General features: G+C 43.9%; 2 protein-coding genes across 2 annotated transcripts; one reads left to right on the forward strand and one right to left on the reverse strand.

Annotated features, from left to right (window-relative positions):
* Nucleotides 1–2,152: 2,152 nt before the first annotated feature.
* LOC147624351 (uncharacterized) lies at nucleotides 2,153–59,140 on the reverse strand. The gene is made up of 8 exons (XM_086819334.1): nucleotides 58,830–59,140; nucleotides 58,006–58,203; nucleotides 27,006–27,165; nucleotides 26,625–26,875; nucleotides 4,955–7,189; nucleotides 4,566–4,739; nucleotides 3,619–4,415; nucleotides 2,153–3,511 (listed from the first exon to the last, which is right to left on the reverse strand). Exons 3-8 carry the CDS (start codon nucleotides 27,121–27,123, stop codon nucleotides 2,401–2,403), a joined length of 4,686 nt encoding a protein of 1,561 aa, XP_086675460.1. The 5' UTR covers nucleotides 27,124–27,165; nucleotides 58,006–58,203; nucleotides 58,830–59,140; the 3' UTR covers nucleotides 2,153–2,400.
* On the forward strand, nucleotides 43,506–43,901 carry LOC147624352 (uncharacterized). The gene has a single exon (XM_086819826.1). It carries the CDS (start codon nucleotides 43,506–43,508, stop codon nucleotides 43,899–43,901), a length of 396 nt encoding a protein of 131 aa, XP_086675952.1.
* Nucleotides 59,141–72,089: the final 12,949 nt, after the last annotated feature.

The raw sequence follows: 72,089 nt of genomic DNA on the forward strand, positions 1-72,089 counted from the left end.
ACCCCACCACAACCCCCACCTGGGTGACATACGACGTCTACGAACGCCTTCCTCGAACACCCAAGATCTCATTTCTCTCCAAATTATGCATGGACATATCCACGCGGGTGCCGCCTGCCAACACTGCAAATCCATGGGCGCTGCCCACCAACCCCCCTAGACAAGGCCACCATCTCCCCGGGGGCACGCCTCCCTACACGTACCCCTTGCCACCTCCAACCCCCCCTCTAGATCCTTCTTGTATAAGTGGTGCACGTACCCTCTCCCCTTGCCACCTCTCCCCCTACATACACACCTTCCAAACACCTCCTGGAGGACAGGTGGTGCTCTCTCCCCGACACACCCACCTTCCATGCAGCTAGCATCTTCTCCCCTACTTAGCTAACTCTGTTTTTGCTTGCATGGTCGGTAGGCGGAGGCAGTAGCAAGCACGGGAGTCCGCTAGGAATCGGATTTCCACCCCGCGAAGATGGACATATGATTATGGTGCGTGAGGTATGCCCAGCTAGTTGAGGCTCGAAGACCGAATTCTAGATCGACGGTTTTGGTTTTGGTTTAGATATGTCTATGGACATGGATATGGAAGCTTGGATCTGGCTGCTGACCCAGTTTCAGGGTCTCTTTGTGAACATTTTGCTGTAAGAATTGTTTAATGTAAATACTGTTGTTTTCAAAGGTTGTTTTAAGGAACATTGTGAAACTTGTTTAATCAAAGAACCTATTTTTATATGTTTCACATTGTGATAGGACCTAATTAGATAACAAAAATGAATGAGTAAGTGGGTGGATGGATGCTCCAACGGTACCATTCTATGGATGGGTGGACTCGACGAGTCAGGTAACTTTCTAACATATTTATTTATTACGATCTATAGTAAGAATAGGGCTCGAATAAGTTCCATTTTAGGGGACGAGCCAGTGGCCGTGCCTCATAAGAAAAAAGGGAAAAGACGTTGGCTTCCATGAACCAAGTGCGGACTTGTTCCATCCTCGATCACGCAGATTGAGTGCCGCTTGATTGGAGGAATAGATTCGTGTTAGAATGACTACGTTTCCCCTGCGAGATAGAGTTAGTTCCCTATGTTTGCTTATATCCTCGTGTGACTGAGAGATTGAGGTGTTGTCGATTGGAGACCACCTAGCTAGAGCGGGGACCTTACACAAAGTGCTTTCATTGCATGTCATTGGAAATTTGGCATGAAGCTTGTATCTTGAAGAATCCTTGGTAATACAATCGTATTACAAGGGGGGTGGGCTGTTTTCGGCCCTATTGCAGCGTCATTTAAATTTCAGCATTGCTATCTTGAATGGATTTGTGTCATTTCATCTTTTTTAGTAGTATTAATAGTTTAAGTGTGTGGCAAGGTTGTCCACTCTGTTACAGACAATTACACACGCACAAGGCTAGTAGTAAGGTTTGCATGTGATGGCATCAGAGGGTGATAGGTACCCAAAAGGAAAGTGTAGAAGACGAAGCTAGAAGAGTCCAAGTTCCTCTGATCTTAGCATGGGTGCTTAGTGTTCACAAGTGTTAGGGTATGACACTTGATAGGGTCCAGATTGACCTTTCAAAGGCATTTGATTACCGCATGGTGTACATTGCTCTCTCCTGGATCAAAAGCTTGAATGGACTCCATCTTAGTGGGTTTGACCTATCTCGTATCAAAGTGCACCCTTAGGTGGTTTAGTTTATAGAAAATTGAGCAGCAAGGTCCTCACTCAAGGGTTTACCTTGGAGATGGGGTCTCAATGGTGCACCTTTTCCTTTTGGTGTAAATTTGCATTTACATTACAGGCAATTGTAATTATACAGCAGGCCTTTGTCCTATGAGACCTACTAGTATAGCTTCAAAAGGTTTTTCCTTGATGGGACACGTGTATAGCACAAGTATATATCACCACAACTGACACATGCTGTGTGTCGAGTGGTTGAACCGTGACACACATTGAAGATGGAACACGAAAATCTGAGAGCTTTTTGATTAAGTGGCCACCCAAAAGAATTGCAGCACACCAGTGCCTTGCCCCATTGATCGAGCATCATTTTGAAGCTTTTTTACATTGCAATCTGTTTCTAGCTTACTTGAAGAAAAAATCAGTTTGAGCCAAGTGAGAGATAACTGTACGGCATGCTGCTGCATGAATGCTGATATTTCCCCCAGCATTACAGGTGTTTGATTAAAGGTTGATTAAAGTTAAAAAAAATACAAGCTGAGGCTTTCGAAGGGCAATAACGCACAGAAGATCAAAACTCAGAGGTGGATTTCAGACTAAACCCAGCCAAAAAATGATACAGTAAAAGCCACACCCCAGCCAAAAAATGATCTACTGAAAGTTGAACCCAGCATCGAACTAGAATCCGAATGCAGAAAAAGAAACAAAGCACTTCGTGCTGCGAGCTCAAGAATTGTAATGTTCAAGGAGGGCTGAAAGCTTGTGTTGCTCTGACAAGGCACTATGCTTGACAACCTTACAGATACTCTTTGTAGGATCATTACTGAGGAGTTGATCAAGCATGGTATCTTCACCTGTAACAGTTGAAGTGCTTTCGTTCTGTTTGCCCTGTGCAATCTCTTTCATACCTGAGGTAAAGATTGACCTTGAAAGCCAATCTTTCTTCTGTATCCTCATGTACTTCTCTGCTTCCTTCTCTACAGACACCATAAGCCGGTAAGTATAAACCACCTTCTTTTGTCCAATTCTAAAGGCTCTGCTTACGGCCTGCTTCATGCGTGCTGGGTTCCAGTGCATATCAAGAAAAACAACCCTTGAAGCTCCAGTGAGATTGATGCCCTCCCCACATGCTGTCAACGAGGCCAGTAGAATAAGGGCACCATCCTTTGCCTCATTGAAACTATCCATAATCCTTTGCCTTTCCTCCATGAGACCCTTCCCTTTTATCATGAGAACCTTGAACTTTCCTTGTAACATCTCTCCCACAAGCTCCAAGGGTGCAATGAACTGACTAAAAATTAAGAGCTTTTCATTTGTTGAATGGCAGCAGTTGGCGAGATCCAGGATAAACTTCACCTTTCCTCCCTGCAAAGGGTCTTTCTTCAATGCCCTGAGTTCATCGAAATTGATTGAGGTGGGGTTTCTTCTAAATTTACACTCCAGTAAGAGGGAAGGATGGATGTTGATGGATGTTTCAATGTGCTCTTTCTCGACACCAGTCGAATTACTTCTGACTTCATCCAAGAGAGACACTTGCAAGGGCGTGGCTTGTAGTAAAACAATGAACTCTTTGATACCGGGCAAGGTGTTCAGAATTTCTCCATCGTAGCAGTGTAGAAAGGAAATGGTGATTGCTCGGAACTTTTTAATTCCACCCTTGAATTCATCTCCACCATTTTCCTCGAGGTTTGTCTCTAGCTTATTTCCTATCTCCTCCATAAACACCTTCCGTGATCTTGCTTCTGCCTGCTCCTCATATTTCCTCCTGTTTTGCTCATCTTCAAAATCCTCAAAAAATTGCCACTGTTTGGCATCTTCCATATTGAATCCTTGCTGTCTACATGGGGCATATATCAAATTAATCTATATATACATACATGCAAACATACAGAGTTTTGATTATAAATTTGAAATGTCAATGCAACTATAATAGAAAGGGCATACCTCTTGTTGAAAGAAGGCGTTTCAAGAGCATCAAGAAAATTCGGCTGTGCTAGATATAAGCTGTTGAAAAGCTCCTGCACATTGTTTTGAAACAATGTGCCTGATACCAAGATTCTTGACCTTGTACGGACTTGTAGTACTGATTTTCTGAGCTTTGAGGCACCATTTCGTGGCACATGCCCTTCATCCAAGACAAGTATGTCTGGGATATACAACAACAACCTTCCAATTTTATGGTATTCAGGTTTTCTGCATGCCTTTTCGTCATCAGTCAATCTAGAAAAAAGCTGGTAAGTAACGATGAGCACACTTGTACTATTTCGCCACTCCGAAATGATCTCTAGATAATTTAGGAATGATTTGGGATAAGCTGATCTCAACAAGTGCACATGGATACCCACATTCCATTTTTGGAATTCCCTTTGCCATGGTAAAAGCATGTTTTTTGGAGCAACAATCAGAGGCCTACACCATGAGTTCAAAAGCAAAAAGCTTTTCAGAAAGCTGATGACAAGGAGTGATTTGCCAGTGCCCGGAGCATGTGATATAATGCAACCCCCACCAGCATTGCCATCTTGGCTAGATGATCCTCCTATATTTTTCCATAGAAACTCAAAGCCATCTATCTGATGTGTTCTCATGGAAGCTTTCAGCTCTGGTATAAGACTCCACACTGAGGCTACATCTCTTGTGATGGGCCTTCTCAGAATGACCGGATGCTCTTTGTTGTCCTTGCATCTGTCCACAAAAGCATTCACTTCCTTTTCTATTTTGTCACCGTGGTTCCTATGATGTACCTGTAATCCAATAAAAGCCCAAGTTCAGAAATCAAACAACATGCAAAAAAGGCATGCTTTACCCTTGTAACTAAGACCAAGGGATTAGGGGCAGAAATAGTAATTACAAATTCCAATTTAGACCATGGAATAAAAGATGTTATGTTATACCTTGATCTTTTTGAGTGGGGAGAAGATGTTCTCAATACTGGTCACCACCAGTCCACAATGAAAGCAGACATGTCCTTCCTCTTCATTTAACATCACATAGTGTTCACAATTGAAAGCTTTATCCTCACATGGTAGGTAGTGTTGTTGATCTGGTTCTGCCATCTCACCTATATGCTACATTCAAGAGAAGGGAATTTTAAAAAAGAATATCAATATATACATATATATAGACTTCATGTTCAGCCTCAGAGAGAGAGAGAGAGAGAGCGAGAGCGAGAGTTTTATTAATGTCTTCAAAAGGCCAAAATGATCTATGAGGCCAAATGTTACATCATGTCCATGGAATACATCATCGCTAAAAAATAGCATAAAAATGGCTTTATACTCACTATTTCTTCAAAAGATGACTCCATATCTTGCCACAAGTCTCTCAAAGGGTCACGTTCTTCTTTAGCAGTTTCAAGAACTGTATCTGTATCTTCCTTTTCATGAAATATGATTGGATCCCAAGGGACTTGATCTGGTCTCTCCTGTGTGGCTGGGACAGGTTGCTTGGGTGATATTATCCCATTGATTGATCTAAGCTCACGTGCACTTCTGATGATCTTTTCAAAAAGCTCATCAAACTCTTTCTTTCCGTCTTTCTCCCTTGAATATTTGGGTCGCTTTGTACCATGTGGAGTGGCTGTTTTTGGATGCAAGACAGACCTCCTTGGCTTTCTTTGCTGTTTGTCCAAAGCTTCCTGCTGTGAGTGTTTGGCTCCGAGTTTCTGTTTGTAGTGCAAAACGTCCAGCTCTTCCTTTTCTCCCATCATACGTGAAGCCTTGGGTTGGTTTCTACCATGTGAGCTAGCTGCCTCTGGTGGCAACATATATCTCCTTTGTTTCTTTTCTTGGCTGGCTTTGCTTTCCTCTTTGTGCAGGTCATTCACCTTGTTCTTTCCTTCTCTTAATGTTGGCCTCCTTTGGCCCTCTAGGCGAGCTTCTTGTGTCTGCAAGACATGCCTCCTTTGCTTCTTTTTCGATGTTCCTTGTTGGGAGCTTTCACATTTACAGTGCTCTTTGTGCACACTTCCTTGCCCTTGTGGAGGCGTAACCTGTCCTTCTTCCCAGAACAGTTGCTTGCTAAGAACCTTTTTCTGCTTTCTATCAACCTTTAAGATGGAAGCTACTTCATCCATATTGCCTTCATGACAGTGGTCTGAATCTGAGCACACACTGATTACATCTCTATGGATCTGACCCCTTCTGCTCATAAATCTACCGTTATTTCTGCCAGATAATTTGATGCTACCACTTTTTGCAGCCTCATAAGCACTATCAGAGCTGTCCCTTAGGTTGCTGTCTGGCATCAACAAATTAATGCTGTTTTGCACACTTTTTAGGACAGCCTCCTCCTTTTTATCTAGAGATATACACACTTGGCAGGCCCCAGCATGTGAACAATCAGCAGGCATCTGGTTATCATCTCCATCACAACCATTATTTTCTTCAACTTCACACCACTCTGTAACATTTTTTTTAATACAGCAGTTTGACAAGTTGCCTTCTTCAATGGTGTCATGTGAGTCAAAAAATTCAGTGGAACTGTCAATGCTACTTTCATCTAAGCTGTAGGAGGTCTCAGTAGACTCTGACTCAATGTCATCCTTTCCGTTTCCCCTCATTTCTAGAGAGCTGTCACTTGTCTCATCAGAAGACCACTCTTCTTCATCGTTCTTGCTCATTCTAGCATGTTTTGGATATCTCCGATTTTCAGCATACATACCCTCCTCATGGACTTTGGCCATGCGAGGCAGGCTTTGGCGGGTTCTCTTTCTACTGTTCTGAAGAGCTGAAGCATCTGCTTCTCTACTCTCATCATCCTGGCTCAGCCATAAAACACAGTCATCTTCTGCGACACCATCCCCTAGCAAACTCTCACCAAGACCACAGGAGCCCTTTGATAGCTCATGGCTTGTCTTGGGTAGTTCTTCATGTTGATGGCTAGAATTCATGTCAACTTCATTTGAAGACCCTGCCAAATCATTTTGATCCATCATTAAATCTACCTCTGCTTCTACCAGGGGTATTCCAGTGTCTTCTTCTATGGCTGTTACATCTACCAAGGGTTTTGTAGTATTTGCCTCTATCAGTGGTATTCCAGTGTCTTCTTTTATGATTGCTGTTAGATCAACTAAGGGTTTTCCAGTATTTGTTTCAACCAGGGGTGTTCTGGTGTCTGCTTCTATCCTAGTGTCTGCTTCTATTAAGGATGTTCCACTGTCTGCTTCTTCTATGTTTGTTAAATCTACAAAGGGTGTTATAGTGTCTTCTTCTATGACTGTTAAACCTGCATGTTGCTTCAATACGTATGTATCATTTGACCACTGCTTTTTAGCACTGGATTTTGAAAGAGCGGTTGTCTCTCCCAACATGATCTTGAATGGTGTTTTAATGGACACCTGAAGAATACCGATCTTGCCAATGGGCACGTCCATTGATGTGCCTCTTAACATGTGCCTTTTCTTTTGCATTTCAATGTCTTTCGCGCATCCATCGTAGAATTGAACCCTAAACTTGCAAGCACAAGCACATACATGATGGTTATGCTCTTTGGAGATGATTCTCACATCATACCAAGCCTGTTTAAAAAAAACCTTTATATCAGTATAAATTACCAGTATTCTTCAACAATTTGCAATTATTATAAATAATAGAACAATTCTGTCAGCATATAATACAAGTTAACCAAACAGTGGAACAACTAAAAGCAACTGGCCTAATTTGAACCCTTTTGTCATAACTCAATAAATAAAAGTGCAAGAGGTTAACGCACCACGATGCCGAGGCCATCAGAGAAATCTTAGACGTAGGCTCCCTGGGGGATGATGAGAAACATCCAGAAGAACCCTGGATTGGTGATAGACTTGCCCTTGCTATCAAAGGGATGGGTAGAGCACAGATATCAGCTATCGATGCAGAGATCATAAACCCATCATGCTTTGGCTAAGAGCGAGTGCTAATGAGGAGATGGCTTGATCATTTTGATTTTTTTTGGACCAGTTCTCCTCTGGAGCAAATATCACAGTAAAGAGATTTGGGATGCAGAAGAGATGCATTCACTCTTATGGTCATTAATAAAGATCAGTGAACAGTGCCACTAAAGATCATCTACCTTTGGAGACATTTTCCTTTCACACGATTTATTGCAAGATGGTAAGCCACCCTATGCTCTTCTTTTTTAGACGTGGCAAAGTTTTCCCAACAAGTAGACAATCTTCCTTTCGGGTGACTTCAACTATTGGACAGCCAGTAGACAGGTATGTATGCATAACTTCCACCAAGATTTAGTTGTCCTCTTAGAGAGAAGAGTCATTATAGAGGGAAAGCGGAAGAGAGGTGAGCTTGCGCTGCTGTTTCCTGCCCCCGCCTGCTCATTTGCAGACCCGCCTGCCCCCTGCTTCCTCCACCTGCCCCTCTGCTGCCCCCGCCTGCCCCTCTGTTGCTCCCGCCTGCCCATTTGCAGCCCCCGCCTGCCCCACTTCTGCCCCCACCTTCCCCTCTGCTGCCCCAGCTGCTCCTGCCTCTGCCCCCCTTCTTCTGCACCCGCCTCTGTTGCTCCCGCATTCTACAGGACGAGCTCACCTCTCTTCAGCACGACATTGACCTTGAGGTCCAGACCACCTTTGTTGCGAGAGTTTATGATTCCCACCCCTCTCGTTCGCAGGCCCGTGAATGGCTTCTAGCAGCTCTCCCTTCGGAGCTGATTGTGCACTTCCAGGATACTTGTTTGCTTGGTCGAGGCTTCTTCCAGGTGGACTTTCATTCTTCAGAAGCTACTTCTCAGGTTTTGGCTGGTAGCCCCTTCCCTCTTGGTCCTAGGAAGATTTTCTTCTTTCAGTACCAGGTGGGTTTTGATCCAGTGGCGGAGGATCAACGCCTTACCCCGGTCTCACTACAGTTCCCTGCTCTTCCTCGCTCCTTTTGGAAGTTTTTAGCTTCCATAGGGGCATCCTTTGGCTAGGTTCAAGAGGTACCAGTCCTTTTCTGAGCTCTCCCACTTCAGCTCCCGCGGCTGTTGCCGCCACTCTTGATGGTGTACCCCAGGTCCTTGTGCTTCTTTGTGATCCATTGATCATTGACGATCGTATTATGCTTCAGAGACCCGACGGATCTCATTTCTGCCAGAGGATGGAGATTGCAGGCAGACCTGACCAATGTTAGATTTGTCGTCCGACAGGGCCACATTGCTAGAGATTGTCCTAGATCGAGGGGCCATGCTAGGAGGTGGCATGGTCCTACCCATCAGATGCCTTCTGCAGTTGCCGAGACTCCAGTTGCTCCTTTGCCACAGCATACCACACAGCGTTGGGTTGTGGTTAGGGATGGCAGGTACCCTCGGACCCCCGTACCTGCCCCCTCACCCACACCCCTTGTGGAGCACCCTAACCCTTATGGAGCTCTTGCCTCACAGGATGTTGATCCTTCTTTGGAGGATGAGGCTTTGCAGGCACATGATCTGGATCCCTCACAGGAGGATGCTGCATTATAGTTACAAGATGATTGTACCCTTGGGGATGATGTTACGCATTCGCATTGTCATGGTACCTCTCCAGTTTTGAGGACTAGCCCTAGCTTTTCCCCGGAGTGGGAGAGAGAGGTAAGGTTTACATCGTCAGATTTTCCCTCCCTTACCTATGCGAGACGTACGTCTGCCTCTAAAGGGGGTCCTTCGTCGACCACGAGATCTGGTCGTTCCTACTCTGAGTCCTTATGAGGATTGTCTCTTGGAACATTCAAGGTCTTGGGGGTTTTTTTCCACGTCGGCGGAAACAAATTGTAAAAACCCAGCTTCATTGTGCAGTCACACAGGTGGACCTATGGAAGTATTGCTCTTGCAGGAGCATAAACTGGATGCTAGCCAGTGTGGGAGATCAAGCAAGCTTCTCTTGCTTGGTCACCGCTGTTGGTACCAAGGGTGGTGTCTGTATCTCTGTTTCAGCTTTGATCTTGCCTTGCATCATTGGACATGGTGGGTACGTCAACCTAGTTAGCTCAGCTCGTGGCTCGGTGGGGACAGCCAAGACTGTGGGCTCGCCCACGGCTGTCATGGTTGGGAGGTGAGTCAGGCCTGCACCCCCTTGCTTGTTGTTTGTTCGTTTGTTTGTAGGATTCAAGTTTCAAACCAAGATCGATCACGAGGGGATCCGTGGGGATTTGACAGCGGTATCAGAGCATACCTCATGAACGAGCAAGTGGGTAGGTAGAGAAGAAGAGGTCGAAGAACGGTATGTGAAAAAAAGCTTGCTGTTTTTTCTGTGCATACTGCAGTTTTCAGATTTTGTGTGTGTTTTTTCTTCATCAAAGAACCCCATGTTGATGGGAGATGGTAGTTTTGATAGGGTTGATTGCTTTTGCAAAGAAGAGGTCTTGTGTGCAGTCGCATAAGAGAAAACAGAAAAAAAAAGAAAAAGCATGATGCTTTTCATTGCTTTTCCTTGAACGAACGAGAGAGCGAGTGCGAGAGAGAGCGTGCGAAGCGTCTGCTGTCCGGCTGATTAGATGCGTTGGCCGGGTGTTGTTCGATGCTGCGGGGTGTAGAGGGCGCAACAGCATGGGCGGCCAGGACCAAGTCGGCTGGCAGGCGCCTAGGCTTGCGTGGCCAGGCCTGCCAAGCCAGGCGGCCAGACTAGCACACCCAGTCGGGCCCACGCAGCCTAGCGCAGGCGGCCCAGGCCAGGCCGGCTAGCGCTCCCGCCAGGCAGGCCCAGGCCTACGCAGGCGCCCAGCCAGGCCCTGTAGTCGGCCAGTGCAGGTAACGCACCAGGCTGGCGAGCAAGCGCTGGGTTCCAGCAGCCGATAGTAGCAGGCGCAAGCAGGCGTGCAAGCGCCGGTTTGCAACAGCCGACGAGCAGGCGTGCAGGCGACGGCAAGAAAACGACCAGCTCTCCACGTCAGCAGTCAGCAAGCGCCGGCTAATCCAGGAGGTTGAGAAAAAAAAAACACGTAAGGAAAGCATTCTTTAGTGCTTTCGTTTTTGTTTTTTTTAGGGGGAGTTTAAATTTTTTTTTAAAAAGGTTTAAAAGTCCTCCCCTCTCCAAGGTTTCCAAAGGTGTTTATTTTTTTAAGAAACAACGAATATATATATCCATATATATATATATATATATATATATATATTAAAATATATATATATATATATATATATTTATTCAAGAAAAAAAGAACAAAAAACACAAAAGCTAAAGCAAAAGCTAAGCATAGCTTTTCGAGATTTTTTTTGGCTTTTGGGAAACCTTTATAAACCCCTCTCGTGGGCTTCTTGCCACACATTTCTCGAGTTCTCAAGTTCTCAAGTTTTCAAGCTCTCAAGCTCTCGAGTTCGCTCGCACTTTTATTGTGCAAAGATCGAATTTTCTCTCCACAAACCCTCTTCACGATGTCGACCCAAGAATCAGAGTTGGAGCCCCTCGTGGAACGCGAAGGCTTGCCGGCTACGGAAGGCACTAATGCCGATCTTTTTGACGAGTTTGTGTCAAAATCAAATTTCCAAGAGTTCAAAGTAGCTCTCGAAGCTTCTTCGACGGAACGTCAGGCACAAATCGCAGCCCAGATGCAGGCTTTGCAGAACTCCATCGCTCTATTGACCACTACCCTCTCTACTTTTTCGGGAATGGATACCTTGGCTTCAGCTTTAGGCCCCAATATTACTCCCGAACCGTTCGGGGGCGAGCAAAAGCACCGAACCAAGGAGATCGTGGACACGTGGCTACACAAGTGGCAAGTTCACTTTCAGTTTCATCCATATGATGATGGAAAGAAGATACAGTTAGAAGCAGGTTTCCTGTCCGGCAAAGCTTTGCTTTGGTGGAAGGAATTGAACCCAAAGCCAACGACTTGGGCACAATTTGAAGACATTTTCAAGAAAGAATTCCTCAAGAAAGAGGATGATTACGATGTTGTTGCCCGGTTTTCAGCTTTGACCATGACCTCGCAGTACCTCACTTATGAGGTCTACCTCCAGAAGTTCCGTGACTTGCAGATGAAAGCTACAAAGATGGTTCCACTACTCTGTTGGGATTTTTCGTAGCTGGTTTACCAGACTCGTACCGATTACAGGTTAAAAATAACAAATGTAAAACATTGGACGAGGCCATTCATTCAGCTCGTATCTATGATGATACGATGGTCTCTTCCAAGTCAAAACCCGTTACCGAGCAGGGGAACAAGCATAAAAGAAAGTTCTCCGCACCTATGGCTAACACGACTGAAGGCAAGTCTTCGGACCAACCTTCGAAGAATACAAGTTCGACACCAACGAAGAAGAAACGACTCCTTAGGGCTTTGAAGCTCAAGAAGGAAGGCCGTTGTTTTATCTGCGAAGAAAAAGGACACATGCGTAATGAGTGCCCGAAGAAAAAGGGTACCAAGTTAAACGCAGGACCCAAGCCAAAGGCAGCTAACCAGTTGTCTTTGACAGGTACGTCAATTACTGTACTTTCTCGCCCTAGTACTTGTTCTGATTGTCTGTTCAATTCTAAGGTATTTGGCATGCATGATCTTCTCCAAGTTTATGGAGAAGTGAATGGCCATAAAATTCACATTCTGTTAGACCCTGGCAGTTCGCATAACTTTGTTAACTACAAACTTGTGCAGAAATTGAGTCTTGATACGACACTCAGCGACCATACCTATGAGGTACGTCTACCTGCGGGAAGACAAGTTTGGGATCGCAAGGTGGAGATGCTTCCAATCCAGATTCAGGACTACAAAGATACTCTGGAATGCTATGTCATGCATCTGGAACATGTAGACTTGTTATTAGGGATTGAGTGGTTTAAGACTCTTGATGTCCAGATAGATTGGTCTAGTCATATTTTTTCTTTTCAGCATAGGGACACCAAGTATAGTATTTTAGGTAATTGTATCCATCCCTCTCAGGGACCTCTTGTAAATACAATTGATTTTGGAAATATAATGAATTCTTCTTTGTACACCGCTTTCCATTGTGTCTTGATTCCACTTTCTTCTTTTCTCATCCCTTCCATGGATGTGAATGAATTAAGTGTGTTTGAAAGCAAAGAATTACAGAAGATACTTAATTCGTTTCAAGATGTATTTCCTAAGGAATTGCCATCGGATTTACCACCTGAACGGGCAGTAGATCATCGTATTGACTTGATCCCTGGTGCTCATCCTGTGAGTATTCCACCTTATAGGATGAACCAAGCTGAGGAAGATGAGTTGGCTAAACAACTCGAAGATTATTTGAGGATGGGCCAGATCCGTCCAAGTAAATCACCTTGGGGTGCACCTGTGTTGCTTAGGAGAAAGAAGGACAATACTTGGAGAATGTGTATAGATTACAAAAGATTGAATAAGTTGACAATTAAGAACCGTTATCCTCTCCCTAGATCAGATGACCTAATTGACCGGTTAGCAGGAGCGAAATATTTCACGAAGATAGATTTGCGTACTGGCTATCACCAGATACGTATTCATGAAAGGCATGTCGAAAGAACCGCCTTTCGGACTAGGTATGGCCATTACGAGTTTCTCGTATTACCTTTTGGGTTAACCAATGCTCCAGCCACTTTCCAGCAAATGATGAACGATCTTTTTCGTGAACATTTGGGGAAATTTGTGGTGGTGTTCCTGGACGATATTTTGATATATAGCCGTACTCTTGAGGATCATGTCAGACACCTCACGATTGTCTTAGCTATTTTAAGACAGAATTGACTATATGCCAAGATGAGTAAATGTGAGTTCTTTATGACCGACATCATTTACTTGGGACACAAGATCACTAGAGACGGATTGAGCACTGACTATGACCGAGTTCAGAAGGTTTTGGACTGGTCTATACCACGAACAGTGAAACAACTTCGTTCTTTTCTCGGTTTTGTTGTTTTTCTTCGGAAATCTGTACGGGAGTACTCTCAGCTCACACTACCGATGACCGACTTATTGAAAGGTCGTGGACGTAAGTCCAATCAGCCTATCACTTGGAATAACGATTTGGATATGGCCTTCAGACTTTTGAAAGATAAAGTCAAGGAAGCACCTATCTTAGCATTGCCTGATCCTAGTCGGCCTTATGTTCTTGAAACTGATGCCAGTGACTATGCTATCGGGGTTGCTTTATTTCAAGATGGTAGACCGGTTGCTTTTGAAAGTAAAAAGCTAGACGACACTCAATCTCGTTGGCCAACCCTTGAGAAGGAGCTTTATGCTGTGATTCATGCTCTCAAGGTTTGGAGACATTATTTATATGGCTCCAAGTTTGTGGTATTGACTGATCATCAGTCAATCAAGTATGTGTGTGATGCGGATGATTTGAGAGGCAGGAAAGCTCGTTGGGCAGAGTTAATGCACGATTTTGATTTTGAGATCCGTTATCGGAAAGGGTCCATGAACAATATTGCAGATGCGCTTAGTCGAATTAGAGAGGTGAATACTTTGTCGTTCACCGAGATTTCTACTGACTTATTTCAGTCATTGAGAGGGCTTTGCAGGACTGATAGTTATTTTGGTCCATTTTGGCAAAAGATCCAGGACGGGAGCTCATTGATTGACCAAGACTCGGTGACTGCGCAGTCTACCATTCAGGCTGCAGGAGGTCAGTGGATGATTCGGAATGGTTTACTATTCCGTAATGACAAAATTTGTGTACCACAGATCCCGAACATTAGGTCCAAGATTCTGAGGGAGTGTCACGACGCCCCTTCTGCTGGACACCCTGGGGTACATAGGACACTATCATTAGTGAAACACACTTTTTATTGGCCGAAGATGAAAGGGTATGTAGAAGATTATGTTCTCAAGTGTCAGATTTGTCAGGCAAATAAAGCTGAACGCTTTAGACAGGCTGGGTTGTTGCATCCTTTGCAAATCCCAGGTAATAAATGGGAAAGTATTTCCATGGATTTTATTACCGGATTGCCAAGAACACATCAAGGCCACGATTCTATTTGGGTTGTGGTAGATCGCTTGACAAAGATGGCTAGATTTTTACCGACCCGAAAGAATATTACAGCTACGCAATTAGCTCGGCAGTTTATCGAGCAATTGTTTAGACTGTACGGGTTACCACAGGACATAGTCAGTGATAGGGACTCTAAGTTTACGAGTGATTTTTGGAAACTTGTTTTTGAGAAGTTGGAAACAACTTTGAATTTGAGTTCCTCTGATCATCCTCAATCTGATGGCCAGACTGAAAGAGTGAATCAGATTTTGGAGGATATGCTTCGAGCATATGTATCCAAAAGACAAAGTTCATGGGAGGATTATCTTCCTATGTTAGAATTTGCATATAACAGTACTAAGCATACGAGTACAAGATTTAGTCCTTTCATGCTTATGTATGGTTTTCAACCAAGATCACCTGTTACAGTAGGATTCTCAGGACTTCAGCATGATGCAGCACGTAATTTTTTGCAAGATATGTAGGAAATGTTACAAGTTGCAAAGGAATCTATTAGAAGTGCTCAAGACCGCGACAGGTTTTATTCTAATAGACATCGTTCACCTAGAGAGTTCTCTGAAGGAACGATGGTGTATTTGCGAGTTCCGAAAGATTCCGAGACTTTACGGACAGGTAGATCTCCGAAATTATCTCCTAGATATTGTGGACCATTTCGTGTTACACGACGGATTGGTTCAGTTGCATATGAATTGGATTTGCCTTCTCATGTGAAAGTTCATCCTGTATTTCATGTCAGTAGACTTAAGGAAGTACTGGGTGGAGCAGATCAGTTAGTAATCCTCAAGAAATTATAGATGTCCAGGACATGACATTTGTTCCGCACGAACCTGAAAAGATTCTTGGATTTCGTGAACGAAGATTGCGTCATACGCTTATCACGGAATACAAGATCAAGTGGAAGGATCGTGTTGAGGAGGACGCTACATGGGAGACATTGACTTCTCTTCAGAGAGATTACCCTGGCTTTTTAGTGAGCTCAGGAGTGAGCTCTTAGAGGAAGGGGAGTATGTCATGTGCACAGTGGGTATCTACCGTGTGCTATACGCATGCAAGACTAGTTTCGAGGCTTGGGGAAGCTTGGAACTAGGCAGGCTGATTGACGAGCTGAGTTAGGGATATACTAACGGGTGGGCACCCAAGTATGGACGGGAGGGCGGCCAAGTGTGGACGCCCAATGACCGGCCAAGAGCCTATAAAAGGGTGGCCAAGGTTAGTTATTGTGCATAGAGAGTCTCGCGAGTTTGTGAGAGATCTATGGTCTTGGAGCCTGGATCTAGTGCAGACGTGCACCTGCTTTATGCAGCCAAGGCCGGCAACAGTCTCGAGGCCCGCGAGGGCAGCTTCGTGGCGGTATGGGACGTCACGAGGAGGAGATTGGTCGGTACGTCAACCTAGTTAGCTCAGCTCGTGGCTCGGTGGGGACAGCCAAGACTGTGGGCTCGCCCACGGCTGTCATGGTTGGGAGGTGAGTCAGGCCTGCACCCCCTTGCTTGTTGTTTGTTCGTTTGTTTGCAGGATTCGAGTTTCGAACCAAGATCGATCACGAGGGGATCCGTGGGGATTTGACATTTTATGTGGATGATTGGGTGCTTGATAGAGGGGGGCATACTTTTATTGCTACAGGCACCTCTAAATCGGATCATTGCCCAGTGGTTTTATGTATTAGAGATCCGAATTGCCAGGGATCAACACTCCATGTACGCATCCCTAATCATTTGTTTTCAGATGCAAAGCTATCACGTAGTATGCTTGATATTTGGAGATCTCATGATTTCTCACACACCTCTCAAAGCCTGGCTTCTTCTCTCTGTGATATTAGTTACTTTTATCACACATGTGCCCTGTCTGAGGCAAGAGGCCTTGGATTTAGAAAGGGCTATTAGATGTAGATTGGTTGCCTTACAGAAAGAGCACGAGAAACATCCTCATGCTCAATGGGTTGTAGATTCTTTATGTATTGTTAGGACAAAACTTCATCACTCTCTTGAGCAGCGCGCGGAATACCATTTCCATGCCCAGGAACCCTTTTGGACACAGATGGGTGGCAGGTGCAACAAACATTTCTTTTCTACTCACGGCCCATCTCATGCCAGAGATAGTGTCAGGCAATTGCAGGATTCACATGGCACTCTTCACTCAGATCCTCTTATGGTTAGATAGATTGCCACCGATTTCTATCGCCAGCTTCTTAGTGTTGAGCTGCACTCTGATTTGAGACACAAGGCACAGAGGAAGGTTTGGAATGCATTGCCACATTTGATCACTGAGGAGATGTGTGCCGCTATGGATGCCCCTTTTTCTATGTGGAGTTCAGTCATGCTCTTCATGCCTTACCTCATGGTAAGTGTCCAAGGGAGGATGGCCTCTCCCCTGTTTTTTTCATTACTTTTTGGCATGAGATTGGGACTGAGATCACATCGGCTCTCCAGGAGATGTGGGACAAAGGTGTCATAATATGCAATGGAGAAGATGACCAAATCTGGGAACACGAGAGCAAACGCAATGCAGAAAAGCAGCACAAGAGAGAGAGAGAGAGAGAGAGAGAGGCGTGTAACTCTGCTCTATATACACAAAGAAGATCCTAAATACTGATACAATGTGGCAAGGGGCTGTGGGGCCATTTTATATGGCCCCCAAGTGGCAGTCGGCCAGCTCCAAAGGCAGCCGACTGCACCATATATCCCACGACCAGCAGAAATCACCAGTCGGCCAACATTTGAAAAAGATCCACGACCTGTCCAAGACAGTTGGCCACCTCCAGCATAAACAGATGCAGTCGGCCACCATCAGAGGTCCACCTGCCACCACAGGACTACCCCCCAAGCCACAGAAAAAATGGGAAAAATACGGGGAGTGAGGAAAAATGAGAACAACACCTACAAGGGCGGGCACACCCACAACAGAGGCCCTGGTGTCTCAGTAAAGACAGGAGATGACTTCTAACACCCCCTCTAAGCTCCTGGCTGTGAAACCAACCACAAGGAGCTAGGGTGCCACCTAAGCAAATCCTGAGCTAGCGACTTCATAAAGAGGTCCACCATACTGTTCTCCGTCGAACAGAACTCTAGCAAGATGTCATCAGCAACGCTCTGTTCACGAACAAAGTGCCTTTGGATGACCGTGGGTTCCTCCAGTGTGGAAGCCCAATCCTGCCATGCAACCTCTGCAACCTCACCACCTCACAAGCAGCATCACAAGCAACCCGGTACTCTGCCTCTATCGACGACAAGGCAAAAGATGGCTACCTCTTACTCCTCCATAAAACTACTCCTGGGCCTGAAGTAGATCTCCTTGTGTGTCTGGATCTCTTCCCCAATTTGAGTCACTCCAACTGTGGAGTCGGACTCCATTCATCAATCCCCCTCTTGTGTAAAAGAGACCAAGATCCTTCGCATGCTGCAGAAACCACAAGATACGCAATCCTGCCTCCCAAAGAGTCATCTGCAACCATGAGCTCAACTGCCTCATTAGGAAGCTCCCATCCAATCCGGTATCCATAAACCAAATCAATGGACAATTTTGCTTCCGAGTCAAAGAGACATCACACTGCTCACAAGGATCAACACCTGTTTTACGGTGGAAAGCCAAGTCTTGGAAACCTACTGAAGACCACGCAAGGCCTTCTGAAACCTGTCAACCACCCCCTCTGAATCCGGAACCACAAAGCCCAGAGAATGTGCAACAACCACCTCCTTCTGCAAGTAATCAACTGCCACCTGCCTGGCTTTCCAAGAGGTCCCCCTGGAAAGAACATCCTCATCTACAGGTATTTCTTCGTACCGAATACTACGAGACATCAGAGCATAAGTTACCTATTTAGTTTCCTCTGACTGACGAACACAAGAACTACCAACATTAGTACTGGATAGTTCCTGCCAACTGCCGCTATCAACTGGCAAGCTATCCTCCATCTGGTCCCGAAAAGCCTGCACCTGCAGCGTATCCACACTTAAGTGGCCATTACCAGACTGCCACTCATCACAAACCTGAGGACCTGGGAGAGAGTGCTGAAAGCTTGTAAACTCCATTCTCCACTCTGCCTTCCCAAACTACCTGGCCTGTTGCCATGTCCCGGAGAGCAACAAAATGCTCATCAAACTCCACCCGTACGCCAGTCTTGCAAACCTGATGCACTGACAACAGATGAAAACCAAGTGACGGAACATACAACACCTGGGAGGAATGCTTCCCTCCTCTGCCATCGGGAACTATCTCCAACTTGCCCTCACTGTGAACTGGGATGGTGGATGTATCCCCAGTAAGAATGTGACCAGAATACCTGCAGAGATCCTGTAAATCTGAATGGGAAGGGGTCATGTGCCTGGAAGCACCACTGTCTAGAATCCACTCCCGAGTATCCGTTGCGGAGAGTCCTCCAACCTCCTCCCTACCTGAAGAAAATGAAACATCGGTGTCCATTACCTCCAAGTGCACAAAAGCCGGAGTCTTCATGATTGCTGCTGAGGAATCTTCACCCTTCTCGGTCTTCCGCTTGGGACACTGTCTCCAATAGTGGCCTTTCTCGCCACAATCATTACAGGTCCTCTCTGCCTTTAGTTTCTTGCGGTCAGCGTCGGACTTCTTCTCAGAAGACTTCTCCGATGAAGCCTTCCCTTTGCCCGTGTTACGGCCTTTCGACCGTTGGCCAATTAAGGCATCCGAACCTCCACCCTGAGGAGGGTTCGTGAATCGTTCCTCCTGGTCCAAGACCATGGGCACAAGCTTCTCCCACGTGATGGTGCTGAGCTTGCCACTGGTAATCAAAGACGAGTAAAATGCTGAGTACTGAGAGGGCAAATGCAACAACAACGTTATGGCCATGTCCTCTGACGATATCTCCTTCCAAGCTTGGAGAACTTCCTACTGAAGAGCCTGCAGCTTGTTAATATGCTCCCGCATCGTCGACGACCTTGCAGGGCTCATAACCCGCATCTGTACTTCCAAGGAAATCCTCTTCATGGGTGATACCCTGTTGTAAAGAGAAGCCAAATGCTACCATATACCTCTGGCTAGCGTCATATGCTTTACATGATTGATTACCTGCGGTGTGCAGTTGAGGAAGATAAATGATTGGACCCTGGCGTTGACACGATCCCACAACTGTGCTTGTGCCTCCCGGTCCTTACAAATCGACGGTAACTCCCCTTCCTCTACTTCCGGCCGTGGAACCCCAACAATGATGAAATTAGCAAGGTCGTAAGACTCCACAACAGATTCCATCATAACCTTCCATATGCCGTAGTTGTTTCTGTCCAACTGACGGTCCACTGGGAGTGTGGGGAGTGTAGGGATATTCACATGCCTCTCGGCCATCTCTAACAAATCTGCCATTGCGGGGATGTACTTTGAAAAAGGGTGGGTGGGTGGGAACAAAGAAGAACTTACACCTGCAAGTGGCTGTCCAGCAAATCAGCCCGCCGTTCTCTTGCTTGTCCTCTTCCCGAACAGTCCCGTATAGTCCACCAATCAGCAACACAACAATCCCCCTCTTGCTCACACAAATCCCAAGAACTATCAAGAGCCTAGGGCTCTGATACCATGTCAGAATACGCAGTGGAGATGATGACCAAATCTGGGAACACGAGCAAACGCAATGCAGAAAAATAGCACAAGAGAGAGAGAGAGATAGAGGCGTGTAACTCTGCTCTATATACACAAAGAAGATCCCGAATACTGATACAATGTGGCAAGGGGCTGTGGGGCCATTTTATATGGCCCCCAAGTGGCAGTCGGCCAGCTCCAAAGGCAGCCGACTGGACCATATATCCCACCACCAACAGAAATCACTAGTCGGCCAGATATCCCAAGTCAGCCAACATCTGAAAAAGGTCCACGACTTGTCCAAGACAGTCGGCCACCTCCAGCATAAATAGATGCAGTCGGTTAGCATCAGAGGTCCACCTGCCACCACATAGGACTGCCCCCCAAGTCACATAAAAAATGGGAAAAGTATGGGGAAAAATACGGGGAGTGAGGAAAAATGAGAACAACACCTACAAGGGCGGGCACACCCACAACAGAGGCCCTGGTGTCTCAGTAAAGACAGGAGATGACTTCTAACAACAGGTTCTATGGCTTCTTTTCTCACTAAGGGGCTTATTTATCTTATTCCTAAGAGTGGGGATAAGACATTGATTGGCCAGTGGAGACCTATCACCTTACTTGGGACTGCATATAAGATTCTTGCTAAGGCAGTGAGCATCAGATTGCAGCCAATTTTGCAGGATGTCATTCATGATACTGAGAATGAATTCTTACATGGCAGGAGCATTTTTGATAACAATTTCTCGTTTTGGGAGGCCGTCGAATGGGCTAAAGCGAGCAATCAGTCCTTAGCCATTCTGCTCTTGGATTTTGAGAAGGCCTATGATAGAGTGGATTGGGACTTCCTTGAGGGTACTCATGGGCTTCTCTCAGAGATGGATCAAAGGAGTTTCATGCATGTATCGTGTTGCCCACAGTAGAGTGCTTGCTTGTGGTGATAGAGGAGAGCAGTTTTAGGTTTAGTACGGCAGGGTTGCCCTTTAGCCCCATTATTATATATCATAGTTGCAGAGGCCATGAGGATCTTTCTCCGCTCCACTGCTGGTATTTCTGGATTGAGGTTGCCTCTTCGTAGTCAAGAGGAATTGGTTGACTCTCAGTTAGCTGATGACCCAGCCATGTTCTTGGAGGCTTCACATATATGCTTATGTTCCTTCCGGGTAGCACTAGAGGAGTTCTGTTTGGCAGCAGGGGCACTCATTAATTGGCACAAATCTGTTGGTTTTTGGGTTAGTGATTCACCAAGAGTTGCTTGGGGTGCAGAGCTTGGTTTTACTTGGATCAACAGAGGATGCACTGCTAGATCTTTGGGATGCCAAGTTGGGATTGATATTTCTCTTGCACAACAATTTGCTCCGGTACTTATGAGTATCCGGAAGAAGCTCCTTCATTGGAGCTCCAGGAGATTAGATTTAGCTTCCAGAGCTTTGGTGGCTAATCAGGTATTGCTTGCCTCAGCTTGGTTTATTGCCTCTTGTTGGTGCTTCTCTCGTGCGTGCATTGGTCAATTGCGGAGATTGATCCGCAATTTTCTCTAGTCGGGTTTTGATGGCACCTCACACATTCGTGCTAGCGTAGCTTGGCTCACAGTTATTCAGCCCAAACGAGAGGGGGGCTTGAATATTATCGATTCGGATGTTCAGTGCAGGGTGTTGCTCTGCAAACTTGTGGTCAAAGGTTTCCTACCAAGCATTGAGCCTTGGAAGGATTTTTTCTTGTCTTAGATTTCCGGATGTACACCCCGGGTCAGGAGACACTGGATGCCCAGCACACGATTTTTGTTCACAGAGGCTGATATCAGGGCACCATCTTCCCCTCTTATTGCAGCCATTGTCAGAGCATGGGGAAGCATGAGATCTTTTTTGTGACAAAGGCTTCCTAGGTCTTTGGATGAGGCTAACTGACAACCTATTATGTGGAACGAGCTCATCAGGGATGAGGCCGATCCGCCACTATATGCATTGGTCAGGATGGGAGAGATGTGCATACACAGTTCTTTCTTGGAAGACCTTTAAGAGTCTTCTGGAGGATCGGAGAGCTGCATCCATTCAGCATCTTAGGGGCTCTCACATTCGTATTGATCAGATGGATGCAGCTATTCCGCATGAGTGGCTCTCTGGGACCTTTCATGGAGACTATCATCCGAGTTGACTGGGAGTTTTTTCGAGGATGGACATACCTCTGTAGGTCATTGCTCTCCCGGGCCAGGAGGCTACAGATTGCATCATTTACTCTATGATGCTTGGAGGGAGATTGAGGAGATGTAGTATGGAGGAGATCATCCCAGATACTAGGCTTAGTCCGGTAAGGATTGTTGGTCGTTCGGGGAAGCATTGGTTCATCGACCTTCTCCTCAGATAGTGACTCATGGCTCTTGGTGTTTGTGGTTATATGGTGGCAGTCCTATCAGATATCTTCAGTGGGATCCAGGAGAGTGGGAGTGGATTGATGCCTTCGATCCTTTGAAAAGCCTTCCTTTTTTCAATTTAGCCATTCGGAATGCCAAGCTTCTCCTCACTCGACAGATGCATAGGATCCCTACTCTCAGGCCTCATTGGGAGACCTATGATATTTCTCCAGTGATACAGCGCAGATATTGGCATAGACTTTGGCACTCATACAGAAGGAGCCAGATCTCTCTTTTCTTTTGGTTATTCTTACATGGTCTCCCCACCAACCAGTGGAGATCGGTTTTTAGTGTAGCACCTTCCTACCCTAGGTATGCGGCAGATTCTGAGACTATACAACATTGTTTATGGGGATGCAACACTACACAACAAATTTGGGGTTCTGTAGCCCAACTTATGGGCAAATTGAGTTACCGATCCATGCATGTGACTTGGGGGCAGTTGCTTGGCTCTCCCACTCCGGTCCGCAGCTTTTTTATGAGGGCAGTGGTACAGATTTTGCTTTTTTCATTCGTAGAGGTATTGCCCGGCATGGTTTATTGCAGGATGTCCCTCACTCTGATTATACACCCCCAGACAGAGGATTGACACGAGTTGGGAGATTGTTGCCAGTATTATAGCATGGTACTCTTATGGCTACTTGGGCTCGTATTCTGGGGCCCTCTCGTTCTGCGCAGGCAAAGCACGTGATATTTATGTGGGAGTGGGACCATGGCATCTTCTTTTCCTCTAGTACCACAGGTCTTTCATGGCATCATGATGCTCCTCAGTGGTTGAAATCACCTTACATATTGGGGTGATTCTATTCTTTTCTGGCTTATAGCTGTGATTGTTGTACGCCTTTTTCATACTTAATAGAAGTCTCTTTCTAAAAAATAGAAAAAAAAGAAGAGTCATTAGAGCCAACAATGAAGAGGATCTTGGATAACACCACTAGTTCATCAGCTATTTCAAAGCTTTTTTTGGAGATGAGGGCTATGCATAATTTGGTACTATAAAACGAGATGTCTCGTTGCCCTTCATCTGGTGAGCTTACCTATTTCCCGCATGGAGGCGGTTTGAGTATTGTGGATTATCTAATGGGGTGTCCAGCTTTCATATAACTTCACTATCCCACTATCACTCATTGAATCCCATCACACAAATTTGTCTCTCACCATATCAGGACCCCCTTTTAAGATCCCCCCATCCACCTTTACCCTCATCCATAAGGCCTATTGCTGTTTTTGAACTTCCATAAGGCCTTTGATTCAACACCAGCTTCATTTTCCACCGGAGACGATATGGAGGGTGATGGCACTATATGAGTCCATGATTGATCATGGATGGGTACAAGAACTAGGTCCATCAAGTGAGTTCATTAGCATGATGGGGATCGAACAGGGCTGTTCACTCTCTCCAACTCTATTTGGACTGTACATTGATGATATTTCAGAGTTCATTGACAAGTTGGGTGTAACACGCGGAAGCTCTGGGAGTCTTCTTTCAGCCCTAAACACTCTTGGAAACCATCTGATGTAAAACGCAGATATAGAGAGAGAGTAGAGAGAGAGATAAGTGCTGGAATTTCAGTATATTGTTATGGTACAAAAAGGTACTTCTACTACAGCCCTAGGCTGTCTTCATAAAAGGGTGGTAAAACACCAAAATTCTGCCCTAAACTAGGACCCTACTGATCCACTCCATAAGGGAATGAATGGCTAACACAATGAGCACACTGGCTATTTATATGTGTCTTGGACACTTGGTGTGCTGGCCGACTGCTGGTCGGCCAGCCATAAATGCAGTAAATGCTATTTAATACAGCCGACCGGTCCTCCTCCTTGCGCCTGCTGCTGCCCCTATTTTCTGGTTCAGCCGACCATGTCCATGAGCAGCCGACAGCCATCTGACCTTCAGCTCCAGTCTACACTGCCAACAGTGCTCTTTGCTCTATCATCCTGGTTCTACTCTTTATCTGGCTGCCTCTTCTGGATGTAGCCCCCTAAAAATGTCCATGGCATCTATGATGCACATGACATCCCCCTCTACAAAACTTGATGACGGGATTCCAACCTGCTCTTGGATGACTGTCATCATCCCAATCTTTTCTCGAAGTCCCTCTGTCATCATCCATCCCTGGCAACCCTTTTTCTCTGAACACCCGGCCTTTTCTCCAAACCACTCTGTCTCTGACGAAGATCTATGCATCGGTTTTCCTCTAGTCCACAATCCATTCCTACCCTGACTCTGAACACCGTCTCGGTCTTCATTCCTGGGAAATGAGTCTGGCACTCTCACATCACCCTTGGAGGATAAACCTCCCTTGGGACCATTGCCCGAGAACCTATCTGGCTCACAGGACTGCCATCCCCTCTGGCACTGTGGAACACCACCAACAAAAGTTCTTCCCAATCTGTGTTCCTTGTCTTGGGCTTTGAATCCGTGTACTTTCCTGTACCTGGGACCTGTACACCATCATATGGGACTGAATCAGTGTTTAGCTTTGCTGAGCCTGATGCTCTGATACCAATGTAACACGCGGAAGCTCTGGGAGTCTTCTTTCAGCCCTAAACACTCTTGCAAACCATCTGATGCAAAACGCAGATATAGAGAGAGAGTAGAGAGAAAGATAAGTGCTGGAATTTCAGTATATTGTTATGGTACAAAAAGGTACTTCTACTACAGCCCTAGGCTGTCTTCATAAAAGGGTGGTAAAACACCAAAATTCTGCCCTAAACTAGAACCCTACCGATCCACTCCATAAGGGAATGAATGGCTAACACAATGAGCACACTGGCTATTTATATGTGTCTTGGACACTTGGTGTGCTGGCCGACTGCTGGTCGGCCAGCCATAAATGCAGTAAATGCTATTTAATACAGCCAACCGGTCCTCCTCCTTGCGCCTGCGGCTGCCCCTATTTTCTAGTTCAGCCGACCATGTCCATGAGCAGCCGACAGCCATCTGACCTTCGGCTCCTGTCTACACGGCCAACAGTGCTCTGTGCTCTATCATCCTGGTTCTACTCTTTATCTGGCTGCCTCTTCTGGATGTAGCCCAAAATGTCCATGGCATCTATGATGCACATGACATTGGGAGTATGGGATCATGGCTGGCATTGATAAGAGTATCTATTCTTCTTCAGGTTTGGCACATCAACCCCTCCCCTCACGGTTGGAGATGATCCTTCTTGGCATCTCTGGCTTTGGGAGAATATCCCCTAGTTTGGCTACACTGGGATTTTGGAAGCATGGCACCAAAGAGATCCCATGGCCCCCCAGAGCACCCCGGATTTCTCCTTCTCCTCTCAACTACGAAGGATAATTCAGCTTCACAGGATGAGGGCACACCAGACACTGCCCAGCATTGGGAAGGCCATGGCATTTAATCCCACGTCTTCCAGTTTTCGGGAAAGGCTATGAAGCAAATTCCAGCCAAGGAATATCTCCCTTTCTATCTAGCTAATGGCCCAAACAGCCTCAGGTAGATCTTGGAACCAGCACCTTAGAGGGAGCCATAGACATATTGAGCAGATCGATGCAGCCATCCCTAATGACTAGCTCACTAGCACCTTTCACCCCCATGATTCTTGCCCTTGTTGGATAAGGTTCACCCTCTGACTGGAGTGACCACTACATATGGGCAGAGGCATCCAAAAGCCAACCGATGTTATCTCTGATCAAATCGCTCACAGCCTATCTGCCTGTGCTTCTAAACTCTGTAACTGCTATCTCAGAAATGGTCTCATGCTATGCCACACCCTAAGAATGGCTGATAAAAGAGAAGAAGAGGAAAATCTATAATCTTCCTCTCAAAAGATCAGCATGTGCTGTGCATCCAATTTCTCTGCTTAGTGTCATGAATGGATGTCAGATTACTATCGCGTGTTCTCTGCTAAGGAACATACACACATGCGAACTTAGCTTGATAGATAACTGTTTGCAGTTCATTCAGAGCTATAAGGAAAGTATGCCCCAAAAAACCAAATTCAATTCGTCTTCCATGCAAGTGTCCCCTACAGCACAGCACTTTACAAAGGTTGGGAAATGCCACAAACTTGATTATTTCTGAATCTCCATATCATGCATTGTAAAACTCAACTTCAAGCTTGAATGGCTTTACATCTATCAAAAAAAAACCATCATCACCACTCACAGAAAGTCTGCTCAAGTTTGATCCTGATCTAGAAGCATGTGGATGAACCACAAATACTACAATATCAGCTCCGGGTTGCAAACGAGAGCAGTCTGAATCCTCCGCCTTCCTAGAGCGAGGACGTACAAGAGTTGGCGACACTTCTTTATCCTCATGCCTATCGAAACCCTCAAAATGTATGAGATACTTATTTTCTCTCTTCTCCATGATCTTGATATCCCACCATGCTCCAATTTGGAAGGCTTCAAGAACTGCATCAATACAATAAAGCTATTAATGCTCTCTCATTGAAAAAAAGAGCAAATTTTTATCAGACTCCTTTGAATTTTGTGAGGAAATTTTTTTTCCAAAAGAGGTATTCAGTAGGTTTGTCGAACCTACCTGGTTGGGCGCTCAAAAAAAGCGGGAGTTTGTCAGCTGTTTTGCCCTTCTTTGTGATTGCTTGGCTGGCTCTTTGACTCCTTAAATTATACCGTAATGAGCAGCCATGACTTGTCATTTTTTGTATAAGAATCTCTTGCTTTTGGATTCTTTAGATGTCCTAACCATAAAGCAAGCATGTCACTATCAAAGAAGAAGCCAATCAGAAACCTTAGCCTACCCCCTACATAATATACAACTAGTTAAAACTTGATTCATGTACTTGAAATGACATAGCCACATACAAACGTTACATGACACTATTCGTGTTCCTCCTACCACTCTTAAAATGATTGTTAGTTTTATCCTTGTTAGTTGAAAAATTGTCCAATGCTTGTTATATTTATCCTTGTTAGTTTGATCTCTATGCGTTCCTCCTGCGACTGCTAGGACAGATCCTGTGAACTGCGATTCAATTTCCAGCAAGGAACAAAGGTATAAAGATTCAATGATCCTTCCATCCTCTTCTTCCTTAAGAACGGTCGGCTAAGCTTGGGCATTATGATGATTATCTGTCATGACCCTGTGAAAGTGGAACAGCATGAGTGTCAGCATGGTGGTTGGTGAGCAAGATACATACTTGGGTGTATGGACAAAAGTAATGTGTGTGGACAACCATAAGTGTGAAGGGGGGAACCAAGGTATTAAATTTTATAAGGTTTATAAACCTTGGGTGGCCCTTAGTTTTTAAAAACTTTAAGGGAGGGCCACTAGGATAATTTTGGAGGGGGGGCTACTCTACTTTTAGAGTACACGCCTCCCTCTCCACTCTCTCTCTTGCTTTTTGGAGAAAGGGGACTGGTCAGCTGGCTGCGTGGAGGAGAGAGGTCAGGTGGCTACGTGGAAGGGACAACGTGCAGATTGGCTACGTGGAGGACAGGACGTACAGGACGGCTGCAAGGCGACTGGTACAGTCTGGTACAGCAGGTACATGCGGCTGTTGTACGATAGCTGGTACAGGCGGCAGTTGCACGTTATCTGGTGTAGGCGGCTGCAGGGCGACCAGGTACTGACCTGTACGGACAAGTGCAGGCGCATCATACAGGTAGCTGCAGGTTGAGTACTGTGCAGGCAGCGCATCTTACAGGTGGCAGTGCATCTTACGGGCAGCTGCAGGCGCAGACCTGTACGGACAGGTAAAGGCGAGTACTGCAGTCCTATCCAGCAGGTACAGGCGGGACAGTTCAGCCCTGTATAGCTGCAGGCGGCGCATCTTCAGGTACAGGCGGGACAGTTCAGTCCTGTACACCTGCAGGTGGCGCATCATAAGGTACAGGTGGCGCATAACAGGGATTGCTGCAAGTACAGTTCTGAGGCTACTGCAGGGAGGAAAGTACAGACAGGTACACACATGTGCTGCAAGTACAGACCCGTACGCACAAGTGCACACGTGTGATGCAGAGTTGCTGATACAGGCGGCTGCTAGTACAGACTGGTACGGTCAATCCCTCCGGAGCAGAACTGCGCATAACAGTTGGTAAACTCTGAACATATCTTTCTTTCTTTCTTTCCACTGGCTTTCCACTGCGCATAACAGTTGGTAAACTCTGAACATATCTTTCTTTCTTTCTTTCCACTGGCTTATGTCTGCTCTACAGAGTTGTTTCTTCTGGCCCTTTGTGAGAGGAGGGGTATAGCAGTTTGAAGGGTGGAAGCAGAGATTGGACAATGGATTTGTATTTAGGCTGAGTTTGAAGCCATGAACATGGAACAGCCAGATGTGTGCTCAAGGCTGCCCTGTTGTATTGTCTTGGTTGATTAGAGGAAGCCTCGGTGTGTTGCTTTTGTGGGACACAGATCTGTGTGTGAATCCTCTATGCTAAGAGGTCTTGAGGGCTGCCAGATTGGACATGCAGGTTTATTTTCCCTGACTGGCTTTGTTGTACTCAGTTAAACTTTCCATTGAATTTGAATAAAGAAATACCGAAAGGGGCGCCAAGCTTTGGGGCCAACAGGTGTCGTTTTCCCTCCAGGCTATTTTGGTGGTGGCTCTGTGTTCCGATCCATGACTGGGGGTTATCCTCAGGGAGGCATGGGTATTCCAGGGAATTTTGGAGCTAGTTTTCAGCCTGGTATGCAAGGGAATATGTATGGTGGTATGCAGTCCGGAATGCAAGGAAACATGTTGGGGGCATGCAGCCTGGAATGCAAGGAAACATGTATGGGGGCATGCAACCCGGTATGTATAGTGGTATGTTTGGAAACATGGCTGGAATGTATGGAATGTCAGGTGTGGGAACTGGTAATGTTGACCCTACGACGGGCATGAATGCCGGGGGTAGCAATCTTGTGAAGCCACTTCCTTACGATAATCTAACGCCTATGGGTAAGGCGAAGGATTATAAGGAAGGGGGAGCTGCAATGAAATTTGACACGTTCAGTGGGGCCAAAGATAAGCTAAAGACACTTACCTTTTTACAGCAGTTTGATGCTGCTTTTTCCGGTGGTAATTACATGGAATCCTCTAAGGTGAGAAAAGCTGCGACTTTTCTCAAGGGCAATGCATTGCAGTGGTGGTCCACTCTTCTTTTACAAGGCATAGCACCATCTACTTGGGTATAGTTTAAGCAGGTGTTCTCTTCCGTATGGCTCACATCTACTTTTGAGGTGGATGTAATGACAGCATGGCACAAGTTGGATGCATCAAAGTGTGAAAATCTTGAGGATTATAATAAGAAGTTTTGGGAAGTAGTACTCCCAGTTACTTCTTATCGTGCAATGCCTTTGTCTGAGCAGGTGGAGAAGTATTGTTGTGGGCTGCCCAAGGAAGTGCGTGACTTGTGCATAAAGACTCGAGTAACAAATATGTCGCAGATGATAGAGAATGCTATGACGGCAAATGCGTTAAGGAAGTAAAAGCTCAAGCAAGAAATTTGAAAAGTCAGGGCATGCTTCGCGTGATACAAAAGGGTCTACAGAGAAGCGGTATAAGAAGTTACCAATGCCCAAGAGAACTCCTCAGGAGAGACAGGCTTTGATGGATGCTCGGAAATGTTTTTACTTTACAGAGGAGGGACATATGTCTTTTAATTGTCCCAAGCGTAAGTCCCAAAAGGACTCTGACACTAAAGGGGAGCCCAAGTCTAAGAAACCAAAACCTTCTGCAGGGTTAGTTCCTGATCTTGTTGGGGAACAGCCAGGTGGTGAAAAGACTGAGTTGTGCAGGGCATGGGGCAAAGTGAGAGATCAAAATGTCTTGATTTTCTTTGACACAGGTGCTAGAGCCAACTTTATTTCACCGGATTTGGCTGGCCGATTGGGGATCCGTGCACAGGAGATGGGGCCTTTGTATGAGGCTAATATGGCTTGTCCTGGGTATGCAGAACCCGTTACTCCTATAATTGGGAAGCTAAGGCTTCATGTGCAGGGTTATGTGGACAGTGAGGAGTTCTTCATCATGCCACTTGATGGATGTGATGTTTTGTTGGGTATGCCATGGTACCATAGAGTACATGCGGTGGTGGATACATACAACAGGAAGATTATTTTGACTCATAGAGGGAAAGAGCATATTTTGGATGTAAAGCTTAAAGGGGAATCTGTTCCTATTGTATCAGCTTTAGCAATTTCATCAATAATGAAAAAGCATCTTTCCGTGTACTTGATTTTTGTAAAGGATGCAAAAGATGATGAGTCTAAATCTAATTTGTCTATGTTAGATAAAGACAGGACTGATTTTTTATGTGAGTTCCAAGATTGTTTTTCCAAGTCATTGCCAGGAGAACTTCCTCTGGAAAGGCGAGAAGATCATGCTATTGATCTAATTCCGGGAAGTACTCCACCAAATAGACGCCGTACCATGCTAGTGCAGCCCAACAAGAAGAAATTATGAGTGAGGTACAGGAGTTGTTGAATAAAGGGTTGATTCAGCCTAGCTCATCACCCTTTTGCTCACCTGTGCTCTTAGTGCAAAAGAAAGATGGTTCTTGGCGCATGTGTATAGATTACAGGGCGCTAAACAAGAATACCATCAAGAATCGATTTCCTATTCCGAGGATCGATGACACATTGGACCGCTTACAGGGCTCCACAGTCTTTAGTCGGATAGACTTGAAAAGCGGGTATCATCAGATACGCATTAGACCCGAGGATGTGCATAAGACAGCATTTCGAACCACTTTTGGGTTGTATGAGTTCTTAGTTATGCCCTTTGGTTTGACAAATGCACCTGCCACTTTAACAGGATGATGGACAGGATTTTCCGGCCTCATAGAGCGTTTGTGGACACATTCTTTGATGATATGATTGTGCATTCACATACTGAGGAGAAGCATAGGAAACATTTGGCCATTGTGTTTGAAGAACTCCGGAAGCATAGGCTGGTCCTTAATGGCAAGAAGAGTGAGTTCTTCTTGGAAGAGATACACTTCTTGGGGCATATTGTGTCTAAGCATGGAGTCCGTATGGATCCTTCGAAAGTGGAAGCAATTCTTAATTGGCCAGATTTGAGGACCGTGCATGATGTACGTAGCTTTTTGGGATTGTGTTCCTATTACAAGCGGTACATACGGTATTTTGCTGAGATTGCTTCGCCTCTTCATGCCTTAACAAAGAAGGCAACTCCGTTTAGATGGGCTGATCAGGAAATTACAGCCTTTAAAAAGCTTAAAGAAAAGCTTACTTCGGATCCCGTATTGGTATTACCGGATCTCCGAAAGGCTTTTGTTGTCCAGTGTGATGCATGTGGAAACAGCATTGGGGCAGTTCTCATGCAGGAAGGACATGTGATAGCCTATGAGAGTCGTATATTACAGAATGCCGAGAAGCATTTGCAGGTTTATGAGAAAGAGATGTTGGCTGTAATTCATGCTCTTTCTACATGGAAACACTATTTGCTTGGGGCTGATTTCACTGTGTAGACAGATCATCAGGCCTTGCATTATTTCCTCACGCAAACTAAACTTTCTGACAAGCATATGCGATGGGCCAATTTTTTGTCTATGTTCCACTTCCAGATTGTGCATGTGGAAGGCAAAAAGAATGTTGTGGCAGATGCTTTGTCACGCAAGCCACAGGTCTCAGCAGTTTCACTTGCTTATCATCATAAGCTTGATGAGATGAAAGAGCAGTATGCCCATGATGAGGATTTTGGAAGGCTCTATGATCAAATGTCTGAGGGTCAGCGGCATGATCATTATACTCTCAGAGATAGTTTTTTGTTGATGCATGGTAGATTGTGTGTTACCAGGCAATTACGACTCAAGGTTATGATTGAAAGTCATGCTCCACCGTATGCAGGTCATAGAGGTATTGACGCCACGGTAAAAGCAGTTGAGACTTTCTTTTATTGGCCAACCTTGAGAAGAGATGTTGATGCTTTTGTTAGGCAATGCATCGTATGTAATAAGGTGAAGTTTGACCATCAAAAGACACCAGGGTTACTTCAGCCTTTACCTATTCCAGATAGACCATGGGGGAGGATTGCCTAAGCAGGCTCATTTCATTCCCGTGCGTAAGACGATCAAAGTTGATCATATGGTGAAGTTATTCATGGGGCGAACATCTTCAGGTATCATGGCTTGCCTTTGTCTATCATCAGTGACCGTGATCCACGGATGACGAGTTTATTCTGGAGTGGGTTGTTTGACAACATGGGTACTACTCTCAAGTTTTCATCTTCGTTTCATCCACAAATAGATGGTCAATCGGAACAGGCTAATTCTATAGTGTTAGATCTTCGTAAGTGTCATGTGTCAGAGCACAAGCAACAATGGGAAAAGTATCTTCCTTTGGTGGAGTTTGCTTATAACAACACTGTCCATACCTCGACGGGCAAGGCGCCTTTTGAGATTGTGGAAGGAGGGAAGAAGGTACCACCTATTTTGCACACAAAGGATAAGATCTTTGAGGCTGGTCAGTATGTGGAGAACATGGATGAAGCTTATCGGAGAGTTAAGTTGGCACTCCAGAAAACTCAGCAAAAGCAAAAGAAATCAGCAGACCGTCACAGACGTGCATTAGAGTTTGCATTGGGTGATTGGGTTCTTTTGCGATTTGAAAAGCTAGGCTCAAGAAGATGAAGGGTAAAGAGCGCCTATTCCCTAAGTTGAGCATGTGCTATTATGGACCTTTTCAGATATTGGAAAAGATTGGTGAGGTGGCCTATCGCTTGAAGCTACCATATCACTGGAGGATTCACACTGCATTTCATGTGAGTCTACTTAGACCTTTCCATGGGGATGTGCTTGAGGATGTATCAGAGGAGTCTCAACCGGAAGTTGAGGAGCTTGATGAAGTTCTTATTCCAGAGCAGATACTGGCACATGAGGAAAGAAAGGTACGAGGTAAAGTTTCCCGTCGCTATCTTGTGAAGTTCAAGAACTATTCACCGATGGATGCGAAGTGGATGGAAGAAGGTGACTTAATAGATTCACCTCAGGTTTTGCAGCTTTATCTCGATGCCTTTGAGTTGGAGCCGACTCTTGTTACAGCTCATTCAAGTTCAGCAGAGCATGGGTCTAGAGCATTGCTTGATGCTCAAGAGGGGGGTAGCACCTCCACTCCCTTGATACAGACAAGCTCAGATGACATCTAGAGGTCGCTTGGTGCAGCTTTTGTCTCACCCGAAGGTACTGATAGCTGACAGTACATCTGTTTATGGGACTTCTATGATATTTGTCTACTAGTCACATTGGATGTTGTGCTTGTGTATGGTTCATAGTGGTTTACAACTTGGACTACTACTACACCAATTGGTTTGCAGTGAATGTTGCTACATATGCATGGCTTAGAGAGATTGGGAGGCTGATCTTGCCATATTGTACATTTCACTTTGAATATTTTGCTGTATCACCAAATTGCAATCGAGGACGCTTGCCATTTTTCAAGAGGGGGGTATGTCATGACGACCTTGTGAAAGTGGAACAGCATGAGTGTCAGCATGGTGGTTGGTGAGCAAGATACATACTTGGGTGTATGGACAAAAGTAATGTGTGTGGCCAACCCCAAGTGTGAAGGGGGGAACCAAGGTATTAAATTTTATAAGGTTTATAAACCTTGGGTGGCCCTTAGTTTTTAAAAACTTTAAGGGAGGGCCACTAGGATAATTTTGGAGGGGGGGCTACTCTACTTTTAGAGTACACGCCTCCCTCTCCACTCTCTCTCTTGCTTTTTGGAGAAAGGGGACTGGTCGGCTGGCTACATGGAGAAGAGAGGTCAGTTGGCTGCTTGGAAGGGACGACGTGCAGATTGGCTGCGTGGAGGAGAGGACGTACAGGACGGCTGCAGGGCGCCTCTGGTACAACAGGTATATGCGGCTGCTGTACGATAGCTAGTACAGGCAACAGCTGCACGTTACCTGGTGCAGGCGGCTGCAGGGCGACCAGGTACTGACCTGTACGGACAGGTGCAGGCGCATCATACAGGTGGCTGCAGGTTGAGTACTGTGTAGGCAGCGCATCTTACAAGTGGCAGCGCATCTTACAGGCAGCTGCAAGCGCAGACCTGTATGGACAGGTACAGGCGAGTACTGCAGTCCTATCCAACAGGTACAGGTGGGACAGTTCAGTCCTGTACAGCTGCACGCGGCGCATCGTAAGGTACAGGTGGCGCATATAACAGGGATTGCTGCAAGTACAGTTCTGAGGCGACTGCAGGGAGGAAAGTACAGACAGGTACACACATGTGCTGCAAGTACAGACCCGTACGGACAAGTGCACATGTGTGATGCAGAGTTGCTGATACATGCGGCTGCTAGTACAGACTGGTACGGTCAATCCCTCTGGAGCAGAACTGCGCATAACAGTTGGTAAACTCTGAACATATCTTTCTTTCTTTCTTTCCACTGGCTTATGTCTGCTACAGAGTTGTTTCTTCTGGCCCTTTGTGAGAGGAGGGGTATAGCAGTTTGAAGGGTGGAAACAGAGATTGGACAGTGGATTTGTATTTAGGCTGAGTTTGAAGCCATGAACATGGAACAGCCAGATGCATGCTCAAGGCTGCCCTGTTGTATTGTCTTGGTTGATTAGAGGAAGCCTCGGTGTGTTGCTTTTGTGGGACACAGATCTGTGTGTGAATCCTCTATGCTAAGAGGTCTTGAGGGCTGCCAGATTGGACATGCAGGTTTACTTTCCCTGACTGGCTTTGTTGTACTCAGTTAAACTTTCCATTGAATTTGAATAAAGAAATACCGAAAGGGGCGCCAAGCTTTGGGGCCAATAGGTGTCGTTTTTCTTTTTGTTATGGAGCATTTTAGCTCCTGTTCATTTGATATTTGACTGGACTACTTTTGGAAAGGTGATTGCTAGTCTACCGCACTTTGGTTTCTACCAGAGGCCGGTTTCATTATCCTCAAATTCGTGACCCCCTGATGTTTGCCCAACACTCACTCAAACCCTAGATGTCATGAAGAAGGGAGTGACCTTATACACATTAGGGTTAGCTCGAGTATGCAGGTGAGAGACTAAGTGAATTTAAAAAATAGTCTCATATAGTGTGGTAAATCCTTGGATCTATAGGGCAAGTAGTAAGTGCCAATAGATTTGTTGACTAGTTCCCAGCCCCTAAGAGAAGCCCTTGCCCTAAAAAGAGATGACCCATTGTCCTGACACTCAGTTTTTGCCAAAGATTCTCCTGCCTTAAAAAGGAATTCAAATCCAATATTGTCTCCCAAAAATTGAGAACGGCATCTTTTTTTCGCTTGTCATTTGCACTGAAGGCGTTCCGGAAGGTCATGGAGCAAGAAGCTACTGGTCTTCTGTAACATGCAGCGGAAGTGTTCGTAATTGAGGATCCTGTCACACAAATGCTCACACCGTCTTCTGTATCCTAAGTTTCGCAAGTTTAGCAATCCACTTTTAAGACTTCAAACTTTAAGAGATTTGAGAGAGAGAGAGATAGAAACTATACACCGTATGGGGTCCCGAATCACCCACTGAAGGGCCCCCTATCCCGTTACCGGAATAGTATTTGCTTTATTTCTTTGAAGAGACTAATAGTGGACTGACGATAAGCCAAACGCAAGATCTCGAGCCTATGCACTCTTCCCAATGGATGTAGGAAGGCTGCAAATCTGAGGCTAAGAGAAGGGGCTGATTGGGACTGTTCTAGACTATGTATGAATGCTGAGTTTTACCTTCACCAAGTGCCTGTAACAAAACGATGCATATGAGGATGCTGAAAACTGTATGAATGCTGAAAACGCAAGAAGAACTGTAGGCTGAATGCTGTAGATGCTGCGTTTTACTGAAGGAAGGCTGAATTGCTCAAGCGTTGATGCTCCTATATGCTGATGAGGAAAACGCTGAAGGCTGATGTGCGGAATTCTGCAATCGCTTATGCTCCTTGTGCTGAAGGCTCCAAGCGTTGAGTTCTTCAAGGATGATGATGATATGAATGAATAAATGGATTATATGCTCAACTATTTATATGGACAAAGGATGCTGGTCGGCTGGCTACACAGTTGGCCGACTACATCTGTCCTGGATAAAATATATAAATGATGTAAAAATGCCCAATAAATGTTGTAAATTATGGAAATAATACTGGATAAATTTTGATGAATGCTAGATGATATCTGAAGGCTTCTGCAATGCTAAATGCAAGGGATGAATGCTATGAATTATGCAGAGTGCTTTCTAATGCAAACCCCAAGGCTTCTACTGACTCTACATGCATGAATGCATCTCTTCAAGTGGGTTAAGGGACTTGGACTGACTGACTGACTGTCTAAGGCTGAGAATGACTTACGTAGCTCATGCCTGATTTATCCTGGACTGAGGATTACAATGGGGTCATGGCGTACGACAAATATCATCCTAAAAAGGTGCTAATAATGTACAATGTTGCACTGATGATGATGAGCCATCTTGCCACCATGAACTACAGTGCAGAGTGCATGTGACATCTTCCCCAAGCATTTGTAGTCCCAAGGTGTGGCTAGGTCCCATGTAGTCTGGGAACCTATTCATTGCTATTATCCAATGTAGGTCTAGGTTTAGCACCTTGCCAGTAACATGACCCATCCTACTGGTAGTGTAGAGCAGAGTCTCACTCCCTGTCACCATTGAGCTATCTAATGGTCCTATTATCTTCTTGTGTGAGCTTTGGGCTCTGGATGAGCATACTCCGTAGTGGTGCTCCATCGCTAGGACTGGCACGGCGTGATTCGTAGTGCTAGGGACGGGTGGATTGCACACGGTGTATGTTTCTGGATTACCACCGCTAGGACTGGCACGGCGTGATCCGTAGTGCCAGGGACGGGTGGATTGTACACTGTGTGTGTACCTGGAATTGACTTTCCGGTGGGCCTGCTTGTGCCCGGAAATGTCAAGTATTGTGCAAGTACATGAACGGAGATTATCCTTTAACAATGTTGCATTGTGCACTCATGTTTGCCTGCCTTTGAAATGTTTTCGCGTGAACTGGTTTCGTTTGCATGCCTGACATGTGTGTGTCTAGCTCAGGGGTCGGGGACGCCCTCCCGTGAGCCGTGGAATGCCTTGTCTTTTGACAGGTTTCGTGGCGTGTGAACAGGTGGGAAATCCTTATTTTAATAAGAGTTTTAAGCTATAAGCCTTATAACTTACAGGTTTCATACTTCATTAAAAGTGGGTGGACACTTTATAAGTGTGGGCACCCTCTTTTGGCCTGGGCACCCTTTTATAGCATGTGGGGTGGGGGTTGGCCACCTACCCCACCTACCACACCCAATCCTTTGCATGGGAAGAAGGCGCCTCACTTCCAGCCCTCTCCCTTGCATTCGTGAGGAGAAAAACACGACTGCTTGCTGGGATTTTGAGAAAACAGGCCGTACAGCAGCTGGAGCACTCATTATTCTCATGAAACAGGTCGTACAGCTCCTATTCCAACTATTGTTTGAGGACTGAACCACACAGCAGGTACAGTAGCATCTTTGGAACCCTTTTCCCATGGACTGAATGGTACAGCTTCTCTCTTTTCACTTCCACGCGTGGATTCAAGTCTGGACAGCTCTCTTTTTCTCTCACGTGTGTACTCAAAACAGCTAGCAGGTGCCCTCTTCACTTCCCCGTGTGATTCAGGTCAGTACAAGCATTCACGTGTGATTCAGACCAGCAACAGGTCTCTTCACTCCCACGTGTGATTCAGGTCAGGCCAGTGGGGTTCTCCGCGTGGAATTAGGTCATACGCATTCCCTACAAGTGGCCCAGGTTGTTTCACTCTTCCTACTGGCTGTACGGTGGCTCCAGAAGATTTTCATCGCGAAGAACGAGGAATTCTCCTGCTCTCCTATGTCTGGACTCCTCTTCCATTCACCGAGTCAACTCCGTGACGGTGCCCCATCGCTAGGACTGGCACGGCGTGATCCATAGTGCCAGGGACGGGTGGATTGCACGTGGAGTGTGACTCTGGAAGGTGCTATGGACGGGGCAGCCCTTGGTGACTACAGACTCGGCATCAACAAACATATTCGGGTTTGATACTTTGTTTTCATTGTGCATTGCTTATTGGAAATCTGGCCTTGGGCCCGTGTACTTGTAACAAATTCTCCCAAGTAATAATATCATTCCTTGGGGGGGGGCCGGCCGTTCCGGCCTCAGTGTGGTGTCATCTATCTATGCTCAGAGTTGTTAATTACTTTTTGCTATTTTGTCTTGTGCTATTGTCTTTTAAGAGTGTATATTAAAGTGCTAATTGGAGGAGTGAGTCCAGGAAGGGGTGACCCCTGCTTGGGTCTCGTTTCAGTGGTATCAGAGCATGGATCTTCCTTTTTCTACATTGGGAGACGATCCAAAGGCTTCCTGACCACTCTCCATTAGTGACTTTACTCTTATTATGGCTAGCCAAGCAAGTAGCAAGGAAGTGCCAAATTCAAAGGGGCACTCCAGTGGAACACAAGCAAGTGGAAGGATGTCTTATGCCCGTGATCATGTATGGTTGGGACAGCCGTCCCGTGGCAAGGAGAAAATGCAGGAGCAAGAGCAAGAGCCAAGTGCCATGAATGCTGAAATTCAGCGTATGCGAGAGCTTCTCCATGCCAGGGAGATGGAATTGGCCAGCCTACGTGAGGACCCACACATTCAACAAGTGCTAGATGCAAAGAAAAAGGAGGCAACCGTCTTTCAAGACTTTGAAGCTTTGGCTCGTGGATCAGGGCTGAAACCTCGTGAGCTAGCTCTTTCATTCTTAGTGGACAAGGGTGATGTATTGCAGGGCCAGGATGGGGAGCTTGTTATAAAGAGATCTCCATTGGTGGACATGCCTGGGATAGCCTCTCCAAAGCTGAAATCTGCTGTCCACAAAGAGGAGCCTTCCATTACATCCCGACGTCATTCTACCTTACATGGGAGGCATAGCCATGCCTATGAAGGTAACATTACTTCTAGAGATGATCGTTACATGCCTCATTCTTCATCTTTGCAGGTTTCTCATGGGCTTAGAGAGCACCGACATCCCCGTACTACTACTTTACCTGTTGAACTCTCCCGTGAAGAGCCATTTCTTCATGCTCCCATCTCCACACCCTCTCCGGATTATGCTTATGCTGCAAGAGATAGTGGTGGGGCTACACACATGCATGCAGGTACAGCACATGGTTCACGTCCACCTATGCCACCTATGTATGCAGGAGCATCTATGGATGCCAGGGCTGATCCACATGAACGTGGAATCAAGAGGAAGCATGGGGATTATGAGCATCATGTTCATAAGCAAAAGGAATTCAAAGCCGGGGACAAATCCGTCAAGTTCGAGACATATCATGGTGAGTTTGATGCTTCCAAGGCTATGTCATTTGTTTCCCAGTTTGACATTGCTTTAAGTGATGAGGATTTTTCAGAAAAGTCCAAGGTGAGGCATGCCAGCATGTTCTTGAAGGGCACGGCCGCTCATTGGTGGCTTGCAGAAAAGCTCTCAGGCACTCCCGTGGACACTTGGGCTGAATTCAAAACTAGATTCTATGCCCAATTCTTACCCCCTAATGCCAAGAAGAACATCCGCAAGAAGTGGGATTGGGTTAAGCAGAATGAAGGTGAGTCAGTTCATGCTTATGTATCCAAGTTTTGGAAAACACTCTTGGAAGTTTCCCCTATTATGCAGGTAAATGATGAGGAACGCAAGAGAAAGTTTGAATCGGGACTCCAACCGGTTTACCAATCGGGCTTGGAGTTGTACCCAAACCACACTCTACAACAGCTCATTTCAGCTGCTTTGGCCACCGAGCAATTGGAGCAAAAGCTGAAGCAAAACTATAGAGATGGACATGCTCAAAAGGGGAAGGACAAGGCTGTCCCAAATCTGCATAAGGGCGGACAGACACCTAAAAGGGACTCCAATGAAGTTAAGGGAGCTCCAAAAGCTGAAAGTACCTCAGAGAAGAAGCGTCCCAACAAAAGGCCTAACTATGGACTTACTCCGGAACAAAGGGTGCAATATATACGTGACGGTAAGTGCTTTTCTTGTGGTAGTAAAGATCACATGGTCCGGCAATGCCCAAAGAAAGCAGGCAAAGAGGATGCAAAGGAAACCAAGGTTAATGTGCATATGGTGCCCGATGTACAAGGGGGGACAGCCCATGATGCTTTGGATAGGATGGTATGCAAGGCATGGGGACAGCTCAAAGATCAGCCCGCATTATTTATGTTTGATGATTGTGCCATGGACAACTTCATATCATTGGAAATGGCTACAGCATTGGGCATTAGTGTGGGTGACATGGGACCGGAGATTGAGGCCGGAAGTGCATTTGTTGGCAAGAAAGTCAAGGTCACACCTCTTATTGGCAAGCTTCGCATGCATATTCAGGGATATTTGGACCATGAGAACTTCCTCATTGCACCATTAAATGGGTGTGACGTATTGCTTGGAAAGCCTTGGCACTCCCGTCTTGATCCTCGCAAGGCTTACAAGACCAACCGGATCACATTTATGCATAGGGGCAAAGAGCATGTTATTGATGCCGGTGTGGAAGGGAATTCTATCCCTATTGTATCCCACATACAAATAAATAAAGCCATGAGAAAGGGTCTTTGCTCGTACATGATTTTTGTTCGTGATAGAGTAGACCATGTTGATCATTCTCTTGATTCTCTCACATGTGATAGGCTGGAATTTTTGAAACAATATGAAGATTGCTTTACAGATTCACTTCCAGGGGAGCTACCACCACCACGGCCGGAGGATCATCGTATAGACCTTGTGCCTGGCAGTTCTCCACCAAATAGGCCGCCATACCGTGTGAGTGCATCACAGCAGGAGGAGATCATGAAGCAAGTCAATGAGCTCATGCAAAAAGGTTTGATCCGCCCTAGCTCTTCACCGTATTGCTCTCCCGTACTTCTAGTGCAGAAGAAGGATCTCTCTTATCGTATGTGTGTGGATTATCGGGCTCTAAATAAGCTAACCATCAAGAATAGGTTTCCTATTCCTCGCATTGATGCTATTTTGGATAGATTGGATGGCTCGGCATATTTCAGCCGGATTGATTTGAAGAGTGGATATCATCAAGTACGGGTAGTACCAGAGGATGTGCATTAGACCGCTTTCAGGACAGCATTTGGTTTGTATGAGTATCTTGTTATGCCTTTCGGTCTTACAAATGCTCCTGCCACTTTTAACCGTCTGATGGACAGGATTTTTAGAGATCATCGATCTTTCACTGGAGTTTTCTTCGATGACATCTTGGTTTATTCCAAGAGTGAAGAAGAGCACAGAAAGCATTTGGCCATAGTCTTTGAAGAACTCCGAAAGCATAGACTTCACATCAATGCTAAGAAGAGTGAGTTCTTCCTCTCCGAAATTCATTATCTTGGGCATATTGTTTCTCAAGATGGCATACAAATGGATCCCGCCAAGATTGAGGCTATCAAGAATTGGCCTGAACTCAAGTCAGTGCATGAGGTTCGTAGTTTTCTTGGGTTATGCTCATACTATAGACGCTTCATATGGCATTTTGCTTTGATTGCTGCCCCTCTTCATCAGTTGACAAAGAAGAAAGTCCCCTTTCAGTGGACTTCATTGGAAAGCAAAGCTTTCTATTCACTAAAGGATGCAATCATATCTGGGCCCGTGTTGATCATTCCTGACTTGCACAAGCCATTCTTTGTGGAATGTGATGCATGTGGAGATTGTTTAGGTGCTGTCCTAAACCAGGAAGGACACCCCGTGGCATTTGAGAGCCGCCGTTTGCGTGATACGGAGCTTTCTTTGGGGATCTATGAGAAGGAGCTATTGGCAGTGGTTCATGCATTGACCATATGGAAGCACTATCTTCTGGCTGCAGAGTTTATGGTGAAGACCGACAACCAAAGCTTACGGTATTTTCTCACACAAACTAAGCTCTCAAAGAAGCATATGCGGATGGCAAATTTCCTCTCTATGTTTCATTTTCAGATTGTGCATACACCGGGAAAGAAGAATGTGGTGGCCGATGCATTGTCTCGAAGGCCGTATGTAGCTTCTATCTCTATTGCCTCTCATGGAGACTTGTCGTCTATGCAAAATAAGTACCATATAGATGCTGATTTTTCAGATTTATGGGCTGATTTGGTGGCTGGTCATACTCATGCATCATATGTGATCAAAGATGGGTATCTCCTTAAAGATAATTGCCTTTGTGTGCTCACAGATTTGAGGCAAAAAGTGTTGGAAGAATGCCATGCTCCACCGTATGCAGGACATAGAGGTATTCTACCTACTACTCATATGGTTGAATGCTACTTCTTTTGGCCAGGGATGAGGAAGGACATTGAGGCTTATGTACGTGCTTGCCTTACTTGCCAAAAGGTCAAGTTTGATCGTCAGAAGTCTCCTGGATTGCTTCTACCATTGCCTATTCCCTCGCAGCCATGGGAGAGTATAGCTATGGATTTCATCATGGATTTGCCTCGCACTCAGCAAGGTAATGATGCTATATGGACTATCGTTGACCGGTTTAGCAAGCAAGCTCATTTCTTGCCGGTCAAGAAGACGATCAAGGCAGATCATATGGCAAAAGTTTTCTTATCACAGGTATTCAAGCATCATGGTATGCCTAAATCTATTGTGGGTGACCGTGATCCTCGAACTACCAGTCTCTTCTAGAGAGCACTTTTTGACAATATGGGCACAAAGCTGAATTTTTCATCCGCTTTTCATCCTCAATCCGATGGTCAAAGTGAAGCAGCAAATTCAGCCGTATTGGACCTTCTCAAATGCTATGTGGCTGATCAAAAGACTTTGTGGGAAAAGTATTTGCCACTTGTGGAGTTTGCATACAATAACACGGTGCATGCTTCTACTGGGAAGGCTCCCTTTGAGATAGTTTATGGCAAAGTGGTATTGCCTCCCATCCTACGTACTAAGGATGAGATTTTTGCTGCTGATGACTTTGTCAGGGACTTGGATGTTGCCTTTGCACAGGTTCGGACAGCCATAGCCCGTTCTCAAGAGAAGCATAAGAAGGCTGCAGACAAGCATAGAAAGCATTTGGATGTCAAGGTAAATGATTGGGTATTGCTGAAATTCGAAAAAGCTAGACTCCGTAAGAGATCTGGTAAGGAGGGGATGTTTCCCAAGCTCTCATCCAGGTATTATGGGCCTTTCAAGGTCATTGAGCAGATCAATGAAGTTGCTTTTCGTTTAGCATTGCCATCCCATTGGAAGATACATAATGCTTTCCATGTTAGCCTCTTACGAAAGTATGTGGGTCCGGAACCAAGTCTTCCTATCATTGAGGATCCACCAGAAGTGGATGAGTTGGAAGAGATTTTGCAACCGGAGCAGATTGTGTTCCATAAAGAGCGTAAGCTACCTGCAGGCAAGCTTGTGAGACGCTATTTGGTGAAGTTCAAGAACTATCTCCCCATTGATGCTAAGTGGGTTGATGAGGACTACTTCAAAGATTATCCGCAGCTTCTCCATGACTATTTGGAAGCTTTTCAGCTGCGGACAACTGTTTAGAAGATGGGGAGGATGTCACCATTGAGCTATCTAATGGTCCTCTTATCTTCTTGTGTGAGCTTTGGGCTCTGGATGAGCATACTCCGTAGTGGTGCTCCATCGCTAGGACTGGCACGGCGTGATTCGTAGTGCCAGGGACGGGTGGATTGCACACGGTGTATGTTTCTGGATTACCACCGCTAGGACTGGCACGGCGTGATCCGTAGTGCCAGGGACGGGTGGATTGTACACTGTGTGTGTACCTGGAATTGACTTTCCGGTGGGCCTGCTTGTGCCCGGAAATGTCAAGTATTGTGCAAGTACATGAACGGAGATTATCCTTTAACAATGTTGCATTGTGCACTCATGTTTGCCTGCCTTTGAAATGTTTTCGCGTGAACTGGTTTCGTTTGCATGCCTGACATGTGTGTCTAGCTCAGGGGTCGGGGACGCCCTCCCGTGAGCCGTGGAATGCCTTGTCTTCTGACAGGTTTTGTGGCGTGTGAACAAGTGGGAAATCCTTATTTTAATAAGAGTTTTAAGTTATAAGCCTTATAACTTACAGGTTTCATACTTCATTAAAAGTAGGTGGACACTTTATAAGTGTGGGCACCCTCTTTTGGCCTGGGCACCCTTTTATAGCATGTGGGGGTGGGGTTGGCCACCTACCCCACCTACCACACCCAATCCTTTGCATGGGAAGAAGGCGCCTCACTTCCAGCCCTCTCCCTTGCATTCGTGAGGAGAAAAACACGACTGCTTGCTGGGATTTTGAGAAAACGGGCCGTACACCAGCTGGAGCACTCATTATTCTCATGAAACACGTCGTACAGCTCCTATTCCAACTATTGTTTGAGGACTGAACCACACAGCAGGTACAGCAGCATCTTTGGAACCCTTTTTCCATGGACTGAATGGTACAGCTTCTCTCTTTTCACTTCCACGCGTGGATTCAGGTCTGGACAGCTCTCTTTTTCTCTCACGTGTGTACTCAAAACAGCTAGCAGGTGCCCTCTTCACTTCCCCGTGTGATTCAGGTCAGTACAAGCATTCACGTGTGATTCAGACCAGCAACAGGTCTCTTCACTCCCACGTGTGATTCAGGTCAGGCCAGTGGGGTTCTCCGCGTGGAATTAGGTCATACGCATTCCCTACAAGTGGCCCAGGTTGTTTCACTCTTCCTACTGGCTGTACGGTGGCTCCAGAAGATTTTCATCGCGAAGAACGAGGAATTCTCCTGCTCTCCTATGTCTGGACTCCTCTTCCATTCACCGAGTCAACTCCGTGAGGGTGCCCCATCGCTAGGACTGGCACGGCGTGATCCATAGTGCCAGGGACGGGTGGATTGCACGCGGAGTGTGACTCTGGAAGGTGCTATGGACAGGGCAGCCCTTGGTGACTGCAGACTCGGCATCAACAAACATATTCGGGTTTGATACTTTGTTTTCATTGTGCATTGCTTATTGGAAATCTGGCCTTGGGCCCGTGTACTTGTAACAAATTCTCCCAAGTAATAATATCATTCCTTGGGGGGGGGCCGGCCGTTCCGGCCTCAGTGTGGTGTCATCTATCTATGCTCAGAGTTGTTAATTACTTTTTGCTATTTTGTCTTGTGCTATTGTCTTTTAAGAGTGTATATTAAAGTGCTAATTGGAGGAGTGAGTCCAGGAAGGGGTGACCCCTGCTTGGGTCTCGTTTCACTCCCTGTAGCATTTATATGGTAGTGATGTGTGGACATAGGTTAATAATGGGCCAGGGTATCTTTTTTCCTCTTTAGGAGCTTTTTTCGTGTAGCGTATATACGCACTCTTATGAGTGTGTGTGAGTGACCTTATCATGTCACTTCGCTTGTACTTCACTCATTCTCATCAATCTACTTTAAGTGTTGTGCTTCCATCTATCTCTCCTTGCTTGTTGCATCTATGTGTGTGTTGCTACATTGATTTCCACTCCAACAATGGTATCAGAGCAGTTCTCTTGGCTCTCACCCCCTTGTTATCTTCTCCTTGAGTTGCTCTCTTGATTATCTCAGATCGAGCTATGCTTTTAGGTGAAGGTATACCATATAGCGTGTTTATAACTACGTTAATGCAGTTTTTGCGCGCTTCGGAACATTTCAGATTGCGTTTCAGGCCTCATTCGCATGCTATAAGGTTTTTGCAGCAAGCATCTTGAGGGGCTGTCAATTTGAACTGTTTTTTGTTGTTCGATTTTGGGTTTTTTGCACGGCAACAGTAGCATTTGATGTGCTGACAAGGTCGTCATCATCTTTGACATCGCATCTTCAGTCCAGCACAACAGCACAACAGCATAGAACAATTACTTTGGATAGTGATACGAGTTCTAATGTAACTGTGACATCTGCCTTTGCACCTCCCAGAGCAAAACAAGCTAGCTGGGCTAGCAAGGATGCACAGGCACATGCAGTAGTGGCACTTTCAGTGAAAAGGAGCGTTATTCCTTTAATTCGCTCATGTAAAACTATGAAGCATGCTTGGGATGTACTTGTTGCGCTTTACCAGGTGCATAACGAGGTACGAGTGGCCTACTTGCACAAGCACTTAGAGTCCGAACATATGAATGAGGGAGATTTTAATGGATGAGTTCATCACAAGAATTAAAGATCTTAGGGAGCATGTTACATGCGGAGTCTTCTTTTAGCCCTAGACACCATCCGGGAACATGCTGATGCAAAACGCAAGAAGAAGATAGAGAAGAGAGAGAGAGATAGTTGTGTATTTAGTATATTCTATAGTACAAAAAGGTACATCTGATCTTGTTGGCTGCCTTCATGAAAAAGGTGTAAAGCCTAATCTAGTCCTATATCTAAGACTCATCCCAATGCTGGACCGAATGACTGAAAATGATGAGCCATGTTGCCTTTGATAAGCTTTGAATATCCTGATGGACTGGCCGACTGTTGGTCGACTAGGTCCTGGACAAAAATCCACATATTGTGCTGCAGCTGATAGGTCCTTCTGTTTCATGTGCTAGCCAACAGCAACCCAAAGTCTTCCATCAAACACTCCTTGCCAAATCAGCAACACCTACTCAAACATCTGGTTCTGATCTATCTTTATCTTGTTGCCTCTTCAGGATTAGCCAATGCATGCCTTGCACATGACATCCCCCTCTCCTGAACTTTTGATGATGGGATTCCAACTTCTGTTTTTGGATGACTGTCATCATCTCATTGTCTACTCACGGAGTCCCCTTGTCATCCTTCCCTCTCTGGCAACCTTTTCACTAAAAACCTGGCCCGGTCTCCAACTCCACTTTGACTCTAATGAAGATCTATGCATCTGTTCCATCCGGTCCCCATTCCCTGTCTCTAAACATTGTCTCTAGTCTTCTTCCTTTGATTCTGACACTCTCACTCCACCCCTTGGACGATCTACCTCCCCTAGAACCGTAACCCGAAAGCCTTTCCTAGTGTGCCCCAAGCGGCACCCGACTCACAGGATTGCCATTCCCTTGGGCTTTGTGGAACACCACCAACCAACCTCCTGGGAATTCTTCCATGTCTTATGTTCCTTGCCTTGGGCCTCGTATCTGTGCACTTTCCTGTGCACCTTCATCTAAGACTGAATCAGTGTTTAGCCTTGCTGAGCATGATGCTGTGATATCAATGTTACATGCAGAAGCTCTAGAGTCTTCTTTCAACCCTAAACACCATCTGGGAACATGCTGATGCAAAACACAAGCAGAAAATAGAGAAGAGAGAGAGAGAGATAGCTGAGTATTCAGTATATTCTATAGTACAAAAAGGTACATCTGATCTTGTAGCCATAGGCTGCCTTCATGAAAAAGGTATAAACCCTAATCAAGTCCTATATCTAAGACTCAGCCCAATGCTGGACTGAATGACTAAAAACGATGAGTCATGTTTCCTTTTATAGGCTTTGAATATCTTGATGGACTGGCCGACTGCTGGTCGGCCAGGTCCTGGACAAAAATCCACATATTGTGTTGTAGCCGACAAGTCCTTCTGTTCTCTCATGTGCTAGCTGACAGCAACCCAAAGTCTTCCATCACACATTCCCTTCCAAATCAGCAACACTTCTGGTTCTGATCAGTCTTTATCTTGTTGTCTCTTCAGGATTAGCTTGGGATTAGCCAATGCATTCCTTGCACAAGACAGAGCAGCTGGGATGTATTGATAAGGCCTATCTGGACAATTCTTTGGTGTCTATTGTTCTAACAATTCTACCGGATTCATACCGGGTTTTGCATCTACACTTCGGCTCATAATGAAGGGTAAACCCAATGCCCTTACTTTTGATGAGTTGATTGTTGCAGTGCTCCTGCAAGAAGAGCAATCTCGGAAAACTGAACTAGGATGCATAAGGAGATCAGGCATTTGCTACAGCCAAAAAGGTAAAGACAAGAGTGCCAACACGGAGTGCTAAAAGTGGACATGACGCCTGGTTGGCACGGGACTTATGTCTATGCCAAGGGTCATGTGGACCGATGCCTTGTTGGCACGGGACTGATTTGTCTCGCCCATTTACTTGGGACATGATTATGATATTTGGACTTATGGGACTGTTTTGTCTCGCCTATGTATTTGGGACATGGATTTATTTATTTTAAAAAGCAATATTAGAGTCACTATCTCCCCATACAGAGGCCAAGAGGTTCATTGTTCATCTCACCACACATGTGGATTCATGTTGGGATTGTGAGAGGGCAATTCAATGAACACTCCACTATACACGTGGATTCGTGTTGCGATTGTGGAGTGAGTGTTTCATTGTTTCCACACCATGATTGATGATCAGAGTTGGGATTGTATGGGAGAACATGGGAACTATTGGGATTGGGAGAAAGGATTGCCAGAACTATGGAGAACCAGCTTTTCTGTCACCATGGTTTGTGCTCTTGAATGGCACCAGTTTGTGTGCATAGCACATGTTTCTGTGCGAGGCACTAGTTTCTTGTGCATGGCACTTGTTTAAGTGTCTTAGCACCTGGTTGGTGATTTTCATTGGCATATGATTATCTCATTGATATTGGTGATTGAGACACAATTGGCTCTTGTGCCTGTGTCTAGCATATCTTCCATGGCATTCTCGCCCATTTATTTTGAGACATGATTTTCATATTGGTATTATGGAGACTTATTTAGTCTCACCCATTTCTTTGGGACATGGATTCTTCACTTATATTGGATTTTTGAGACTGTCTCGTCTTGCCCACTTGATGGGACATGATTATATCTTGAATATATGGCTTGAAGCTTAAAGTTGCGGACAACTTTTAAGAAGTTGGGGAGGATGTCACCAAACTGGACATTTCCCAGTATGAAAGGAGTCTGGTGGACTCCAGGATGTCTAAATATTTGGAAAGTACAAGCTTTGGGAATGGGGGATTATCCTTGAATACAAAGGACCACACTCCTAAAATTTAGGAGAGTTGCTATTTTTGGCCCGCCGACTCCGATGGAAATTCTGTTCACGTCATTACATCTGGAATTGAGCACATACCAAGAGTTGGCAAAGTGCCTATGACAGAATGTCTACCAGTTGGGATATTTTTAGAGATAAAGTTTATGGAAGGACCCATCTCTTAGATTGGGACATGTGGCAAGAAAGTGGACCAAAGTGAGACAAGTGGCCTAACACTTGTTAGAAAATGGATCAAAGTGAGACAAGTGGCCTCACACTTGTCACTTCAGCTATTGTGTGGCTCTCCACTTGTCATTGTAGCCTTCTCTTGCCATTTTAGCTCATGGGAGGCCCAAATCTATAAATTGGAGCTCTCTCTCTTCATTAATAGAGGCTCTCTTGCTGCACACTAGCCTCTACCACCGTTACAGGCTGCCCTAATGATGGCTACTCTCTTTCTCTCTCTCTTGAAGGCTGCCCATGAAGAATACCGGCTGTTGGGGACTGTTTTGGAGGCTTCCATCGTGAAGAAATACTGAAGGCAAGGGTATTTAATCATTTATTATGATTTCTAGCCATTGTACTTGTTGTACCAGTCTTTGTACCTGCTGTACCAGCCATTGTACTGGTTGTACCAATCCTTGTACTTGTTGTACTTGCTATACCACCCATTGTACCGACTGTACTAGCTTCTGTACTTGCTGTACCAGCCACTGTATCTACTGTACTAGCCATTTTACATGCTATACCAGCATTTGTACTTGCTGTACCAACCACCGTACCGGTTGTACCAGCCACTGTACTTGCTGTACCAACCATTGTACTGGCTGTACCAACCATTGTACCTGCTGTATCGGCTGAATGGAGAGTTGTACTTGCTGTACCAGCTCTATTGCATGAAGACCCGTGGTTTTTGGGGAAGAATCAATACCCACACGGAGGTATATGGATTATATTGTTGGCTCGGCATTTCTACAGCCTATGTTCCGGCTTGGTAGCCTTGTGTTGGGTTGTGTTATGGCATTTGTATATGGATAATCCGGCATCTCCCGTGGGGAGAGTAAGGCCCTCGAAATAAAATACTCCAAAGAAGGGGGGGGGGGGGGGGGGGGGGGGGGGGTCGGCCCATACTGGCCTCTATGCGGTGTCACACGTGCAAGCTCCATTTTCAGCATTTGTGGATGTTTTGTCCAGCTTTATGTTTTATGCAAAGTGATGATGGATATGTGTTAAGGCTGTGGCTATGTTTAAATGTTTTAATATGCATTGATGGTATCAACAAAGGTGTCAAAGGCCCTAGTCCCCCGAGCACTCACCGCCGGGAGTTTCATTGGTATCAGAGCATAGGCTTTCTTGGAAGCGGAGGCTTCTTTCTATCAATAAGGAAGAGAAAAGATCTCAAGTGGGGACCACACTTACCATCATTGCTATTAAGCATGGCCAGCCACTTCAGAGCCTATGAAGCAAGAGCATGAGCAATAGATAGCTTGGTCTAAGGATTTATGAATTCACAAAATTTATGCAAGTGTGGAGTTGGCTTTATGTGCACACGTTTAGCACTCTTTCCATATGGATATTGTGGATTATATTATCAAGCTTACAGGCAAGCTATATGGAGATATATCTCAGGATATCTTAAGGATATGGTGAGGAGATATTTCTTTTGGCTTCATGACCAACCTGGCAAAGAAAAGCTAAATATACTTTGAGTTTGCAAAGTTGGTGCTTTGGCTATTTACTATGAAGTGTTTTTGATGTTCACTAACCCTTGTATAGCCATGCAAGGAGAAAGGTTGTGTTGTTTGCCTTGAGATGGTTTCAGGGAAACATTGTTTATGGCTTCCTTTATTGGGATGGATTATATCTATGGAGATTTCTTTCTTGGATGAGATTTATATAGATATTGGGCTTTACAAGCAATTTCTATGGAGGAATCTGTCCCAGTTTATAAAGAAAAAATATTTGGATATCTCATGGATATGATGCTTTTATGGATAAAAGTCCACCTCTACTCCAAGGTGTGTGGTTAACACGGAGTATGTGGTAAGAGTTATGGTATACAAGAATTATGGTTTACAGGTCTATGGATTCCTGGACTTCCTTTCTAGGGATTTGGATCCATTCTCAGGTTTATGGATCATGTTTATGGCTCCTTTTATTGGGATGGATTACTCTCGTTAGTTCCCTTTATTTGGGATGCATTGGACTTATGGAACTCATGGTTCACATACCTTGTGTAGTGTTCTCTTGTCCTACGTGCTCTCTTGAAGATTGTTTCTACCATGTGTGGGTGGAACAATAGAGAGCAGATAAAAGGGAACATGGGCACTTCAGAGGGTAGTGTCGAGCACAACATACCCTGTGTAGTGTTCTCTTGTCCTACGTACTCTCTTGAAGATTGTTTTTACCATGTGTGGGTGGAACAATAGAGAGCAAATGGAAGGGAACATGAGCACTTGAGAGGGTAGTGTGAGTTGGTGGCCGAAATGCCTATAAACTATGTGTAGCAAAAATGCTTATGGAACACCAGGCTATATATGCCTGCGACGAGTGATTGTTTCATCTTGTTACTTGAGTCCACCTCTCATCCAAGGTGTGTGGTCAGAGTACCAACACGGACTGCAAGTGGTAAAGTGGACATGACGCCTGGTTGGCACGGGACTTATGTCTATGCCAAGGGTCATGTGGACCGATGCCTTGTTGGCACGGGACTGATTTGTCTCGCCCATTTACTTGGGACATGATTATGATATTTGGACTTATGGGACTGTTTTGTCTCGCCTATTTATTTGGGACATGGATTTATTTATTTTAAAAAGCCATATTAGAATCACTATCTCTCCATACAGAGGCCAAGAGGTTCATTGTTCATCTCACCACGCATGTGGATTCATGTTGGGATGTGAGAGGGCAATTCAATGAACACTCCACTATACACGTGGATTCGTGTTGCGATTGTGGAGTGAGTGTTTCATTGTTTCCACACAATGATTGTTGATCAGAGTTGGGATTGTATGGGAGAACATGGGAACTATTGGGATTGGGAGAAAGGATTGCCAGAACTATGGAGAACCAGCTTTTCTGTCACCATGGTTTGTGCTCTTCAATAGCACCAGTTTGTGTGCATAGCACATGTTTCTGTGCGAGGCACTAGTTTCTTGTGCATGGCACTTATTTAAGTGTCTTAGCACCTGGTTGGTGATTTTCATTGGAATATGATTATCTCATTGATATTGGTGATTGAGACACAATTGGCTCTTGTGCCTGTGTCTAGCATATCTTCCATGGAATTCTCGCCCATTTATTTTGGGACATGATTTTCATATTGGTATTATGGAGACTTATTTAGTCTCACCCATTTCTTTGGGACATGGATTCTTCACTTATATTGGATTTTTGAGACTGTCTCGTCTGGCCCACTTGATGGGACATGATTATATCTTGAATATATGGCTTGAAGCTTAAAGTTGCGGACAACTTTTAAGAAGTTGGGGAGGATGTCACCAGACTGGACATTTCCCAGTATGAAAGGAGTCTGGTGGACTCCAGGATGTCTAAATATTTGGAAAGTACAAGCTTTGGGAATGGGGGATTATCCTTGAATACAAAGGACCACACTCCTAAAATTTAGGAGAGTTGCTATTTTTGGCCCGCCGACTCCGATGGAAATTCTGTTCACGTCATTACATCTGGAATTGAGCACATACCAAGAGTTGGCAAAGTGCCTATGACAGAATGTCTACCAGTTGGGATATTTTTAGAGATAAAGTTTATGGAAGGACCCATCTCTTAGATTGGGACATGTGGCAAGAAAGTGGACCAAAGTGAGACAAGTGGCCTGACACTTGTTAGAAAATGGATCAAAGTGAGACAAGTGGCCTCACACTTGTCACTTCAGCTATTGTGTGGCTCTCCACTTGTCATTGTAGCCTTCTCTTGCCATTTTAGCTCATGGGAGGCCCAAATCTATAAATTGGAGTCCTCTCTCTTCATTAATAGAGGCTCTCTTGCTGCACACTAGCCTCTACCACCGTTACAGGCTGCCCTAATGATGGCTACTCTCTTTCTCTCTCTCTTGAAGGCTGCCCATGAAGAATACCGGCTGTTGGGGACTGTTTTGGAGGCTTCCATCGTGAAGAAATACTGAAGGCAAGGATATTTAATCATTTATTATGACTTCTAGCCATTGTACTTGTTGTACCAACCTTTGTACCCGTTGTACCAGCCATTGTACTAGGTGTACCAATCCTTGTACTTGTTGTACTTGTTGTACCACCCATTGTACCGGCTGTACCAACTTCTGTACTTGCTGTACCAGCCACTGTACCTACTGTACTAGCCATTGTACATGCTGTACTAGCATTTGTACATGCTATACCTGCCACCGTACCGGCTGTACCAGCCACTATACCGACTGTACTAGCCATTGTACCTACTGTATCGGCTAAATGGAGAGTTGTACTTGCTGTACCAGCTCTATTGCATGAAGACCCGTGGTTTTTGGGGAAGAATCAGTACCCACACGGAGGTATATGGATTATATTGTTGGCTCGGAATTTCTACAGCCTATGTTCCGGCTTTGTAGCCTCGTGTTGGGCTGTGTTATGGCATTTGTATATGGATAATCCGGCATCTCTCATGGGGAGAGTAAGGCCCTCAAAGCTTGTACATGATATTATTCTCCTCGGGTAATAAAATACTCAAAGGGGGGGGGGTTCTGCCCATTCCGGCCTCTATGCAGTGTCACACGTGCAAGCTCCATTTTCAGCATTTGTGGATGTTTTGTCCAGCTTTATGTTTTATGCAAAGTGATGATGGATATGTGTTAAGACTGTGGCCATGTTTAAATGTTTTAATATGCATTGATGGTATCAACAAGGCCCTAGTTCCCCGGGCACTCACCACTGCGAGTTTCAAGAGCTCTCTAGCTCTAAGAACTTGTACTCAAGACTCCTCCAAGGAGTTTTATCTAATATAACTCAGAGGGGGAGGGGGGGGGGGAGGGGGGGGTTTGGCCTAAGGCTATTTCGATCCCTAGTGTGGTCTCTCTCTCTCTCTCTCTCTCTCTCTCTCTCTCTCTCTCTCTCTCGTTTATTTTCAGATTTTCTCAAGGTTTTACGCATGAAATTGTTGCTTTCTTGAAGATAAGGCAAGTACCCATGCCACAACCCTTTTGAAGGCCCGTTTCACTCAGTAAGAGAAGAAGGCATAGTGCCTATGTTTCACGTTTCCTGTTTCCTGTTTCCTGACAGGCCATAGTGATATCCTCTCCAAAGTAATGTCACGAAAAAGGTGGGTGAGAGGCCATCATCCCTTGGACACTTACCCTAAGGTAATGTATGGAGTACCTGCTTGAACTCCTCAGAGGAGGAGGAGGCATCAGTACACATGTCCTCCGTGATCATCTCATGCAAAGTAGCCCGAACCTTCCGTCGTACTCTATCCCTCTGGGGGTATAAAGCTCTGCAGTAAGAAGGCAATAATTAAAGCCAGAGGCAATCCGCCTCACCATAGCACAATCCAAGTGAAGTGTGCCTTGAGTATCCTACAACCGTCTGACACTTTCTCTGCTATGAGATGGACCATGAGTAGCAAAGAAGTGTTTATTTCATCTGCCTCCCATCTAAGTCCAACATGGCTCTTGGGCATGGTAACGATACTCCGCTCTCTACTCCACGGAGTGTTGAAGCTCATCCCTAACAATACATAAGGTATGTGCAATCCATTGGGCATCCGGGTGCTTTTCATGTTCCCTTTGTAATGTTGATAACCTACGTCTGATAGCCTTCTCATGGTCAATGACATTCTGTCTCCTAAGTAGGGCCATCTTGTGGAAAAAATTCACTGGCACGCTGCAATGCCGAAGCCACACTCCTTGGGCCATCAGAAAAGTCATGAGATCTCCATACATTTATCGCGGTCTCATGAAAGCTCTGCACCTAAGTAGAGATGCTTAGGAATACGCACACGAGGAGTAGAACCGTAGTATCCCGGATCTCTAATACATAAAACCACTGGGCAAAGACCAGATTTGGAGGTGCCAAGCTATGAGTGTATGTCCTCCCCTATATCAACATAGAAGCGATCTAAGCGTGCATATATGCAACCTGCATTCCTCCTCCTATTATACCAAGAAAAGAGGAGAGAGGATGGCATCCTTTGAATATCATCCTCAAGCCAACCATCTCTGCCATGTTAGAAAGAATAAACCTCTCCCAAGAGGCTCTCTCAAGTGGGTGCGCACCATACCCACTTGTCCTCCTCTTTTGGCTGCGGGTTGCTTAGCCGTATTAAAATCACCCCCAATGATCCAATAATCAGCATGAGGAAGCAAATCCGTGAGGGCCTTCCAAAAGGAAATCCTCTCCCCTCTATGATTAGGTGCATACATGTTCAAAATACCAATGTGTCTACCATCCTACATAATGATAATTTACCAATGTTACCACCTTTGGTCCCTACAGCTCCCGACCAAAAAGTGTGACCGGATAATAACTTGCCATGAAAGCTGCGACCAGATCTTGTGGTCAATGAAGAAGGAACCCCTTTCAAGGCAGGAATGTGTCTTGCAAAAGTGAGGGAGGGGAAATTCTCCAAGGAGAGGTCCACCTTTTCTTCCCATTCTGAGGAGAAATCCTTTCCCTTCTCAAGAATGGGAGAAGGGGAGGGTAATGTAGCATCATCATTATAATCTGGCTGCAATACAAAACGTGACGTATCATCATCGTTACATTCCTGCTGCAATGCATCCTCCAACCCAACTGCAAAGCATCCTCAGTCATCATCATGTGTAGCCAGGGACGTAAAGGGGTTAGCTGAGTGCATAGACGCCGGTGCAGGAATGTGGGTCCAGGGACGCCTGCCATCCCTAACCATCACCCATTGGTGTGTAGAATGCTGAGGTGCAGGAGCAGCAATAGGGGGAGACATCTAATGAACATGTCCACACTGCCTCCTATGCAGCCCCTAGGACTAGGACAATCTCTAGCAATATGATCATGATGGCAGCAAACTGATCTGCTCTGCCAGCAATCTCCATCCTCTGTTGAAAATGTGAGCCATCTGGTCTCTGTAATAAGATGTAGCCATCACGTCAAGAACAAGAACAAAAACTCGAGGTACTCCATCAGAGGTTGCGGTAAAACCGCCGCGGAAGCAGACAAGGGTAGCCCTAGAAGGACAGGTAATTCCAAGACCTGACCAAATGCAGCTCCAGAAAACCCGAGGAAGAGCCGGAAATCTGAGAGAGATCAGAGTAAGGCGACGATCCTCCACTACAGGATCAAAGCCCAGCCGATACTCGAAGAAGAATTTCCGTGGGCCAAGGGGAAAAGGGCTGCCGGCAAGTGCCTGAGATGTGGCTTCCAGGGAATTGAAGTCAATCCTCGTCCAAGTAAACGTGCACAGACAGCTCCGTAGGGAGGGCTGCCAGAAGCCAATCTCTAACTTGAGACTCAAGAGCAGGCAGGGTGAGAGCGGTAGACCCTCCCAATGAGTGTGGTCTGCATTTCATTGTCGATGTCGCTTTGGAGGATGAGAAGCTCAACTTGTGGAAAATTGATAGTTCTCTTGGGCCTGTGGGAGTGGAGAAGGACTGGCTTTGCAGAAGCCATAATGCTTATCAAGGGGTGGGCGGCCGAATTGAACGCAGTAGGAGTTTTCTGTAAGCTGGTGCAGGTAACAAAATGGGAGGGCCAGGAAGAAGGGCTGGAAAAGAGGCGAGGACGGGTGGAAGAGGAAGGAAGGCGGGATGACTGCAGAGGACAGAGGCGGAAGCTGGGTGAGGAGGTGGGGGGAGCACTGGCGGGCAGGAGAGAGGACGGGCGAGAGAGGCCGGACGGCAGGAAATGAGAAGGTGGCAGCAGGCGGAAAGCGCTCAGGAAATGACAATGCGGGAAGGAGCACTGGCCGCAGGCAGGTGAGACGGCGGGCAGGAGAGAAGGCGGGCAAGAGAGGGTGGACGGCAGGAAATGAGAAGGCGGGCGCAGCAGGTGCATGGCGCTCAGGTGCAGGGAGGGGCTCTCATCACCCACTCCAACTGTGGATTCCTTCGGCCTTTTTAGTTTATCCTGCTGATGGGCTATTCAAAGCCCTGTATATTTTCTATCTTCCCAGCTTACAATTCTCCAAGCCCTCCCAACTCTTCGCATGCTACACACAGGGTTTGTTGTATGTGCACCCTCTTCTCTGTCCAGTTGAAAGGGTTTTGCTGGCTGGCCTCCTTCCGAAAAAATCAATGTTGGCTAGTGCAGACGAACACCTCTTGTTGGTGGCAGAGGCCAGATGCGAATTGAATGGAGGAAGGGTACACAGCATCAACAACAAATAAGGATCACAAGATCCTGTATGAAGGGGCTTTGTTAAAGTGTGGAGTAGGCACAGATGCCAAAAAAGCATTGCCTCTTAACTTTGTAAGGGAGCTCAATAGAAGTAGAGAGGGATGGTAGGCTTCAAGCCTACAGGCAACTTGTAATTAGAGGAGCTACACACTGCCATAAAAAGCAGCCCCCACAGGGAATCTGTGACTAGAGAAACTCTGCTCCATTAATTGAGGAATCTCAAACAAACTACTGTTATTTAACATTGACAAAGACCTTTTTCATGATCTTACTTATGTGAAGCGGTAAAAGAATTAGATAACTGAGCTACCAAATATAAGCATTTTTTATAATTTGCACAAATAAGAAAAAAAATATGCTAATTATTGTACTTGGAAACTCAAAATGTAGACTCCTCACCTGAGTGAAAGTTTTGGAAGGCTAGGTTTATAGATAAGTTGCTCTAGAATTGAAGTCCTTAGCTGTAATCTCTAAAGTTTTTCAGACTCTATTTACTTGCCGTCGATTAGCGTGACGGCAGATATGCGTGTTGGATGGACAAGATTGCTCGCAAATGGCTGGAAGGCATGCATTTATGACATTGTGGGCAATCCAAGTCTGCAGACACCCATCAAAAACAACAAAAAAGATGAGAGCATTTTTCTCACATGAAGCTCAAAAAAACAAAAAAGATGATGCCATATTTGACACAGGATTACAACTATTTGACACAGAATGTAAAGGCTCATACATATGAAATCACAGCTAGAAAAAAACCTTTTTTTCAACTGTATCAAATTCTTGAAGGCAAGTAATTTCAACTATTGGAAAATCAACCCAAAATAACCCCAAAAAAAAAGAGAGAGAGAGAGATTATTATTATTCATACTAATGATACTGCATGTCAAATAAGATCCAGGATTGCAACCATATTAAACACTATATTAAATTCAAAAATTATTGTTGTATCCTCGAATGCACTAAATAATAATAATTGACCTACATGCCAAAAAGAATGATAGCAAATGCCAGGATTGAGCAAATTAAACCAAACATATGTGCAAAAAGTATTATCCTTAAACTAAACGCAATGAAGGTTAATTACCTTAATTAACCTTAAATGCACTAAATAAAAATAATGTATTAGATGCCAGGATTACAACTAGATATAACAGATTATAAATTTAGGAAATCTTTACCTTATAAATTTTAAGGAGAAAGGAGATAATTAGGGCAAGGCATACCTCAATAAAACCAACAGATGGCTGTCAGGTGCTGTCCCAAAACAAGCTAAAACAAGCTTGGCCGGTCCGGGGGACCTCTCGATATTCATTTTCGGAGATTGAATGGGGATCAATTTCAAAGTTGCGGAGCTTCTTAGGGTTTTTATACCTCTGTGTATGTATGGCTCTGTGTTTTTTGGAAAACCAAAAAACCAAACAAAAACAAACAAACACGACATCTCGTGAGTTGACGAGTGAGATGAAGGTTCGCATGCCGCACGTGCCATCTCTCTCCATCACCACTTATACTCGTTTGGCTTCCCCCACACGCGTCTATATTCGTATTTAAATATATACATCTGTATCTAGAGTGTGTGTGTACATATATATATATATATGTATATATATATATGTATGTATGTATGTACATGTATATATGATCTGTGTATCTATGTATGTAGGTATGTACATGCATACATACATATATATTTATATTTATAAATGTATGTATGTGTGTGTGCGCGTGTGTTACACACACACATATTATACATATATACAAGTCACATTTAATATAGGTATATATTTTGCTACATGAATCAATAATATAACATATATTATATGGATCTTTTAAAAATGTATTGAAAAAAAAAGCTATTACTTTCTTCAAAAATAAATTTCATTCGCTTGGGTTATGTGGGTCATTTGCCATATTTAACATCGTAATACGACAAAAACAATGGCATGTTTTTCATACACTTATCTATATTATGAGTCACATTTTACCATAATTAACATAATACCATGTAATACAATAATATGACAAAGACATAAGGCACACTTGTACTATTACCATAATACTATATAATACAATACTATGACAAAGACATAAGGCACACTTGTCATACACTTACCTATGTGTCTAACCTCCACTTTCATAAGGCACACCTGTTATACACTTACCTATGTGTCTAACCACCAAGGGAGGCCTTAGTGGTAGTTTGTCTTTTGGGGTATTCTTGGTTAGTGAGCATATGAAGAACCCCCCCCCCCCCCCCCCCCCAAAAAAAAGAGAGCTTCAAAATGTATTTTTCAAAGTGAAGAGAAAACTTTATTATAGGAGATATTTACATCCTTAGGTTGTAAACCTAAACTATTTCAAGAGTGTTGCTTATTTGCTACTTTTATTGGCACATTTTTAGTAGTCTTGGCTCTAATATTATCTGCAAAAGTCCCCTAGTAAACTCTATAAACTTTTGTCTCCAATAGCTTCTCTTACAAATGAGCTCTTTGATAGTAAACTCTATAAACTTTTGTCTCCAATAGCTTCTCTTACAAATGAGCTCTTTGATGCTTTGTGAACACCAAATTATTGCACGCTACCAATGGGTACTACTCTAATCCATCACCACACATCTACTAATATAGGATTCGATTTCTTGGTATCTCCCAAAAGAGCTTGTTTCTAGTTGGAAACTTCTTGAGTCTCAGCCATGCTCAATTGGCTCTTGATATCTCTCCAAAGAGAGGACTAATTAATTAGCATTTCCATTTCCAAAGAGGTGAAAGACATGTAAAAAAAGATTAATGTCCACCTCTTTCCCTTTGCAATCTCTAGTAAGGAATTTGTTGTGCAATAATCTCCACATTAGTAAATTGGACTACACATATAGAGTGCCTTTCCAAACAACCATTTCTTTTCCATGCATTGTATGGATCTTTGGTTTGCCACTTTTTAGGAAATTTTCTTGATCCAATTTGTCCATCTTCCTTCCCATTAAATCTCCATTGGTTTTCAATTTTACGAGTGGTTTGTCTCTCGGGCATTAGTCTAATTATGTAGTGATTTATTGCTAGAGAACTTTATTGAGGAAGGTCAATTATCCAAGGATAGGTCCGTTTCTTCTTTAAGAAAGACATTAGTCCATCCACTTCTTGTATTGGTGTAAGGTAGTCTGAGCCTATGGGAGAGACCTTTATGACCAAATGGAAGGAAAGCCTTGAGAAGGTGTGGAAGAACCCAAAGAGCCACTGTTCATTGAAGACAAAAACCCCAATGCTCCACCATGTGCTAGACACTCAATACCCATTAACAAAAAACAAACACTATAATGAAGGAGATGAAACAAACAATGTATTGCTTGTAGAACTTGAGAAGTTTAGATGGAGGTGCTAGAGTTAGCATTATCACCAAGAATTTATGGGAATAATGGGGTCAACCACCATTGTTAAATTGGCCAATGGAACTATAACCAAACCATAAGCATTGTGTATGATTCAAAATTAAAGATGCTTAACCTTAGAACATTCTTTTATTGTGATGGAATTCCAAAAACCTATAATTTTGATGCCATCCTTGGTCATTCATTCATGCAAGATGCTAAATTGGTCCATGACAAAAACTTGTGTGTATGAAACAAGGATCAAACTATAAAAAACAACCTATGAAAATGGAAAGCTCACCCTATGAGTAAAGAGATATTTGTAAATGAGTCTGACACTATAGATAAATGAGTCTAACACTATAGATAAATGAGTCTGACACTATAGATAAATGTAGTGTCCCTATGAGCATGTGGTTGATTGGTGACGAATAAGGCCAATAAACTCCCATTGCCTCGCTTCCTAACCTGTAAGATGTTGTAAATGGAAGAATTGGCAACAATACATGCTTCTCATCCTTCCATTGTTATTATTAGCACAAAATTTGCAAAATCGGACTACTTTTCACACAAGGAATGTTAGCGTTAGCACCAAAACAAGATCTCACACCTCCTAAGCTATGGCTAGGTTTCTATCTTAAACTAACATAGAGCTGAAACAAGGTCTCATACATTTGTGGTACTTTCTCAATATGCTCATGTTTCACGTATCTTCTTTTTGTGATCAGACATTCCATGAGACTTTGTTCCAAACTAGAAGCATGTGAAAAACTTCTTATTCTCTTACTACCGTGCCACATTGGCATACTTGTCATGTTCAATAAATGTGAAGAAAACCACCCATGCCATGAAGTGAAGTCATGTTCAAGTAGGTTATTAACAAGTCTCTAAACTGATCTCACACTTTTCATCCCAACCTCATTTCTTGGGGCCATTATGTTGTTGGAGTTTCATGGAAGAAAAATTTATCACGTAGCCATGTAGCCATGTATAATGAATTCATTGTCATTTATGAGAAAGATTAATGCAACTTCACATGATGAGAAGAAATTGAATTCCATGAAATGCTACAAAAATTCCATTTCTTAATATTAATATGGTTGGAATATGATGTGTAATTAACACTTTAAAGCCTTTTTTTATAGTTTTAAATGGACTAATTCACTCAATATAAAATGCAATAAGAAAGTCTATTTTCAAGTTCAAAGAGTATTGGCTCTTAAAATATTAGTTTCTTATAAACACGTGATTTGTGCATTATAGAGCATTTGGTGTTTAAAATATAACCAATCCTAGAAGAAAAATAAATGTCACACCCACTATCATGCATTATAGCGTGTTTGGTGTTTCAAATATAACCAGTCCTATAAGAAAAATAAATTTCACACCTGCTATCAAGCTCACTCTAAGAAACCTTTCATCATCATGGACTAGAGTAAAATACCAACTCAAATTTTCTCCATCCCAAAGGCTTTTAGAGATATACCTAAAGCATTAAAATTAAAAAAAAGAAAAAGTTCTAAATTGTCTCCACGTGGATAAACAAGGAGAAGTGATTAGTGAAAAATGGTGAGGCAAGTAGTGATTTTTTGGTTGTTCTTGTAAAGGAGGAGAAGGATAACTTATTCCAAAGATGGAATGCGAATCTCTATAACTAAAGAGCATGGAACTCATAGCACTTAACCATGAACTTACCCAAAAGAAACCACAAAGAATACCAATAATATTAACACCACATCGAGAGCTAAAGACGGGTTAACCCCCCTCACCACATGGCATTTAGGTATTGTATTACCAATAACATCAACACCACATATAAAGCTAAAGATGGGTTAAACCCCTTTAGGTATTTTATTACCAAAAGGAGTGCTATAGTACAAGCTTGTGAGTGATATCTAGATGGGTTAACCCCCTTTAGATATTTTATTACCAAAAGGAGTGCTATAGTACAAGCTTGTGAGTGATATCTAGATCACTAGAGTTCTAGTGAAACATAGGAATGAATACAATGATTAAACAAGAATTCCAATGAAGTGGTCCCACTAGGAGTGCTATAGTATAAGCTTGTGAGTGATATCTTCATCACGAGGAGTGCTATAGTATAAGCTTGTGAGTGATATCTTCATCACTAGAGTCCTAGTGAAACATAGCATGAATACAATGATTAAATCAGAATGTCAATGAAGTAGTCCCACTAGGATGTTTTTCCAATCATCAACCATGAAAAAGAGCCCTCATTGTAGGCATATCCAAGTTCAAAAGGAGCCTCAATAGATACCTTAATTCTCCTCAAGATAAATCAACAAGCCTATGTGTGCCTTGGCCATGTCCTTTTAACGTGGGTAACTTCATTTTCCTCTTTAACATGACTGGCTTGCTTCAAACCACAACTCTAGCCATGCCTTGGGAATCTCTAGATATGTTGGTTCTCTCCAAATCCCTCATGTTGCAAGTCTACACTAGAGAACATGGTATGTTTATGTGTTTTGTATCCCTAGCATGGATGTTGCAAATATGTCATTTGTCTCAATAAGTGAATTAGCCATTAAACATGCACGCTATGTCCATTGTCATGATGTCCTTTGTCTCAATAAGTAAATTAGCCATTAAACATAAATGGGATACATTTTTGCACACACACCCCCAACTTCAATTCTTGGTCATCTTCAAGAGAGATTTTCTATAAAATCAGAAAGTGAATTAGCCACTAAACATGAATGGGAGACATTTTTGCACTCCCCCCCCCAACTTCAATTCTTGGTTGTCTTCAAGAGAGATTTTCTATAAAATCATTTTAGCATGGGCTTATTTGCCCTCTTGGACTAGCCATGCTTTCAGTGATGTCTATACCCTTTTTTTGTACATACCTATTGGCCATGATAAAGCTTTGGCTTCTTTATATGAAGACTTAATAACAAAATAGATCATCAAATGGTCATGTGAAAAAAAATTCTGGATTGAGTCAAGCTTACCATATAAGTTTCTTATAAAATCAATGTCGCATTTGGGATTTTATTCATTTTACCAATTCCATGCAGTATTTGCCAAAGGATTGCATAAATGATTATGTTCTTCACAACATCAAGGTATCAAGGTAAGTTCTTGGAGCTATATGCAACATCGACCATTGGACCACATAGAGTTTATAAGAGGGGGTTATTGAGTAACCATTGGAAAGGATAGCGTGTAGGTTTAAAACAAATAAAATACTTAGTGATGGTGGCTACAATAGGATATATCTACATCGTTGAGGATATATTACCTTGGTCCTAACAAAGGAATAAAAAAGTTTCCTCAAAATTATTGTTCACGGGACCTTATTAAACTCACATATACATCAAAGTTTTAAGCATAGACTTGAATCAAATTGATATGATAAAGCATAGCATAGCATATCACAAGAGAAATAGTGCAACGTTACCATCAACACACTATTGGGTGCAATCTCCCTCCTTATGCATGTAGGTCCACTTCCATGACACGAGTATTTTGAGAATTGTATTCAATAAATAGCCCAAGGATCTATTAATAGTTGTACATACAGAATTGGACTTGCTTTTCCACTTTTACAAAAATAACTCAAACACTAGAGCTTGTTCACACACTATGTGTAAATAATCAAAACTCTTCTAATATATGTGCTAGAAATATAGCAACACCACACACAAGTGTGCATAAATAATATGTACAATCATTTGGCACGTGGCCAAAACAAAATAATACGGAATAATAATATTCCGAGATGATATAGACAAGATCCTCCATGTGTGATACACAGGCACTACTCATCACTTATCTCACAAACGTAAACACATTAGTTGTTTTAATTAATTGCCCTTCTCTATAATTAATCCCAATACGAAACATTGATAGCCACCCCAAAACAACATACACTTACCACTTGTTTCACTACAATGAGAGTATCATAATACACATCATCTAGCATGGCGTGTATTACCACTTGTTACACTTCAATTAGCATTGCATAAAACACTTGTTACAATTCTAATTATCATGGCACATCAATTGTATAAACCACTTGTTATGCTTTGACCATGTGCAATTGTCTAGCATAGTCCACTTGTTTCACTTTGACCACAATATGGTTGTCCAGCATGGCACTACTTGTTACACCTCAACAACATACACCCATCAAGCTGTTAAATTTGCAACAATGTGATGAGCTATGGTGGATCAAATGCTAGAATCAACATCATTAACAAAGAGATTAGATGATAATTAAGATGTGAGCAATTAACTGATAGCTTAATGTAGGCATGGATAATCAAAAACCAGAAAATTCTCATTAGGCCAATGCCTCAATTTATAGAGTTTACATCCAAGCATATAATCCCACTGATTTCTCCTTGATTCACTCCACCTCTTTTGCTTGATTCTTTCCACCTCTTCCCAGAATATCTCCACACCTCCTAAATCTCCTCATGCTACCGTGTGTGCACAAATGACACAGCCCAGTGAGAATTGCAGGTGTCATGCATGGGCGCGGGCAAAAGGTGTGCTCGTGGTCCTAATCACCTAGAGACGCTTGATTGCGTTCTGTGCTCTGCATTTTTTTTTTCCTCTTGGGCAAGGACTTGAAGGTTGTTTATTGGCCAGCACCCCAAAAGAGGGTTGTGTAGTATTGATTAGCACATTTGGCTAGATTTGTGAGCTTACCCTTGAAGTTGTCTTTGAGTGGCTGTATAAGATTTGGCATTTTTGGCACTGCCCCTTGGGTTGGTGATGAAGTTGAGGCTTCGTGGAAGCTCTTGGGATTTGGCTGATGAGAAGAGGGGACTTGTTTCCTCGTTGGCCACCAAACCAGTGCATGGTTTGGATAGGAACTAGCTTGATTTTTGTGGATTGGGCCAACTTTTGAGGGTTATTTTGTGGGAGCCTAATGATGGAATTTCCATCATTGAAGTGTTGGGCTTTTAAGAGAAGTTTTCACACTCATCGTTGTTGCGGAGTGATGAGGGCCTGTGGTTGACAAGGCTTCTTATTTTTTTATTGATGGGGCTTTGAGCTATGAGTAAGTTGTCAACAATGAGGACAAGCATTTGATTATGGTTTTGGGAGCCACATTTGTGTGTTTCCTTCATGGAAGTCTTCTTGAGCTTTAAGCACGTTGGTAGGTACCCATAGTTGTTGGCTTCGCTGTGCTTGGGGTTGCCTAACTTTTAGCCGCCATGAGGTCTTAAATTTGTCACAACTCCTTGGGAATTTATTGTAGTGGATGAGCACAAGATGCGTTCTTGGGTAGCGAGAGGTGAGTGTTGCCTTCATACCTAAATTTGTCACAGCTCCTTGGGAATTTGTTGTAGTGGGATGAGCACAAGATGCGTTCTTGGGTAGCGAGAGGTGAGTGTTGCCTTCATACTAGCCTTGTGCTCTTAGCAGGCGGTCGGGGACTACTAGCCAACATTCAAATTTTGGCTTAGGGTTGGTTTCCTTTTTTCTCTTGTGTTTTCGAGATGGCCATTTTGGGATCTAGAGTCTTGCATAAACTGACTCAATGCACCCACCATTGCTTGTCATAATAGTGGTAAGAGATTGGGGTGCTTATGGTGTGGATGGTCAAGGATGTAGAGTTAAGGGTGATTGTCAAAACGACGAGGCTTGATCGTCAGTGTTGGATGGTGTCGATAGTGCCCCTTTGACTAGCTTTGGTGAGGCACAAGGTTTGGTAACAAGGGAGGCAGTTGGTGATGAGGATGGGACTTGAATGTGGAGGGCAGTCAAGGGTGAGGCTGTGTGTATGATTTCCTCTTCTCCGGACACAAGAGGACAATGTCTTTTTTTCCATTGAATTCCATGGTGGCCTTTTCTTCTCGCCACAATTGATGTGGTAGGGAGTGGCATCAATCGATTCTTTCCCAATTATAATCCAACCTTGGAGTGCTCTTACGTCTATGACATGAAATTTGCACTCCAATTGGTTATTTCCAATGGATATTTTAAGAATGAAGTACCCAACACTCTCTAGACGCATTTCATGTGAGATTTGAATGTAAGTGTATTCAAGTGGTGTAAGTGTGGGTTTTCCAAGAGTTTTCCATGCCTCCAAGAATATGAGATTGGTGTGGACCATAGGATATATGTGGGCTTGCCACCTTTGTGCACCATTCTCAATTGAGAATCCAATCCATATTCCTGGTGGATTTGGTTCTTGTGGCAGTTCGGGGGTGGTGGAAGACTTACCACTTTTTGTGGGTGAAACAATACCCTTTGTGGAATACGGTGGACTCCCCTACCCAGAGGATCATCATTACCTTTCCCATGGAAAGTTTTAGGGTGGTTGTGTTGTCAACTGAATTAATTGTACATGGGGCGTTCTTGACCCAGCCCCTCCAAGGATGGCAGCTTCTCTATGGGAACCACATAAAACTTACAAGCCAATGGGTTAGAGACAATATGTACTGTTTGTGTCAAAGACCCAAGGCTTCGTATCTGTTTTCTAATAGGCAGCTAATTTTTGGCGTAAGCACTGTGAAGAGATGGTTTGCCTAGGTAGACCCATGTTTCCCATGGCAAAAGATTGTGGCTAGCTATTGGAGACAAGAAGGCATGCTTTCTTTGCATATTGTTGCCAAAGGGGAAATCTAACCATACCCAAAGGGTTACGGTTTTGTGCTGGGGAGTTGCATTCACACTCTTGGTGTTAAGGAAGGTGGAGGGCTCGTAGGGTCATGAAGGTACTGGCATGTTGGGACCACAAATGGCATTCCTTGTTTGTGATTTGGGAGTATCGATTGTAGCCAGGATTTGCATCCAGCCTTGGTCAACATTGTCATCCATGACAGAAGTGACTATGCATTAGGGAAAATTTGGGCTCATTTTTGGGCCCTCTAAGGGATTTTTTGCCATCTTTGCCTTAAAAATGGGAGCCGTTGAACGTTTCTTACCTTATGTTAAAACCCCATCATATGACATATCATTAGAAAGATCATGAAAAGTAGATCTTATAATTTAAAACTCTGAAACATTTGGAGTTGTTAAGCTCAAGATATATCCTTTTCCTCAAAATCAAGTTTAAAGGCTACTGTAATGGTCCGCATCATCACTTTTGAACCTACTTTTTTTGTACATCTTCCATGGGTCATGTCCAAACCCCATCATGTTATATATCATGGAAAGATCTTGAAGAGTAGATTCTATATATGCAACCTCCGGAGTTGATTTACAAAGAATTTACTATGTCCCCATTTTTTATGATGTGGCATTCCTAAGAGGGCCCAAAAATGAGCCCCCTAATGGTTTGGCTCCCGCTCTTCATCAAGGATTTGGTGACAAGCTCGGCAAACAAGGAGATCACTAGTTCTAGATGTGGTCATGGAATTTTGTGCAAAGGGACCGTTTATCATGGGTGCCTTCAAGGTACGTGGGTTCACTTTGAGCATTTGATCTCGTTTGCGGATGTAGAGATGATCTATATCCCAATCATGGACCATTCATGTTAGTCTCATAAAGGGCCATCCTAGGATGCTATCATAAGAAACCGACTGCTGCTATGTTGAGTAAAGTCCATAACTACAAATTTGTGTTTGAAGATCATGTCAAGGACTTTAATCTTGGGGTCCTTTAATAGTCCAAAGCATTTTGCAGTTGTCCCGTTGGGCACCTGACAGTTCCATATCAATTGCCATCTCTTTTTCTAGCTAGCAACACTCCACTTTACATTCCATATTTTGTTACAATACATAACATTAGCATCTCCCTTCCTCATAAGTGCATAGATATCTTTAGTTTTACCATCCTTCAATTTGACCCCATTTATCCAAGCCCAGTCCTGAATCCAGACTGAGATATATGTGGCTGTGGAGCATAACTCACTCTGCAGCAAATCCAGCACCTACATCATCAAGACGTAAGATTAATGTATATATTTGAAAATAAAAGTTGAAGGATTACTGATGCGAGTGACTATAGCTTGATCTCACTTGGTACTCTTAGATATTGCCATCTAAGGAAAAAAGTAAAGAATATAAGTAAAACAAATCATGGGTAACCCACTGTGTGATATAGCTCCCGTTGAGCTCTAGGAAACTACTCATATCACATGGTGGGGTACCATGAGAGATGTTTTTCTTTCTTTGATGTATCGACGATTAATTACATAATGAATCGATTGTATCCCACGATGTTGTTGTTTCCTAACTTGATGATCTTTAATATCGTTGGGGATATTTTTGAGGTCATGCAAAAGGAGATGTTGCTAAGTAAGGATGTATCAAGTGAAAGAAAATAGAAATCAAATGAACTTGTGGTTAAAGTTTGAAAATAAGTGATGATGTTTTGTTGGAGAATGAAGCATCGTTTTCTAACAAAGGAGGTATTTCTAATTGGAATAATGCTAATAAATAGTTCTTGGGAAAAATAACCCTTGTGATTTTTCAAAAAGAGTAAGGCATGTTATTTGGAAAATGAGACCATGTGTTTGACAAAGAGAAATATTTAATAAAATCAATCTCAAAATTTTCCATCTGAATTGAGTTACGTTCTTTGGAATATGCATCAAAGGAGCCTTTGAAACATGCGTGAGCTCCTAAAAAGTTGTGCTAGTATATATCTATATATCACTACCGTTTAGAACATAGAGCTTTTGAAACTTACATTGTACATCTAGACCTGCATTTAATAGAGCATTGCTTTCAAGTGAGATTTGCCTTTAAGTGAGATTTCCTAGCTCACTACGTGCATCCAGACACTGTATGCATAAGGTGTAGGTTTCAAAATACAGTTTATGTTGAGGTACTTCAATTTTAGGGTGTCATACCATGCAAGTCAATAGCTATGTAAGGAAGTGGAGTTCTTCTCATTGCATGGTGGGTCAATGTGAGAGGATGTGAGTGATATTGTGTGCATGTGAGTGATATTGTTGGGACTTCCAATGTGAGAGGATGTGAAGCACCCATAACTCTATACTGCACATGGAGGAAGAGGAAGAAGATGCAGACTTCTTTCGGAGGATGTTGCATTAATGTGCTTAATGGGATATATCTATTTAAAGGTTGATGGAGATGACAACAGTTTGAGTATTGAAGAGTCCACAATGCCACTCCAAAGTAATATGTGTGTTGGGGGAGAAGCAGTAGAAAATGAGGAGATAGAGAATCCTCTAAAGCTCAAAGTAGAAGCAGAGCTCATTAAATCCCTTAATGTTGCACAGCTCAAAAGGCAAGTAGAATAATTGAAGAGGAGAAGGTCAGTGGGCATGATTTAGAGAAAGTAGTGAACTTGCCTTAACTACTATCATATAGTATCGACAACAAGGATTTTGTGTTAGTATTAGACATACAGATGATGTTCTCTTTAAGGGAGGATTACTATCTAGCTACCATTACACATATGGCTAAAAATGAAGAGAACTCGGTGGATTTAAGATCAAATCCTCTATCTGGATATAGATACAAAAAATTATAGATGTTCTTTTTAAGGGAGGATTACTATCTAGCTACCATTGCACAGATGGCCAAAAATGATGAGAACTCGGTGGATTTTAAGATCAAATACTCTTATCTGGATATAGATACAAAAAATTATGTTGGTGTATCTAAGGCCCTTAGTATGTAATTTGAGGAAGCTGAAGAGTACGCTAATGGATAACCAATAGAAGAAGATATTTTTCTATCCAGGAGAGACTTAAACTATTAAATTTTGGGAGAGGAAATGTACTAGTGTCTACCGAAGAAGAGTCATCATCGCAATCTTGAAAACAATCAATCGGCCTATGGGATGATTCATCTTTAATCAATGACAAAAACCAATCAATCGGCCTATGGGATGATTCATCTTGAAAACAATCAATCGGACTATGGGATGATTCATCTTTAATCAATGACAAAAACCAACAGATATTTTTTATTAGTTTAGTTTTTAAACACTACTGAGATGGCTTGGGACACTCAGACCATAAATAAAGGTGCTCTACGATGCAAAGAGAAAGTTCTGGTCTCGCTTGACACCTTCGTGTCACACCATAGGTCACCTTCAATTTTTTTTAAAAATTTCATAAGTATGCTATTCAATCCAACATAGTGAAATTTTCTTTTGTCAGCTTGAGATTGAAGATGATGATGGATTTCTTGGATAAGCTGGTGTAAACTGAGGAGGAAGAATTGATAAAGATTTAGGGCTAGCCCATTATATTGGTAAATGAACAATGAAATCCTAGCCATTTTTCAAGTACTCCGATAGATTGGAGTTTGGATTATTAGTACTTATGGTAGTTAGTATGTACCTAGGTTGGTCCATTGTTCCCTCAAAAATTAATAGAGTTATACTAGTAGAGAAATATAAAGCCATTAGGATTTTTGGTTATGCACCTAGGGTTTGGGAAATGAGGTCCTTCTATTTTTTAAACTACACCACACCACATGCCTTGGCAAAAACTGGTAAGATGGATGCATATCTCTTAGCACGATGTATAAAATAGAAGTTTTTGAGATATACATATGAGATTGAGCCTACATTTACTAAAGGGCCATCAACATTGTCAACCAAGCTCAAAGGAAGAAGAAGCTATCTCGTAAGAGGAAATCAGCCTACCAAACTATCACTACTATTTAAGCTTGCCTTAAGATTTATAAGTTCCATAAGACTTATTTTTTTATAATTCTCATTGTGCTCCAAATTATACACTTGTTTTATAAATGGTGCTCATTAACAAGATAGGATTACGCTAAACACATCTTGGATTTGCATATGATTCATAAATTGTAGAATTTAACACCTTTTGCTCATACCTAATTTCTATTCTTCTATACCACCATTAAACAAGTTGTCTCATTGGATTAACATCATGTATTCCACCTTCGTGTGCTGTTCCCTTTTGAAAACCACATTGGGCTTGAGATTGGTCCATGCCTTGAGTAGACCATATAGCTAAACTTATCTCTTTGGCAAAGTAAGGTCCATGAGCCTTCAAAACATGCTACAAAGTAAAGTCCATCATAAGCTTAAGAAAAGAAAACTTGTAGCTATAGTTTCATATAAATTAAAAAAAACTTTACTATATAGTGGGTGATACGACTATGACCCCAAGCTTCTACCATTGATTTTTAAAAGTTTCTAATAATGTTCTTAAAATTTAGTGCATCATCCATTGTAAATGTCATCTTTT

Source organism: Cibotium barometz, chromosome 25 (assembly GCF_041138505.1).
Source record: "Cibotium barometz isolate CiBa-2024 chromosome 25, ASM4113850v1, whole genome shotgun sequence".
Lineage (NCBI taxonomy): Eukaryota > Viridiplantae > Streptophyta > Polypodiopsida > Cyatheales > Cibotiaceae > Cibotium > Cibotium barometz.

Bases quoted from the DNA above. Each gene is read 5' to 3' on its own strand.
- LOC147624351 (XM_086819334.1), bottom strand. From the start codon at position 27,123: ATGACAAGTCATGGCTGCTCATTACGGTATAATTTAAGGAGTCAAAGA. The intron at 4,740-4,954 runs GTGAGTATAAAG...TCTTGAATGTAG, and splicing joins AGTCATCTTTTGAAGAAATA to CATATAGGTGAGATGGCAGA. The intron at 4,416-4,565 runs GTATAACATAAC...ATTGGATTACAG, and splicing joins CCCCACTCAAAAAGATCAAG to GTACATCATAGGAACCACGG.
- LOC147624352 (XM_086819826.1), top strand. From the start codon at position 43,506: ATGTTTCCCAAGCTCTCATCCAGGTATTATGGGCCTTTCAAGGTCATT.